Source organism: Elaeis guineensis, chromosome 7 (genome assembly GCF_000442705.2).
Source record: "Elaeis guineensis isolate ETL-2024a chromosome 7, EG11, whole genome shotgun sequence".
Lineage (NCBI taxonomy): Eukaryota > Viridiplantae > Streptophyta > Magnoliopsida > Arecales > Arecaceae > Elaeis > Elaeis guineensis.
The window spans coordinates 98,828,156-98,900,244 of record NC_025999.2 but is presented as its reverse complement, the minus strand read 5'-3'; the positions used below and the strand labels follow the sequence as shown (position 1 = coordinate 98,900,244).

General features: G+C 39.7%; 4 protein-coding genes across 4 annotated transcripts; 3 read left to right on the top strand and 1 right to left on the bottom strand.

Moving 5' to 3' along the window:
- Positions 1–7,802: 7,802 nt before the first annotated feature.
- On the bottom strand, positions 7,803–9,493 carry LOC105048127 (uncharacterized). Its single transcript, XM_010927334.4, is given in 2 exon segments — positions 7,803–9,028; positions 9,031–9,493. Coding segments are annotated over 2 exon segments (954 nt in total). The 5' UTR covers positions 9,062–9,493; the 3' UTR covers positions 7,803–8,105.
- Positions 9,494–15,088: 5,595 nt separating this feature from the next.
- Positions 15,089–20,385, top strand: LOC105048128 (trihelix transcription factor ENAP1-like). The gene is made up of 2 exons (XM_073260442.1): positions 15,089–16,304; positions 20,026–20,385. The coding sequence occupies exons 1-2, from the start codon at positions 15,434–15,436 to the stop codon at positions 20,040–20,042; spliced, it is 888 nt and encodes a 295-aa protein (XP_073116543.1). The 5' UTR covers positions 15,089–15,433; the 3' UTR covers positions 20,043–20,385.
- A 5,935-nt stretch (positions 20,386–26,320) lies between these two features.
- Positions 26,321–49,358, top strand: LOC105048129 (uncharacterized). The gene is given in 21 exon segments (XM_010927335.4): positions 26,321–26,771; positions 29,085–29,248; positions 30,869–30,992; positions 31,077–31,209; positions 32,892–32,956; positions 33,085–34,837; positions 34,840–35,733; positions 35,843–35,938; positions 37,395–37,499; positions 37,868–37,975; positions 38,059–38,108; positions 40,835–41,030; positions 41,594–41,985; positions 42,354–42,438; positions 43,924–44,146; positions 44,440–44,543; positions 44,673–44,760; positions 45,033–45,187; positions 45,579–46,577; positions 47,251–47,637; positions 48,762–49,358. Coding segments are annotated over 21 exon segments (6,576 nt in total). The 5' UTR covers positions 26,321–26,613; the 3' UTR covers positions 49,059–49,358.
- Positions 49,359–52,457: 3,099 nt separating this feature from the next.
- On the top strand, positions 52,458–53,661 carry LOC105048132 (heavy metal-associated isoprenylated plant protein 28). The gene is made up of 3 exons (XM_010927338.4): positions 52,458–52,627; positions 52,773–52,848; positions 53,075–53,661. Exons 1-3 carry the CDS (start codon positions 52,622–52,624, stop codon positions 53,431–53,433), a joined length of 441 nt encoding a protein of 146 aa, XP_010925640.1. The 5' UTR covers positions 52,458–52,621; the 3' UTR covers positions 53,434–53,661.
- Positions 53,662–72,089: the final 18,428 nt, after the last annotated feature.

The window sequence follows — 72,089 nt, the reverse complement described above, 5'->3', positions numbered from 1 at the left end:
TGTTTGACTGATCGATGTTGCAGTCTTTAGTTTTTGATATCCTCATTTTTCTCATAGCATTTTTTTTTACACATCATACAGAGTCTTGTTCCTAAATGTTCTCAGAGCATTTAGTAATATTAAATTCAATCTAACAAGTTAATGTTAGGTTGAAGATGCTAGTCAATCGAGCTAATAAAGTCTTAGGTGGTTGTAGTATGACATTTAAGTCCAAGTCTGTGGTTGGAACTACCGCGAGTCTGCTAGTGATCGAAGTGAAGGGGGTCTAGGGAATTGCATCCGAGTGATATTAAAAGATAGAGAATATTATAGCCACTATTATTGACTAATGGATATGATTGTTTTCCGATCAAGATTGCCAGTAGATAATGGGCTACATAATGGTGAGCTGCCCTTCCCAAAATACCATTAGTCTCATAAATTTTAGAGAAAAAGGTATTTTTTTTCCAAGATATCCTTAGAGGGCATTTGGTTTGTGGCCGGAATCAAAAAATTAGAATCGAAGTAGCTATATTATACCAATATATTTAGTTGATGACTAAAATCAAAATGGAGTTGAATACTAAGAAAAATTAGAGATTAAATATAGAAAGTTTGAAGTATTCTTATTTTTCTTCAGAATCAGAACGGGAATAAAAATATTTGAATCAAATAACTGAAATGGAAGTTATTCATTCTCATTCTCATTCCAAAATTTAAAGCCTTCCAACCAAACGTATCTTTAATATCCTAAATTTTAGTAAAGATATAATTCGATATAAGATTTCTTAGCACAATCATTAGAGACTTTTCCTACTTGTCAAGCAATTCTTTAAAAAAAGTGCTTCAAAATGTCCATTTATATTTTCTTATCATGCACATAACAAAAATGGGTCAACATCTACGAATAGGTTGAACTATATTCGCCCATATCCATTTCACTCCCATCTAATTAGCAACACCGGGCTCCCAAATCTGAAAACAACGTCACCACAACAAAAATCTAGTGTATGCTCACGGACCAGTGCATCAACTACCCCATGAATGGCTCACACAAATCTTGCATACTGGTGGTCGCGTGCTACCACTTTAGTACATAATCTTTTATCACTGTTCAATATCCAATGTGACATTGTAATAGGATCTGATGGATAGAGATTGGGCTGCTCGGCTCATCTGAAGTTGGGCTACATGGTACAATAGCCAACATACAACCAAAAAGCGACGATCAGCAATCGTCAGAATATGACCGACCATGATGTCTTTCTCAGCAGAGTTTATGAAGGAACAATAGAGATCTGAGTAGAATAATATGGTGAAAGCAAGGTAAAAAAAAAATCTCTTGTTAAGGGGATCTTCTGGTCTGATTTATATTAATTATTAAGAGGATAATACCAACATGTTGTGATTTGGATCGCATGATCTTTGGACGAGCTGTCATGCTCTTTTCTTATCTTTAGGCGGAGATCGTGTCAAGCTATAACCCCACATTGATCTTTCAGAAATTTGCTCGATCATTGGTTCTAAATGCCGCATGTCATGTTGTTATCGGTCAGCTGAGCTGGTGTGCATAATTTTGATGAGCGATGAATCCGAATCATATCATTATTAATTCACGCACAAAAATGGCAGCACATCTTAGAAGATCCAAAAAAAAAAAAAAAAAAAACCAGCCATGCCAGAGAGTCAGCTCGCCACCAGCCCCTAAGATAACGTGTTTTGCTTCGCCGCGCTTTGCCCGTGGGTGGATGGAACGTCTCCCTCGCAAAGCCGCGAGCCTTCGCTCGAGGCTAAAAAGGAGTCACGCACATGCGCCTTGCTCGCCGGTGGGGGCGGGTTGAGGTGCGGGGTCTCGTCCTTCCTCGGATCCCCGCTCCCATCGTACCACGGTAATTATTATCACATCCACCAAACTTTTTATCCCATCGCAAACTCTTATATCCATCCAAGTAGTCATTCATTTCCCGTTTCCATCATCCTCGCTGTTGGCGGACCGGAATCCGTTTCCACGCCAACTTTGCGGCACACCACGCATTTATTATACACATTGAGAAGTTACGTTATGTTATAGTAATATATATGTGCTTTAGTTTTCAGGATTAAAAGAAAAGGGATATGTTGGTCCCCCTTTCCTCTCCTGCGAACACGTAGTCCACCAGATCGAAGAGATAATCTGGTCCCCCTGTCCTCTCCTTTCACGAGAGACTTGTTTGGAACCACGTGTCTTTCTCTTGCCCTTGTGATAACCATGCATCATCATGTCCTTATCCATAGGCATGATTGATTGCTCTATCTGCTCTTACCTTATCGAGAGGAACATCCAAAGCAATACTTAGCGGGACAGCCATGGGTCCTACACGTATAGCCTACTTTTCTACGGTTCTAATGTTCTGCACCATTTTATCAGTGCGCACTGCCCCAATGGTCGCGGCACCTTGGCGCATGGAATTTACACGAGGGAAAGACGTATGATGGCTCGTGGAGACCGTCGCTGCTGCGTGAATCAGAGAATGTACTCGAAAAGGATGCCGGATGGGCATTTTTCATTTTTGCCTTCGGTGGTTCACGGAAAGCTTGTGATTCAGTGGTCTGTCAAAGGATTCTAATGTCTCGGTGGTCTGTCAAAGTATTTTCAAATCAATCTTGACTTATTTCTAGGCAAACCAATTTGGCAAATTATCCTCCGTTCCCCAATTAGTTATCACTTATTTAAAAATTCTCATAGATTTTGTTATGTATTCGGTTTGCAGAATTTTTTTTAACTACAAATTAATGTTGCCATATGGAAGTGCCAATGGCATATATATATATATATCATGATTAAAAAAAATTATTTCATAAAGATTTTTGCTATTGTCTCATCTTAGAAAACTCTCATATGCATATACATGATTATATGTTTTGTGGATGATGAATGGAGTGCAATCCTATACCATCTAAGTGAAGAAACAACAAACGTCAGCAAATCCGTCAGTGCAAACGATTTCCTCGGCCCATGAGCAAACCAAGCCTACTATGAACTCGGCAGCCAGGGTTCCTTCTCGGTGAATCTGGGAGGGTCCAATTCTTAGAAAGCCCTGTTTGTGTCAACCATGCAGAGAAAATTCCACAGCATTTAGGTTGTGCAATCATGTTGGTTTATAGTTCCAGCGTAGATGGTTGTACTGGAGAAATAGGAATTCTGTTCAAGCTGTCATGATTCCATCGATGATGGATGTTGAAGTACTGAAGGATAACATCACTCAGAACTCGAACCACCCTACACATTCTCCAAGTAAATAGGCGTAGCCACTCAGCTAAGCATATGGTACCTGCTTTTATTATTGATACAAAGTCAGATTTGCTTGTCTACTCTATATAATTGATACTCTATATAATTGATGCATTGTTTTGGTTTATAATGCACTTCTTGGTCAGGCTTCCAGATCATCCATTTGTCGCTGGTGAACCCTCCATATGGAGATTTTGGCATCCACTGTATGCATGCCATACTACTGTACACCACCAATCACAAGACGCGAGTGTAGGTTCCATTCATTGTGCACTCATCTCAGTGATGGCCCACTGCAATACACCATGGTGATTGATCGCATGCACCAACATAGATGTGCACTATGTAATAATTTTTCCTCCACATGCCTTCGCTCTGAACCTTTTGACAGTCTTATTTCCACTCACTTATAATCTCCCATTGAAGCTAGGTTTATAGATCGGACTCTCTGATCTGCATGTCCTCATTATGTGTCCTCTTCCATTACTGCACTCCTACCAGATATATCTAATGATGGCGCCCATGCTAAAGGAGTTGAAAGATGAGCATCTGCCGGCTTGCACTTCTTTAAAATGACGCATTGGGTTAATAGGATGTCATGAGTATAGTTTTTGCAGTCAGATGGTTTGTCCAAGCTTTAGCAATATCAGTAATCTAACATGCATGCGTTGATGAATGAGTACAAGCTACAAAGAACACTGATCCAAACCAAGAACCTGAAGTAGATGCCACTAGTGTTTATCAATAGCTAGCCCAATTCTAAGAGTATCCCTACAACTAAATAGATGGAAATTCCAGCATTATCACAAGAATGGAGGTAGAATATTTTGATTAAAATGAGGCATGTAAAAACACCAAATATGTTTTTCTTTTCTTTCTAAACTTTCACCTTAACCTTTTCACTGACAGTTTTTTTTTTTTTTTTTTTTAATCTGGGTGGTGCTAAAAGCCAGCACAAGGCTATTAATCAACAGCCGTGTATACTAGGCTTAGATCTGCATGCTTTGAACAAATTCTGCTTAAGAAAAGCCAAACAAATGTAGATAAAAATGTCCTTGATTGGATTAAGCCACATACGTTATCTACCATTAAAGACTTAAATAGACAGGGAGCATAGAAACTACCATCATTTCAAGAACACAGGGCTACATATACAGCATATGGCAATTGGTGCTAGCCGTCACCGAAAAAGTAAATAGGTATGTAGGACACAGCTGGGGAAAAAAAAAAAAGAGTGTTTTTTTAAATATATGAAGATTAACCGAATAAAATATACGAAAGCATTATTAAAGAATGAGAGCCAGTTTGGCAGGCTGACTAAGAATTTCTGTGTACTGAGATAACAATAGATGAGGCTTCCAGAAGGCCTTGTTGGAAATTATATAGAAGATTTCCATTTTTCTAAAAGTAAATGTTTGATTTGATCTGAAATAAAGCCATGGTTCATGCCAACAAACAACTTTGACTCCAAACTGATAAAGCCTGGTTGATTATTGTTATGATTATCATAACAAGAACTTTGGATGCGCTATGCGTGTGATTGTGAGGCACCAGCATACAGCATAATAAATGAATGGAGCAACTTGGGCTCCATAAAAGAATGGAGTCGAATGCTCGAGGAGGAAACCAAACCCAAGCATTCGCAATATATGAGGTGCACACAGTGCAATAAAAAGGAGCAAGAACAGATGCATGCTGAGGAGGTGAAGGTGTTAGGAAGAATTTGTGAACAAAGACAGAGCAACAAGTATCAAAAGAAAAGTAAATGGTTTGGACTAACAGATGATGACATGATGAAGAAAGCAACTAAAATGTGCCACATCTAGATGAATTCTAGATAAACAAGGTTTAGTATATTCCCATGAACAAAAATTAGTAAAATGCCCTAGATCACAATGAGCAATGTGCAAAAAAGCCTTCATGTCTTCATCCTTCTAACCCCTTTGTTGACAAAAGAATCAGGAAGATTTACTGTATGTAACTCGCATTGAATTTCTTATTCTTTCCCTTTATGGTCCTCTTGCATCTTCATCATCCATTACAGTTGCTGCTCTTCAGGTAGGGCAACCATTGGCTTAAATGTCACTATTACCCAAGCCAAAAACAACAAGGTCTTGTGATCTTCCTTATCACTTCTAAAAGCCTCAGTCAATGTCTTAAAGGATTAACCACACAAACTGATGCTTCTGGTACATGTTTGTCAATAATAAATCGCTTTAGGCTCCCACCTGATATGCTGTACCATTTAACATGTTCCCTGCTTCTCAAGGTCAGGAAACCAGTTATGCCATATTATAAAGCAATCTCTGAACTAGCCCAACACTTAGCTTCAGCATATTTTCAGACAAGTCAGCACATAAACTATCCCATTCAAACTTTTCTTTTAAAAGGGTTTTCATCTCAGAACAATCTAAAATCTGCATCGTGTATGAAAATAAGGCCCATAATAGCAAGTGAATTGAGGGAGTGGCTAGAAAAAGAATCACACAGTTCTGACAGCAAACTACCTATATACTTTCCACATACGGTCTTCGAACAAGATAATTTATCATTTACTTTAGTTACCTCAAAGTCATCATTTTTTAAGTATCGCTTTCCTCCAAGGGACAGAGGTTTCCTCTTCCACTACTTCTCTCCATTCATGATGGGTGCTTTCTCAACGTACTTATGCACTCTCTGGAAATTAAAGAACCAAAAAAGGCACAAGATTCTTGAGGCAGGGTTGCGGATAGGAAGTTGTCATTATGATTATGATTATCTAAAATCTAGAGTATATAAAGGGATTAATGGACTTCTGATTTGCTACTCTTAAATCAAGCTATCCTCTCTGTTGACATACAGGGATAACTGCTTCTCTGCAATTAGGACAAAATAGCCATATCGTGTGGAATATCCAAAGAGAAGAAGATCCCAAGAGGCATGAAGATGAACATTGAGAGGAAACAATATCAACAAATTTGAGCACTCTTTAGAGTCCATTGATAGAAGCAAAAAGTGACTGAAAACGAAATTCAGGAAACAAAGTTGATAAAAATGTAAAATTTGCAGTTCCCTACCTCTTATGAAGAAGCAGGTCATTGCAGTTATTTAAGCACTAGGAGTTTTCTTGTTAGTTGATTTGTTAACAGACTTGAAAAGGAATACTAGCACCAGAAGACATCATGTACAAAGTTATTTACTGTCTTATGACCGAGATATATTTTAGTGATGTAGTCTACTTTCCTTTGCAGATGCTATGATAGGCCCTCATGAAAGCAAATTATTATTGTGTTAATTATACAGATTATATAGGCGAAAACCAAGAGAGATACACTTTAAAGTTTGATTATCCAACATCATCCTGTGGATGTCAAGATTAAACATATAGCATGCAAACTGATGAAACAAGATAAAAGTGTCCAGAAGAGATCATCATGTTGGTAATACAAGATGACATCCCTTCAGTAATGTAAGATGCACGGGTGTTGGCTTCAGATTGATAAATAAAGTACATGTCTATAGGCTAGAAAGCGTGAAAATGTATAAAGAAAATGACAGTGTTTCCTCTCAAAAACCCCCTTTTCCTCAAGTTAAAGGACATTAAGTAGTTCAAAAAATGACCCCACACTCAACAAAGACAATTAAAAATCATGTGACAAACATTCCTTTCCATTGTTTGGCCTTCATCATTTTAGATGAAGGCACAGGAAATAAAAAATTGTCTGATAATGCTCAAGAATTAAAACCAATATACATTATTCATAGGCCAAACCTTTTCATGTCAAAGTAATTAAACATCACTAGATCTGATCACATAAACCAACAAGTATGAATAATATGTGCCTGCGAGATGACACAAAGCTTAATGAAGTCACCAAGAAATCACAGGGGTCCTTTTGTAACAGCAAACAACCATCCTAATTGAATGTATGCAGCTTGATACTTTCTTTCCTGAATGCCCTAGCAAGCAAACTTTCTTATTGAACTATATACATATCTCAAGGAAACTAATACAGCTAAGTCCATATTGACAGGTTAACGCTCATTCATTTTGTTAATGAAGATACTGATTTTGCAAGCACATGTTTAAGGACATATCCAAATAGGCAGCTATGATTGAAGCATATAAATAAATCACTATACCAACTCTAAGGTCAATTAATTATTCATTTGTTGTTTGCCAGTTCACACTCTTCTATATGTGGATTAGGTGACTAATCCTCTGGTGTCTTATTCTCTTAGATGCCACTCCTATCTTGTACAAGGCATGTTGTGCAAGATTTAACATAACAGATCATGGTCAATTAAAGAAACTAGAGCAGCAGCTGGGAGCTGAAAAGTCGAGATGAAAAAAGGAATACAATTTCCTCAACTTCTCAAAGACTGAACTGAATAACCAAAGAAAATAAATGCAAATCAAAAACCATGATCCAAAGACACATATAAAATATATGTTATAAACTGACTTAATACGGATAAATCAATCTACCATCCGACGAATTGACTACCAAATTCTACCAAAAAAAAAAGGACTGACTACCAAAGAGCAAGAAACAGGATCGCCATCATAATATAGTATTACAACAGGAAAAATCAATCGAAAATTTATTTGCTCGGTTTATGAGAAAGGAAGAGAAAGATGCAAGCCCAAGCTATTATTTTTTCAGACAGCATCACAACAAGAAAAACAAGAACAGCATACCCTTACAGAATCGCAGAAGCTCTCTCCCTCCTTCCGTTCCGAGACCAAATTTTCTTCTTTCCTTTGCTACTATGAACAAAAATTGTTCCACCAAACCGGAATTCCCATCAGTTCAACTATCCCCCTTTCTCAAATTGCATCATCATCGAATTTATTGGACAGAAATCATCTTTCTCAAGGCATCGCTCTGGGGTCGGTCCCGTGCTGCCAGACATATACCAGCTCGTCCCACCCGGTGCTAGCAAGCAGTCCTTCAACTAGCACACTCATGTCCACCCCGACCACGAACTCGGTGTGGTGGTCGTATCTCGCGATCAGGGCATCCTCCGCCCGATAGTCCCACATGCACACGGTCATGTCATAGGAGCAGGACAAGAGGATGCTCTCTCGGTGGGGGGAGAACTTGACCTTCCGGACGGCGTAACCGTGGCCGGCGAGGTTGGCGACGGGGGCGCGAGGGACACGGACGTCCCAGACGCGGACGGACTTGTCGACGGACGCGGTGGCGAGGGAGCACTCGTCGTACTTGTTCCAGTCGCAGGAGAGGATCTCGTGGTCGTGGGCGGGGAGGACGAGGGTGGATCGGGGGTCGCGGACATCCCAGACGCGGGCGGTGCGGTCGCCGGATGCGGAGGCGAAGACGTCGGCGTGGCGGGGGCTCCAGGCGACGTCGTAGACGCAGTAGGAGTGCTCGCAGAAGGTGCGGACGCTGGAGGGGCGGTCGAGGGTCCAGAGCTTGACGGAGTCGTCCCAGGAGGCGGTGAGGAAGGAGTCGCGGCGGACGGGATTCCAGTCGGCGGAGTGGACCTCGCGAGAGTGCTCCTGGAGGGAACGGACGGGATTGGCGGCGGGGGGGAGGGAGGCGTCCCAGAGCTTGACGGAGCCGTCGGCGACGGCGGCGACGGCCAGGCTGTCGTGAGACTCGGACCAGGCGCAGTCGTAGATGCCGTCGGCGGTCTCAAAGCACCGGAGCTCCGCGATGGCGCCGGAGGCGGGGTCGATGTCCAGCACGTGGAGGCGGCCGTTGCCCAGGATGCCGAAGTTCTGGGACGTCGCCACCAGGAGCCGCCCCTCGTAGAAGGGGCTGAACCGGACGCGTACCCGTTGAACGGCGTCTTGAACACCGGCATCGCGTATTCTCCCCTCTTCCTCTTTCCTTTCTTTGTTGATAATTTTTTTCCCCTCTCTATTTCACCGATCGATCGGAATTCGAGATGGCGTCTCGTTGGCCGCCTCCGCCCTCTTCCTCTTCTTCTGCGAGTGGATCACGCGGACGGGGTAGTTCGCGATTTCTTATTTCTCATCGAGATGGGAGGATGTGGTCACCCCGGGTGACGATAAGAACGTTCGGCGCGCTCGGGCTTGTTTATTGGCATAGTTGGGAGGTTCTGACGCCGCTCGCCGGACAGCAAGTGACGTCGGCGCGGAGATGCTTGAGGAGATAAATAGAGCTGGGAATTCCTATGCATCTTCTTTGGTTTCTCTCTGGTCTTGGAGCCTGATGTATCGGAGGGCAAGGGTTCTTACTACATGTTGCGCCCGGGCGGCAGAACTCCCCTCCCTGGATGCAGATAAAGAGCAGGAAAGATTACTGGTTTCCTGGACCGAGCAAAGGATAAAATCGAAAAAAATTCATCCCATCTGATCTAAAAAATTAATTTTATTTAATTAAAAATATAAATTAAATTAATAAAATAATTATTTATGATCAAATTTAATTTTTATTTTTTAAATTATATAAAATCGAATCCAATCAATATAGTATTTCACAAATTTATTTTTATTTTCAGACGACATCATTTAGATTTTAATATTTTATTTTAAAAAATATTCATCATATATTTAAATTTATAAAAATATTAATATTAAATTACTGATAAAAATATATAATTTGAATAATTTTAAAAAAAATTTCAAATGAGTAAATTTTTTTTACTATTTTTTTTTTTTTTTTTTTTTTTTTTTTTTTTTTTTTTTCAATGAGTAATTTTTTTTACTATTTTATTTTATCTAAATTCAAAAATAAATCTAAAATTTGTAACTAATAAGATTGGATTTTTTTTATTAAATTGATAAAAAAATAAGCTTAAATAGATCAACAGCGGACTTAAAATCAATATTAAATTAACTTTAAAGCTTAAACCGATATAACTCATTCGAACTATTACAAATGGTTCACTTCGGTTTCAAACAGTTTATACATAATAAATGATCGGCAGTACGTTAAATTTTTTTCAATCCGATTAGTTCGATCGGATAAAATTTTTCTCTCAATCCGATCAAATCCGACCAGTGCTCAGTCTAAATTTTTTTTGAGATCTGTAGATTGCTGCACTCTCATTACATATCATGTTTGACTGATCTGGAGCAATGTTATCTTCAACATGATGAGATTGTCAGTGAGATTCATCTTAGAGAGGACTCTAAGTCAAACTATCGAAATCACTGGCCCATCTTCATCAATTGTGGCCTTCATGGATTTGAATTTCTAGGCTTTTCTCACTACTCATGCGGCTATCCATCTAGTTTTGCATTGTCTGGGAGTTTCCTCTTCAATTTTCTTAAGATCAATTTCAATGGCAATGTGAGTAGTAACAAAGATAGAGCTAGTTTCATGATTCATGAGCCTACTTGAAGTTGATGGTTGCTAGCAATAGCCATCTCTTTCATACCATGATCTTTGGAGTTGAGCTGAGGACAGCCTGGTCGGGCATTGATACATGAGATTAATCTTGGGGGCCGACCATCTTTTCATCGAGGATTTAGCCAAAATGGTGGGTTGGATTCAGAGGTAGACGAGTGCTCTGCATTATTAAAAAAATAAAAAGTAGGGAAAGCTTGATATTATCGGCCAGCTACCAGATTATTAGGCGAGGCAAACCAAATTGGATTTGAGCTAGGCTCACCTTAGGTATGATCAAAATTAATCAGATCCGATAATGTGTAGCCTAGCCTTTAGGCTTACCTCTCAAGCCTAAACTCAATAGCTTTAGGCTTCAGATTGGACCTCGAGCTTTTTCATAAAAAATACCCATCAACTATGTAACACCTAACCAGCTCTATATAAATCAACAACCCCGATCACTTTTCCTCCTTAATATCGATCGAAGTCCATTCTTAGTTGTCGAATACTTCCGAACGTATGGTGAGCACCTCATGAAAGGGTATAGGGTTTACATCCACTCCCAATCTCCCCTTTCTCTCACTCTTCTGGCTAGCAACAGTGATTCGGTCTAACCTCACCTCATACGACCTCAGCCATGTGAGAGTGAGAGAGATCACTCTCCTGACTAGTCATTGAATCTGACTAGCTCTTCTGAGGTAGAAATCTCTCAACTCTCTGATTTGATCTTGGCCTGGTGGAAAGATTGGTGAAGGTGAAGAAGCCAGAGCCACGACAACCTCATTGCGAGGAAGATCAAGTTCCATCCTGCAAAGAAGTCATTCTCCCCTCCTCCAAGGGATTTTTACCTTGAAACCATTAAGCCCGGCTTGGATTCTCACTAGCCAATGTTGGGCTCCAAGAGTCCTGCGGCGGTGGTGGCATTCGGGAACAGGAGATCGATTTATGGAGAGTTCTATGAGCATCATTGGATCCAGAGCTTAGTTTTATATCACCTTTGGTGAAGACAAGACAAGAGGAGAAGATGGACTAGACTTAGGCCATGGGGTGTGAGTTAAAGGATAGATTGGATCCAGAGCTTAGTTTCATATCACCTTTTGGTGAAGACAAGACAAGAGGAGAAGATGGACTAGACTTAGGCCATGGGGTGTGGGTTAAAGGATATGCATATATATATTATATATATATAATATATATATAATATATATATTATATATATATATATAATCGAGCTCAAGTTAGATTGATTAAACTCAAGTTTGATCAGTTTAATAGGTGGGCTCAAATTTCAAGTCCATCCCAACATGTTCGGCTTAAAAATTAGGTCTAGGACTATCCAAAATGTTCCAAGCTTGGCAAGCTAGGTAATACGCTCAGTATTTAAACAAATCTATCTAATGATATTAAGGCCATCCATTCAACCTGCAAGCTTGGTATTCAACACTAGCCTAACCCTAATTTTTAAAGAAAAATTTTAAACCCAACCATGATTAGTAGATTAGACAAGAATTCAAAGTTAGATTTAAGAATACAAAATTAGGTCCATTAAAAATTTTTGATGAAATTTGGATTCCAGATTTTAAATATAATCTGACTTGGTTTGGTTGGTTTATTTGTATGGAACTATTAATTTTATTTATACATCCTTCAATTTCTAAACTTTGATACATAAAATTTATTATATAAATAAGGTATCGAATACCTTTAGCTTGATTAATTATTTAATATATATAGTTTGACACGTAATAAGAACCTAAACTAACATACTTGAATCCAACTTGGGGGTTTGAAAGGTTCTATAACATTGTTAATGCTTATCATAAAAAAAAAAAAAAAAATCTTACTCAAACATAACCTAACTTGTTTTTCAATTGATGGAGTGTCAAACAAAATTTACATTGTAAACAATCAATTTGTGTTTGGGTTTAACAAAATTTGGACCTAAACCAACTTGATAGCATTCTTTAGGAACATGTACCAAGCATTTTAAACCATATATTATATGGCATAAAAATCATATGATTAACTAACTAGTGTTCCACTCAAGTCAAATTTGTTCCTTGTTGATTTAAACAGTTATTATTATTATTTTTAGTTTAGGAGGCATCCTAATCATCCCATCTTGTTCCTATTAAAAAATAAAATGGAAAGGAGGTGGGAGTTCGAAACTCAACTATATGGAAAAAAGAAGAAAGAAAGGAAAGGAAAAAGAAGAAATGGATAAAAAGAGGAAAAATGAACGGAAGGAAAGAATGAAGAAAGTGAAGAAAATGAAGAAAATGAAAGAAACAAGAAAAAAAAGGGGAGAAGCAAAAAAGAAAAGGAGGAAAAAATAATAAATAAAAAAAATGAAAAAATGAAAGAAAAAAAGAAAAATAAAAGAAATAGAGAAATAAAGGGATAAAAAAGAGGAAGGAAAGAAGAAAGAAAAGGATGAAAGAAGAAGCAAAGAAAGAAAGAAAGAAAATGAAAGAATAAATAAGGAAAATAAATAAGAAAGAGAACTAAACAAAGAAAGAAGAAACTAAGGAAACAAAAATAGAAGAAAGAGATAATATTCAAAAATGATCAAATTATCCTTAATTATTTTGCCTTATTCTATCATCTTTGTAATTGATATTCATATATTTTATTTTTAATATATAGCAGCACTATAGTATATTTTTAATATATTATATAATTTATAGTTTATATTTTATATATTTATCATATTACAATTGTTGCTGTAAATTTTCGGATTGATATTGGTTGTCCACCAATGTGAAGCTCGGATTTGGATGGACGGTGCCTTCATCTTTGCAAACCTATAATATAAGTAACATTTGTCGGATGGAGGATCTTTCTATGCTTAAGTTAGCTAGGTTTGAGAACAGAGAAGAAAAAGAAAGAAAGAAAGAGATGAAAGAGTGAGAGAGTCAGCATTATTCTCTATGTTTGCTTACTTACCTTAAGATCCCCCTGTTATATATTTTATATAAAGATGAAGCCATAAGCCATTATGCCTAAATCTGATAGGTTATTAGGCCCTAATTTCATAGATTGTTAGGATTTGATCTGGTAGACCATTAGAAGGAATCAATCTATTAACGTGTAAATTATGATTATTAGTTATAGATTCTGTCCATATTCTAGAAGTTGCTCAGAGATTCCAATGAGTTGATCTAGTCATTGAGTTGGCTGGTAGCTTAAAGTTAGTAAGGCATTGAAGTGTCATCTTGGTATGAATCTAAAATGATCGAGTATATATGAGGTTATAATCCTCAGGATGGCGTTACTCGATATCCTAGTCAGTTCCTAACAAGCTAAAATTGGTTGTCACTAAATCGAGTTCTATTTGGTGAGAAGCTCGATCATCGTCCGGGACCATAGATTTGTCGTTATTTCTTTTTAGGATAGAACTTCAATATAGTTTAGATCACCTCGATCTCAAGTCGAGATATTCTGATTGGTAGAAAATGGTTCACCCAAATGATTCACACCCCAACAACAATAAATATAAATAAAATATTTTATATAATATATACCACAATATCTTATATGTTATATAATAATTGATAATTCATAAAACATAAATTGTTATAATTGATATTTATGTATTTATTATTATATAAAAATAATAGTAATCTATTATGTAAAAATAATATAATTTATAATTTATAATTGATATATTAATATATTATATTAAATATGTTTTTATATCTATGCAGGAATTATATCGACATCATTTAATCGAAATATTACACACTAATACTATGAAAAAAAATCATCCTTACCATATCACTTTGCATATTATAATATAAACACTATTTAATTCATTACCATTGTTATTTCTATTTTATTATTGGTCATTTTTTATTATTATAGTAATATTTTAGTTGTTTTTTTTTAAATATTTATATTATAAACAAATGGAAGGTAGTGGGTATTAAGGCAAACTTGATAAGTTTCATATCCAAATAAAATAAAACAATAGAATTTTAATCAATACATAGGATAATAGCATTAATCTTAAATAAAAATAAGGATTAATCCTCACTAAACCTATCCATAATTAACCTCACATGGTCCAAAACCTATATACATATATATACACCATCGAAACTGGGACTCCAGGTGCCAGTAGGCTAGGTCCAGTCCACTCTCCCACGAGCAGCCATCGGTCCAGCCCTTCCTGGGAAACGCTAACCCACCCAAGGCGTAGGCAACACTGCAAGCGGTTCTCGGGACCACCACCGCTCTACGGGTTCCATCACCTGCACGCTTCGACGGCCCTTCACATCCCTAAAACCAACGGCTCTCCGACTACTCCGAAAAACCATCCAACGGTCACCGGCTCCCCTCTTCCCCTTCTGATAGCGCGACAATCGAGGCATGGGCTCCCCTCCCCCTGGTCCCCTCCCTTCGGTCGTCGAGGGTATTTTCGTCATTGCATTTCTCTAGCCTACACTCCGTCCGTCCCCGGACCCGGCGCGTCGTCTTGTGATCATCGTTTAAAATTCCCTTTTTATTTCCCCGTCAAATTCGAAACCGACCGCTCTTGCCCAGCCCAAAACAACGGCCGCGATGCGCCTGCCGACGAGCCCATCCGACACACACCGCGTGGTCTTGACGCTGACGCTAGCACGAACCGGCCCCCGCGCTAACGTCGGCGCCCGCACGCGCCCCCCACACCGGCGACCGCCCGTACTCGCACATGCGCCCCATCCCAGCCGGCGCCCGCCCTCCTCTTTACATATCCCTACATACATCCCCCCTTCCTCCTATTCCCTTTCCCCACCATCGAAACTGCCGATCCAGCGAGCGATAGAGAGAGAAAATAATAGGGTTGCCGATAGAGTTCGGGAACGGGGTTGGGAACAGGGAGATCGGGGAATAGGACATGATGGAGGGAAGGGAGACGAAGCCGCCGCCGCCGAACCCGGCGATGCCGTACCGGGAGGATTGCTGGAGCGAGGGGGCGACCGAGGCGCTGATCGAGGCGTGGGGGGATCGCTACCTTGAGCTCAACCGGGGGAATCTTCGCCAGAAGCACTGGCAGGAGGTCGCCGACGCCGTCAACACTCGGCGGGGTGCCGCGCGCCGCGCCCCGCGCACCGACGTGCAGTGCAAGAACCGGATCGACACCCTCAAGAAGAAGTACAAAGTCGAGAAGGCCAAGATCGCCTCCTCCGTCGAGAGCCAGTGGGCCTTTTACTCGCGCCTCGATGTCCTCATCGGTGACTCCGTCCAGGCGAAGAAGCCCCCGCCGCCACACCCGCCGTCCCCGCCTCTCGCACTCCCGCTTCCCTTCCACCGCAAGGGTTCCCCCCTCCCGGCGGCAGCGGCTGCCGCCGCGGCGCGCCCCCTGGATCCGAAGGAGAAGCGCCCCGCAGCCACCGCGCTCCCCGTGGACGACGTTTTCTTCCGGAGGAACTACTCCGCTGCGGCCGCGGCCGCCGCGGAGAGGGAGTCCGGGTCCTCCTCTTCGAGATCCAGCGTGGAAAGGTCGAGGTCGAGCAAGGAGAGGTTTGCGAGGGAGTGCAAGAGGAGACGGGAGGGCAATGGAGAGGGATTACGGCAGCTGGCGAGGGCGATTCTGAGGCTGGCGGAGATCTACGAGAAGGTGGAGGAGGAGAAGCAGCAGCAGATGATGGAGCTCGAGAAGCAGCGCATGGAGTTCGCCAAGGGGCTGGAGTTCCAGCGGATGCAGATCTTTGTGGACTCCCAGGTCCAGCTGGAGAAGATCAAGCGGTCCAAGCGAGTTGATGCTGGTGAGCATGGGTCTTCCTCCGCTGCCATTTGTTTTCTTTTGGGATCAGCTTCGTTTAATATGTGAAAGGTTGGATCTTTTCGCAGGATAGATTCATGGTTTAAGTTTGTGCTGTGTAGTGAAGCCAGACTAAATAGGTTAATTTGTCTGAATCTGTTTCGTTTCTGTTTTTTCATAAATTAATCGTGTTATTTTTTTTTTGGAGTGGGAGACTTTTGTTTATGGATTTGAGTTGTAGTGTGGTTTTATTGCCTCTGGAACCGTTTTTTAATTTATTGCGTTTTCTTTCTTATGTAATCAATTCGATGGATTTTAAATTCGTGAATGAAGTTATTTGACTTATTTGATTGGCATGTGATACTGGGCTTTCCTCGGCAACGCTTATAATCAAGTTGCTATTGCAAACATTGTGTGGCGAATTTGGAGGCAACTTGTGTTCGAAATGATTACTTGACTTAGCTACAATTTTTTCTTCTTTCCTTCCATTGTCTCAAAGATGCTTTAATTGATGGAAGGTATATGAATTAGTTTGAATTTGTTGGGCTGATGTGTTGACCTTATTAAAGAAGTGTTAGTTTTTGGTAATTGCACCTTTCTGATTGTTGGATGCATCCTTTATGGATAGCTGAAAGAGGATTTTTGAGACTTTGTATTGATACAAATTGATATAAATGAGTTGTCATAACAGTTTGACGTTATTGATTATTGGGAAGTGGTGCCCTTAACTGTTACTTCTTTGCTGTCGCTGTTTCTTAGTTATCTTGATTGCCGACGTGATTTTTGTCACCAGAGAAGCAGAGTATTTGGAGTCTTCTTTACTCTGACGAATGATCGCAGGTTGAGCTTTATCAATTTCACGGATTGAGAATTTAGTTAGTGTCTCATACAAAATAAAAGTGAAGGATGAAAAAAATTGGCATGTTGTGGGGTGCCAGGAAGTCTGTCTAATTTGTCCATGTACATCAGCATCTATGCTTGAATCCTGGCATCCTGTTTTAGGAACTGTTGTTGGCAATGCGCTCTGCTAAATATTTCCTTGACCAAGAATTAACCGAACAACATCGATATTGATGATATGGGTCAGTTTAGATCAACGTATATTTTGTGAGATTCATAGCTTTCTTTGATTATCTGCTGGTATCTTTGGTTGTTCATTTATTTTTGAGGCCAAAGGAGATTCTCAAATGCTTGGGTAGTGACAAAAATAAAAAAAAGAAAAAAAAAAAGGAAATTTGTATATGATATCAAGCAGCAGATATTATGGATTTTTAATTAATTGATGTCCATTTTACATGGTTCTACTGAGCAGCAGTATGGCTACTCTTCATATCTCTCAATTTCACGGAAAGGAGTTGTATTTATTTAATTTCTTCAATTGTCTGTTCCGACCATTGTGTTAACCTTTGAGATTAAAGTTCAATGTTGTGGCCTCATCCATACAATCATGAGTGTTTGCTTGTGGTCTTTACTTGTTGTAGTTGTGTTGACTTTATGATGTATTGATAAGATTTGTTCAAAGTGGAAGTTCGGGCTAATAAAATGTCTAGTGATAAACTGTAGTTAGGAAGGATGATGCTACGAATAAACAAATACCACATGAATACTATCAAACAGCTAACTTAGCTTAATCATGCTGTAGTGCAGAATACGGCAAGCTTATATGGGAAACCTTAAAGAAAGTTATATACCGACAGAACTCACTTAAAGTAGATTCAAAGATGAGTAGCATATGTGACAGGATTGAACATTTTTTACAATATTGTATAGTTAGCATGGAATATCAGAACTGTGGAATCTTGAATTTAAACAGAAAAAAGTTTTCTGACAGTCAAGGCAGTAGAAAATGCTTGGGTTTTTTATCAGTTTAGGTTGTAGTACTGCTGAAGTCAGGGACATACTCATTTATTAACTTCTGATGGAACTGATTGTTTTTCTCTGGCTCTTTTGACCCACATGGTTGTGTTATCTCGGAGGAGAACTCAGCAGTAGTCCAGTGTCTCTTCTTCTGCAAGTTGCTTGGTACCTGAAAATATTTCTTTGTTTTTTAAGAAAAGCAATTGGTATTATTTCCAATTAAAATCTCATCTTTTGATCTTCTGCTACACTTGACATATCATCTGTTCTATGCCTTCCTAGTAGTTGAATAAAGAACCTGATTTAGATTGCTTTTTCTTTTTTTGCTCCCTCAGAAAATTCAGTTTATTTTATGAAGGTATGTGTAAAATTTGAAGTGGGCACTTCAATATTAAACTGTCATCACACAGTTATATTTCCATGATTTGTACTATATTCTTGATTGCCTTTGAACTTTTCCCCGTCTTTTTCTTGATGATATTCTTTCTCACATTTCAACTAAAGGTTTTCTCTAAGATAAGATTACCAAACTGATGAGATTGTTTGACGGTACATTTTGGTTATAGTTTCAAATGGTCTGATGGGTTCAGCAGCATTTTTCCATAGATATGTATGTTATAGAGTACATACATGGTAAGAAGTTGAGTCCATATCATATGAGGAAAGCTTGCTATATGTGTATGTTGAAGTAGGCATTGCAATTGGATAAGATATACTGATGCTGGGTAATTCTTGGTGTGGCAATGCCATCATATTTGCACTATCTGGATGGAAGCCTGCTTTATTTTTTTCATCAGATATAATCATTGTCTAGGTGGCTAAGCATTTTCCTTAAGCAGTTCATCAATTTTTGATTTCATTGCAATGTATTCACTGGACTTGATTCTTTATCATCTGCCCTAGGGTAAGTATGCCTGGTCCTTGGTGATATTAACAACCGTATATTTTGTGTCAACATTAATGTGTTATTGGTCGAGGGTTTTCTTAATATAGAAATATTTCTGTTGTGACACTGCTGACATTTTTTTTTTTTTTTACCATTTGATATCTTTTGATTTATTTAGTTATTTTTAGGATGGCCATGCTCACCTAAAACCTTTTTTTTTTGTTGTCTTTTCAAATAAAATTCGCTATAAAGCTTATTTAGATGCATCTGATGTTGTGGTGAATTTCTTCCTAAATACAAAATCTTTTTAAAAGATCTTTTGTTGGCTTAGGAGCAAATTCACAGTGCGAGGATGAAACTCAGAATCATGTTAGGAGATTGTTTACTCTAAATAGAAGTAGGTATTCTCCATTTATTTGTGTATATTCCATCAAGCAGTTATAATGCTTCTTAAGGTCCATGACGAAGTACTATTCTCAAGGAAAAAAGAAGGGTTCATTGTGAATTATTATTCTCAAAGAGGGAAAGGTTCATTGTGAAATATTAGTACATCTTGGTGAAAACATTTCCTTCCATCCTTCTAAGTACTATTAACTCATACTCAACCACCTGTACGCCCCCCTTCCTCTCACACTGCAAATTGATCGATCATTTTAATCACAGAGAAAGTAAAGGGAAGAAGATTCTTTACAAGAATAAAAGGGGACAAGATTGTATCTGATTTATGGTTTTTCATGCAGATGTAACTGATTTTCTTCATGTAAATATATAGAATTATACTTGCATGATTGTAGCAGTTTTTTGTTTACCCACAAGTTACTATGTGGTGCATGAACTACTTATATCAGTTTCATTTTTAGGTTATAACCTGATAAACTGGTGGTATTCATCGCTTTGATGGTGATAACCTAACAAACTGGTTTTCATTTTTATTTTTATACTTCTAACCTGATTTTTTTTCTTTTATTATTACATGTTTCAGAGAGTTACCTACCTTAGATTTGAGGAAAGAAGCACTCACACTGGATGATGTTCCTCGGAGATGGACTCAAGTTCAATGGAATGGTATTTGGTTGCAAACCTGAATTTGGTAGATGCAATTGACATTTCCATTGCCGTCAATCTCACAACCTTGGTAAGTTAATACAGTTATACTAGATCTTTAAATGAGAGCGGGAGACGAGGAAAACAAAGTTGATAGATTGAGCTGTTGTCGGATTTTGCTCTTTAAGTTTGGTATGTTATTGAGATTGTGATCGTGTAAATGGCATTCAAAAATTGAACTTTGAAGTCATGCTGTTGTTAGTTATTGTAGTTGATATGGTTCGTTACAACTGCTGCATATGATGTTCTGATGTGGTGATTGTGTCATTATTGTGCATAGTAGGTCCATAATCATGTGCTAGCCATTACCCATTTGCTTTTCTATACTGAAAATCTTGTATGATTTTTTGGACCAGGCTGTTGGATTGTGTCTCACTTAGGGGTTTGGACGGCATTGTAACATAGGAAACATAATTTGTCAATTGGGATTAAAAAACATGTGCTTGTGGCAAATACTGTTACATAAAACTAATTCAAGATCTCTTCCCTTTGTGAACAAGCTATGTGCTAGTTAAATGATGTGAAATTTGTCCAATATTCCGTTGAACGATATTAACTTGAAGACCTTTAAATGTATCCTGTCACTTTATATCCTTTTCATGGGGTTTTAGTTACCCGTCCCGGTGAACTCAGCATAATTTGATCCAATGCTCTTCTTTCATCGTCTATCTGGGCATGAAAGCCCACCAGACATAAATGAACCATGCAATCTGGCTCAGAGGTTCTCTCTTAAACATTCATTATTCATTGTTTGACGTTACTTAGTTGACGCTTGGACTTTCAGTCAAGACCAGAGACTGATCTGGCTCAAAGCTTTTGCGTTTAACATTCCTGGTTTGACAGTATTTTAAACGTGGATTAGGGGCAAAGACCAGAGTCTGAGTCGGCACAGATCCGTGGCTGCTATGCCTCAATTGATCAGTTTAATCAGCAACAGATGGAAGCTGGAGTGGAGAAAATTACCATATAAAAGAAATTATTGGTTGGACTAGATCCATCAGCCCGGTAGTGGACCAGCTCAACGACGAACCCACACGCATAACGACGACGGATAGAAAAGAACATCAGAGAAAAGCTAGCAATACAAATGTGTTTGTGCATGTTGGATCTTAGTTGGACTCATCCACCAACTGAGCAGTGGATCTGGTCCACCTAGCAATTCACCGATCTGTGTTTTGCCCGATTAAATATGCCGCACCCATGTGGCCTTTGTCTTCTTTTAAGAACTCATCTGTACTGTGAAGAAGAGGGACTGGAAGAACAACGGTGAACTCATGCTTACAGAAAATGATTCTCTTTCGATTTTTCCGTGCTGGCATCTTTGCTCTCCTCAATGCAAAAAAATGCTTACAGGAGCATTCTATACTCGTTTATGATCGTATTCAGAGGTAATCTTTTGCCTTGGGATTTTATGCACTTGATTTCAACGTAGGCCCCTGTGAAGGATAGCTAAATTTTTGCTACAATTAGACTAAGTTGGTATATGTTAGAGAAATAAAAATATTACCAAGTTATTTAAACTAATAATTTATTAATGAATTATATATTAAACTTTTAGTTGTAGTCGTGGTCCTCATTGAAGAAATTTCTAGCTCTGCTGCTGCTGCTGCTCCTGCCAATCATTCAAAACTTTAATTTTTTTTCTTAAAGAGCGAAAACATGCTAAAAAAATTGGGTTACATCGTGTATCTTGTACCATTTAGGTTGAGAACATGTCATTGTTAACTAAATTATAGCCAACATACACTGTCCATCATAGCTCCCTGTTCCACATGCTGGAAATAATTGATTTTATTCCAGCGCTCTCCATTTATGGTCAAACTGCTGCAGCTCCATGGGGAGATTAGCTTGCTTAAGTTCCCCGTCCATCCCTAATTTAAACCGCATAAAGACCCAACAATTTCTTGGAGGACTAATGAAAGCTCAGCATTATATGTATGTGTTTGTTAGTGCATTTTCTGTTGAAGTAACCCAATCTTCTCTGCTTATTATTTTCTTCCCTCTTGGATCCGGTGTATTAGTACTTGTATGTTCGCATCCTACTCACCATTTTTTTTTTTTTTTTAAATAAAGAAAAAGCAACCTTCCCTACATCCAACATTAACAGTATGTTAATTACATTATTAAAGAAAAAAAAATCAAAGTTCACCCCGCTGAACCATAGACAGATTCATTTTTCTTTGTGTGAATCCACCATTGGATCAGACAAAGATCACTTTGAGATTTGTGCGAGAAGATAGATAAAAAAATTCAAAGTGCTTTGAGATTTGTGAGGGGCACCAGCCAAGGGTCGATGTTGCAACAGAACATCAATCATTCATTTGTGCAAAAGAGACGGCCCGAACCCCTGAACTATAAGAAAACTCGTTGGTCAAGGTCTAAGCCAAACTTGAAACTAGTTATAGCCTCTACGGGCCCCACACATCTTAGCCCAACCAAAGTTGGCCCACATATTTAGAAAAATCGGAAGCATTGACACAGTAGAGAGAGAGAGAGAGAGAGAGAGAGAGAGAGAGATAATTGCTACAAGTCTTTTGTTTATTCGATGCTTACACCATACTCATCATTTCAGGTATGACATAAAAAATAGAAGATGGGGTAGGTAAGGTGACTTCAAAGACAAAGTGAGTATGATGTGAAGCACCAGGAGAGAGTTCTTCCATCTTTGTCTAGTTTTTTTCCAGCCTTCCTAACACTTCAAGAGGCGATGAGTTGATTCAATTGATCTGGTTTTGCTTGCAATAGACATTACATGGTGGTGGAATTCGTAGCGAGTACGAAGCTACCTGTTTTTCTATTCGGTCGAAAGTGCCCCTGTTCTTACATGAAACGATTTATTGGATTTGTTTCATGAAACCACCAGGGTTGTTTGGCTTTCATATACTTTTAAGCATATTTACATATGCTTAATCTCTCATGTCTAGCTAGGGTCAATAAATTGATTAACATAACAAAGAACTATTGCTGTCATGCTTCGATGCACTTATTAATCTTTTGTGAATTGCACAATTATGAGATCTAGTATGGTTAACTTTCCTGCATGACATCCTGTTGTGTTATAGTTTGTTTAAGCCCTCTATGCTTATGTTTTCCTTTGCCTTTTCAGTAAATGATGTATCATTAGTTAGAATGCACAAGAAAAGATCATTAATCTGACATTATACTTTATTAGATTACCATTTTTTTTAAGCTTTTAGTGCTCATGTGCTTCAGCATTATTGGAGAAGATCATACATTATTGGGTCTCACTATTTTACTGATCGTTGGTAGATAGATATTTAATGCCAGCAATTATTTTTACATACTATGCCATTTCCAGCGGTTGCGGCAAGATCTTACTAAATAAGATAAGATAAATGTGAGAGGATGGCCCATCTTGATAGATTCCTTCTTCATCTCTAAGGTCTGACCTACCTACTTGTCGTGGATCGTCACATTAAAGTATACAATAAACATCTATTGCTACATTCATCTACCCCCCCACACAACCCAAATAATACTCCAATTTTGAACAACTCTTGACAATTTTGTCATGAGCTTTTACCCTAGAGCCATTTACTCTTGCTCTTTACATTGGGAGCAAAGAATTTCATGATGGAATTCTACCATATATTTCGACCTGGAACATAGGCATCCTGATCATGGGAGATGAAGACAGGAATTTTCCTGAATTTGTTTTTATAATTTAAGTATTTAGCTTATTAGAGTTCAATATCATAAAGCATTCAACATGCCTTTAGTTATCAGAAGGCCTACTTGTAGTATAAATTACATTTTAAAAGCATGAAAAAGCTGTCTCCCTGGAGCGATGTTGTACCAACCAAAAAGCTACATGGATGGAAAGCCATCACACTGTAAATATATATACCCACAAGGAACGTGTAACCGTTCAGGACCACTACTATAAAAAATAGATGTTAAAGCTTCTTTTAGACCTCCTATCCACCGTGTGGGGCGCCAAACTGGCTTGGAGCTCACAAGTGGTTTTTGTTTGGCTTCTCTGCTCTCCAGAGATGGGAGAGGGAATCTACGAATGGAGCAGTTTCCCTGAGAAAAGAAGCAACGAACTCATGATTTCTAGGGATCTCCGGAGTGGCTCAGCAGTTTTAAAAGTTTGAGAATACAAAACCTAACCCCAATGAATTAAAAAAAAAAAAAAGGACATGATCCGCCATTTAGGCCGAGGACGGAAAACATCGAGACCACTGTTAGAGTCAACTGTCATTAAAGTAAAAAAAAAAAAAAAACTACAGGGATTCCAACCACATCTCACCTTTTTTTTTTTTTTTTTTTTTGGCTTTTCTTTTTTTACGTAGAGCTGACCAACGTGACATTGGTGGGTGGACCGCGGAGACCTAAATTATACCAGACTGCCAGTGTAGTTAGACCCCGTATTTACTCAACAGTCCAAATTTGCCCCTCCAACACCACCGGCCAACACGAGGCACTCATGTTTGTACCCTTGTAGTTGGTGGCATCATCAGCCATACGAGAACAATTGCTTATACCATACTGAGGTTGAATATTTTTATATTTATTTAGAGAAAATTTTTTTTTAGCTTATCTATTATTTCATAATTGGTGACGGATGATGCATATTTTAGATTGAGATTGCACATATCTATAGAAAAATTAATAATACCGCAACATAGACAGTAAACTATAATCTAATCTATTTTTTAATTTTTATAAATATATCTATATTCATATGATCTAATCCAGCCATCTTACTTTAAAAAAAAAAAAAAAAAATTGTATATAGTTTAGTTTATTGGTTTATCAGATCTAACATAATTTTTAGCGTTTATTTGGTCATGTTGTCATGAAAATTAAAAGAAGATGCAGCATGGACACTCAAGATTTTTCAGCTACGCAAGTCCCACTTGACTTCGGACAGCCAAAACGTTGTCCTTGTGCAGCCTTTAACTAGGATACTCATCCTTTTTAAATAATTCTAGTCACATGATGCAAGCAATGTACCCTAGGATGCTGGCTGCTTCTATCTGGTGCTGCCTTTTAACAAAGAATTTTTCCCGTGAGCCAATGGTCGGTAGAACCCAAATGAAAGAGATTCCTCCTTCGCACAGTTAGATCTTGGGTTGAGCAAAATTTTGGCAATGAGAGTAGAGAGTACCCATATGTGATATCTCATACAAGAGAGTAGATCCCAATCTCTCATCATTTTAAAATAAAAGTAGTAGGTAAAAGATGACGTGTGAAATGTAAAAATATTGACTTACAGACCGACACATGGTTATTTTTCTCTTTTTATAAAAAATCCTCCTAAAGTTTGGTTCTGGGCCATAAGTATCCATTATGCGAGTTGTATGATTTTTAGGAATAGTACAGCAATAAAGCAATTTCATTAATAACTATTATGAGCCATCATAATACCATTGGTGGAACCATCAAAAGCAAGATGGTTCTAGTAATCTTTGAAATAATCCTTTTTTTTTTTTTTTGCTGTCGGCCTAAGAGTAAAATAATGCCACTATCAAAATTTTTGATGTATTTGGTGATATTTTACAAAATCAAATGATTAAATATAAATTGATACAAATTCTTAACATAATGCGGCATTAGAAAAGAATGACTACAGTCAATGTAGCATAAAATTATTATAATAGTCACATATATAATACCATTGTCATGGTTGCCCCAAAAAAATAATCATTTATATCTTTATTCATATGTCAATAATATGATAAATCGATGCTTATCATAATTATTATTTGTGGCCTGTTATTGTTAAAAAGTCATGCATCCAAATATGGCATGCCATCTATATGCTTAGCACTTGACCGACCTCTTCATTTAACAAGTCAGGACCACCCAACGAGTAGTGTCACACAACCAAGACATGGACTTTAATTATGATGAGGCATAAACAGATGCTTTTGATATCAAACAACAGGTACAATTGCTAAAACAGATGAAATGGAAAATTATATTTAATCTCTAAGTGTGCATCAAGAAAGCCACTAAATTTGGACAATAAAATCGCATGCCTGTAATTAAATTAGCCCATCCCACTGGGCTTAGTATCTTATTAAATTATACAAAGGCTAAGTTGTGGACTGGCAAGCCATTTTAGAAGTTTGTTAGGGGCATCGTAGAGGACCGTACTGTATGTCAAACCAACTCCGGTGGTGTCCTCTCACTTGTCAAAATGGCAATTCCTTGAGCCTTGGGGCGAAGGCAATGTGCGATCGAGCACACAGAAAACCGGGCGGGACAGCGAGAGAGAGAGAGAGGAGTTCGGGCGGTTAGGCCGTCGTCGTCTCGTTTCGCCAGAGTCCGGTCACCGCCGCCCAACTCGTCTCTTCTAAATCTTTAGATTATCAGAGAAGTCGCGTGGCTTCGGCGATGAGTGCCGGGCATCGAGGTCTGCTTTTCGCCAGATCCCGATCGGAGCCGGCGTCTCCTCCTCCGCGGTGAGCGAAGAGAGGGAGGGGAGGGAGCGAGGATGCCGCTCGTGCGGTTCGAGGTGAGGAACGAGTATGGGTTGGGAGATCCGGAGCTCTACCGTGGGCTGGCCAAGAAGGAGGACCCCAAGGCTCTCTTGGATGGGGTTGCGGTCGCGGGCCTTGTTGGGATCTTGAGACAGCTGGGCGATCTCGCCGAGTAGTTCCTCTTTTTCTCTTTCGTCTCTCTTTCTTCTTTTCTTGCTATTTCTTTTTTTCTCTTCCTTGGGTTTTTTTTGTTATTCTGTTTCTTGATTTCTTGGCATTCGTGTCTTTCTTGCTAAATGGGGCGAAATCTTTGGTACTTAATTGCGTATTATAGTGCTCATGGAAATTTAAAGGGATATTTTCGTCTTCTTATTCGTTTATTTATGTAGCTTTAAAAGATTTAGTTACGGCAAAACGTTTTAATTCATTTCAGTTCAAGATTCACATGTTGGATTATTCAGAGAATAATGTCGTCTTGTCATCAATCTATATGTTTGTTTAAGCATTTTTTGAAAAAAATATTTTTATTTACCAAAAAAATTATTTTAGTATCCTTTCCTTTACATTAATTGTTTTTTAGTTTAATTTCTTGGAAGAAGAAGGTACTATTAGGGAATATATATGAAGGAAAACCACTTGAGTTGGTTGGGCGGCTTGGAGGATTTGCATGTCCGGCACCATTCAAATGAGCAAGTGGATGTGAGTGGTGATGGTGGTCTTTATCATTTTGGGTCTGTGTGCTGTCCAGGTAGATGGAGTCCCATAAAGAGTAACTTGGCATGATGATAAATTGTTTGATTTGGACTCATTTGCAATGCATGTGTTTGGGCAAGGTGTTCCAAGATTATGCTAGGCTTCTAGAAATTGACTACTGGATGGAGGAGAGAAGATTCTAGAATTCAAATATGTTGGAAGGCAGTCTGTGGAATCTGATTGGATCACGTAGCTGATGATTTCTTCATGCAGTGGAATGGATGGTTGAAAAGATGGTAAGGGACTAACCAGAAATTATTACTGAAATTTGAAATGTCTTAATTAGGAGAAGGTCTTCCTCTCAATGGAAATTTCAGAAGGAATGGAGATCCTGGAGATGTACATGTACTAATGCTTCTTAGGAGAGGTAGCAGAAAGAATATAAGAGGGAGGGAAGTCAGCTGTCTGCAGCAGTGGTCATATGTTTCTTGAAACAGCCTAGTGGAGAAAGACGTTTAGGTGCTGGAGTAAATTGAGCTTGTGAGGCAAGCTATGTGGGTCTGAAAGTGATTGTTTAAGATTAGGCAGTGTGAGGTTATGCAGATAGCTTGTTAGCAAGCTCTAGAAAAATACGATGCCCCTTTTGATTTTTGGAGAAACTCTTTATGTAAGAATTACAAATCTATCTCTTTTATTTTTAGGGATTAAAAGCTGACAGGAAGTGTTTTCGGAGGAGTCATGTAGAGGGAAAATGATCTGTCTTGAGCGTATCAACAAAGATTGTTCGCTATTTCATGGTTTTGCATCCAAACTAGGTCAATATCAGGTTTCAGTGTTGAACAATCAGAATTGAGTAATGTGGGTCCTTGTGTCGACACCAACCTTATTCTATCTCCTAAGAATGAAGGGGTAGGTAGGTGTGAGTAGGAAATGCTGGATTTAATGAGGCACAATATGCTGGGAACCTATGCCTGATGTTTTAGAAATTAGCTGGTAATTTTGATGCAAGGTTTTAAATCTTGTGAGATGGGGTTGTTCTAGTTTTCCCATGGAATAGGATGCGCTGTCGCCCCACCCTGTCCTGACACTTGGGACAAGGGATGTCCCAAGATGTGCCAATCACGGGATATTGAGACAATGGCATGATGGCCCTGTCTTGACACGAGGGATGGTACTCCATCCTAGTGTCTTGCGGGACATCCCACCGGGAGTTGAATCCTTGCTATGATGCAGAGGAAGTATAGGTTGGTGGTTAAATTGTGCATGCTACACCTGGTTATTCTACTTCCAACCAGAGCAAGTCCATATAAAAACTAGGCTAGGCCACTGGGTTGTCCTGAGATCAAATAATACACCTCTCTTTTATTCTCTTAAGAGAATGTGCATGTGCAGCTGAGAGAGAGAGAGAGAGAGAGAGAGAAGCGGAAAGTGCAAATGCATGAGCATGCATAAATAATAAAATCTCATGAGAGAAAAATTAGTTCCCAAACATTTTTCTGGTGATGTGGTCACAGAAAGCCATAAAAAACTCCATCTATAGGCGGCCATGTACATTGCATGTGCTGTATTCTAGGATAAATTAATAACATGCCCTGTTTAGGTAGTATGCTTATAAATAACCATTATGTGGTGCTTAGAGTATGTATAATTTCTATGGTTCCGCTAAAATGATCTGCTTTCTTTATAACACTTTTTTTTTTTTATTGCTCCCTTTAGTCAACGTTTGACCTGTGACCTTGCAAATCATGGACTGTCTTGCGTGCACTGATGCAACTCTTTTGCAATTCCATAGGTTTGCTGCAGATGTTTTCCATGACCTGCATGAACAAGTGACAGCTACAGCTGCAAGGGGGCGTAAAATGTTGACTAGAGTAAAGAACATAGAAGCAGCACTTCCATCAGTTGAGAAGGCCATTCAGGGCCAAACAAGTCATATACATTTTGCTTATGTAGCAGGTATCAGTTTTTTTTGAGATATTTTATACACTAGTGCAGCCAAATATCAATTACTTCAGGTCAGAAAGTGCCATTGATTTACCTAATAATTTTCTTCTGCACTAGTATTCCGTGCACATCTGCCTGATTCTTTCGTGGAGCCATCTTGCTTGAAGTTGTCATGGATAAGGCATAAGCTGACTCTATCTTGATTGTAAATGGCCTGGTTGTTCTTGATGTTTGAAGCTGTCTAGTTTCAAATTATGTTGCCAATGAAGACTATGATGCTCAGAAATGGTCGCAAGAATGAGATGTGGACATGCAACTCCACATCTACAAAAGGCTTAGGTCACAGCTATGGATATTACTTCCCTAAATTCTACATCTGATGCATTGCCACCATGTAGTATGATCAAGAGCATAAAAAAGTTGCTTGGTGGTTTGTTTTGTTTGTTTGTTTTTGTTTGTTTTTGTTTTTTATAAAATAACAACTGAGCAGACCCAAAAGATGCCCTGTAGGTTCGTGTTAGTTTGTGTTTTTTGAGCATTTCTTATCAAAAAGGGGCCTGTATTGGTTTAATATTTGTTGGGGTCCTCTGAAGACATGTAGAAGCCTTCTATCAGTGCTGATTATAAGCATTCAGTTAATTTAGTAGAAGTAAGATTTAATTTTAAGATTACAGATCAATTGTATTAAAACTAGGATCTTCAAAATTACTGCCAATTCGTTTGTTCTGCCAATATCTGTGCGTGTAAATTTATAGGCATTACACCACATTTACATGTCTTTGGCTGGTCTTGAAGTTATATAGCCTTGTTTGGCTTCTTATTTCTTTGTTCTCAGCTTCATATACAGTTTTTGCTTGGTAGAAAAGAATGTAGCTTTTGCTCTTTTCTAGCAGCAAGATGTTTTGTTCTTGGTCACTTGAAAATATTTACCTTCATGATATTGACATTGAAGTCATTCTAAGCAAATCTTTTGGACAAATAAGTAATCAGTAATCTCTTTTTTTTGTTACACCATATTTATTGTAATGACAAATTTACATTAACTATAAGTAGGAAATATCATGCATGGTCACTGAATTGGATTGACAAATGACAAGGTGTTTGAAAAGAAGGCAATAAAAGGCTGACTAAGACAAAAGGTACAAACTGGAAGGTATTGAATAACACCAATTTATGTGAATATATAACCAATATAACAAAATTCATTTTTGTTTTGAGTAAACAAATCAGCATATTCCACCTCTTTGTCCTTCATTATCATAGATCACGTCTTTTTCTTCATTCAATGCGACAGAGGATTTGAAAGTGTATGCTTGTGAAGCACCTTCATGCAGTTAGTGGTGAACTAGGATTCAGTGTTGAATTTCACAAAACAAATTCGGTGCTTCCCTATGCTCACCAAAATGAGCCACCAAAATCCAAACCTTTTCTTTTTCCCTGTGGCAGCAATAAATAAATGAATCACCATTTCTCTGCAATACACAGGCATGAAACATCTTCAAACTATTGTATGTTACACTTATTTGCTGCCAGGGTACATTGTAGAAACTGATGGTTGGAATTGTTATTTTCATTAAGTTAACAATGTGATCGTGGTAGTTCAATTCCTTGACAGTGAAATGTTAATCTCAGGTTGTGACTGGCATGCCCATCTCCGGAATGAACAGAGTCACCTCCTATTCCATGAATTGCCACACTTTATGATGGATTCCTATGAAGAATGTCGTGATCCACCACGTTTGTACCTGCTTGACAAGTGAGATTCCTATAACTAATGTGCTTTATATGTCTGAAAGACTTATTTTTTCTTCTAATCGCATAATCTGGCTGTACTTTTCAGATTTGATAATGCTGGTGCTGGAGCTTGCTTAAAGAGATATTCAGATCCATCCTATTTTAGGAGGGTTTGGGCTCTATCAGAATCAGATAAAGGTGAACATGCACGGAAAGAAAAGAAAACTCTGAAGTTCAAGGTACCTATGATTTTCACTTTTCTTTCCTAATCACAGTCCTCCAATCTTTGTCAGATGAACTGCTTGAAATGCTTTACAAGGTGATATGAAATATGAAACAACAAAAAATATCATATACACACATACACACATGAAAGGCTTTACAAGGTGATATGAAATATGAAACACAAAAAAATGTCACAAAAGCACACACCACACACATGCACGCACACATGAAACACACACACACACACACATATGAAAGGCTTTACAAGGTGATATGAAATATGAAACATAAAAATAATGTCACACACACACACGCACATGAAAGGCTTTACAAGGTGATATGAAATATGAAACACAAAAAAAATGTCTCACACGCACACACATATGAAAGGCTTTATAAGGTGATATGAAATATGAAACACAAAAAAAATGTCACACACACACACACAGACTTTACAAGGTGATATGAAATATGAAACACAGAAAAAATGTCAGCCACACACACAGACACATGAAAGGCTTTACAAGGTGATATAAAATATGAAACACAAAAAAATGTCATGCACACACGCACACACGCACATTCATACGCACACACACGCATGCATGCACACATGCACACACACATGAAAGGCTTTACATGGTGATATGAAATATGAAACACAAAATAATGTCACACACACACACACACATGAAAGGCTTTACAAGGTGATATGAAATATGAAACACAAAAAAGTTTCACACACACACACACACACACACACACGAAAGGCTTTACAAGGTGCTATGAAATATGAAATACAAAAAAATGTCACACACACACACATGAAAGGCTTTACAACGTAATATGAAATATGAAACACAAAAATATGTCACACACACACACAGACATACCTACATATGTGTTTATGTATATATTAGTCAACATTATTATCAGGAGCAGCATGCATAGTTTGAACTTAAATGTGTGTAAACACACACACACACACACACACACACCAGAGCCATACATACATATGTGTTTATGTATATAACTATATATTAGTCAACCTTATTATCAGGAGTAGCATGCATAATTTGAACTTAAATGTGTTTAAACACACGCACACACACACAGACATACGTACATACATATTTGTTTATGTATATATTAGTCAACCTTCTTATCGGAAATAGCATGCATAGTTTGAACTGAAATGTGTTTGGTTAGAGTTAGAAATATCATTTAGCAAGACTAGCTGGAGTATTGTATGGCACAGCAAATGTTTGACAACTATCAAGTTGTGTTAAGCATATATAATTTTGGGAAGAGTCAATTCTGATGGACCATTCATGACCTGAACTGACCTTCAGGGCTGGAGAATCTCTCCTGTGCCAAAAAAAAAGAGAGCCGGTGCCCATGTGGCGCTGCCTATGGTTGAACATTCTTCATTAATGGATTAGAAATTAAAGATAGTCCTTGGTAGTTATTACAGAATCTTTAATCTTCCATTATCTAAGTTGAGGACTATGTCTTCCATGTAAGAAAATGTTTATGGTGTGAATAAACAGGTTATCCAATTAGTCATACTTTATGATATGTAGTTAGAAACCATAAGCATTGATCATATATTCCTTAGCTGTGTCTTTATGTGATGACCTACAGTTTTTATGCTTACAAAACCTAAAAATCTTCTGTAACATACAAATATGTGCAGAGAAAAGGATCACATCTGAAGAATGGAGAAGTTCATGCAGCATACACATCAGGGCGCAGTAACAGGTATTTTCTTCTGAATGGTTCTTCTGATTTTAGACAACGTACAATGGATTACTAGTAACCATGCCAGTCTTCTTTATTGTAGCATATTACGCTAATCTTATACATTGATATATGTGAACCTAAAACAGCCTAGCTAGCATCTTACATTTTGCATCTCCAAGCACTGACGCGCAAAGCTCTTCGACCGAGAATATATCAACACCTGATATGAGATTCAATCCTGAAATTGCTGGCAAATCCAGGCCTTTTGATTCAAAGATTAGGTCAAGTTATGTTGAAGAAGTTTCAGATACAAACCCGTCAGTGGTGCCTGTTGTCCCAGAATATGATAAACTGTCTGATTCTAAGTTACATATCAAACAAAGTGGTTCTTGTGCTTCTGTTTTACATGATGAACCTAATGGAGATGTTGCAGACAGTAATTCTCAACATGATTCTTTGCGAGGGCAGAGTGTTGACAGATCATCTTCTGTTACATGGGATGAAAAAATTGAAATTATTAAGGCTACCAGTCCCATATCATGCGATGACATAATTGCAGATAAGCTCCAAGATTCAGAGTCTCTGCCAGTAAACTCTGAACCACCAAAAATGGATCATACAAAAGTTGAAGTCTCAGCGCAAGAGGACATCTTGTTTGATATTGCTAAATTGCCAGTATCATTATCTGGTGTGAACCACATTGACGAAGTCACAAGTGAGACAGATAACTATATGGATGCACTTAATACACTAGAATCTGAGGCAGATACAGAAGCTGAATGCCAAACCAAACGGGAAGTCAATGCAGTATCAAATTTCAATTCTCAAGGAATGGAATCTGGAACTGGAAAGATTTGGGAGACAGCTGGGAAAAATCCTGATTCCTGTGATAATAAATCTTTGAATGCATCTAATGGGCTCTTAAACCAAGATGTGTCTCCAAAATTTTCGAACTTGGTCTCTTCGAATAGTTTGGAATGTGTACAGTCACCTCACGTGACTGACTCTGCTTCCAACCCAGAATGCTCTATTGCCAATGATTTGTCTGAAAATAATTATCATGATATCATGAGAAGGAATGGCTATGAAGGCATTGACAATGATCCATCTCCAGATTCAAGCATTCCTAGTTTGCAAACCAGGTTGGGCAGTGAAATTCTAATAGAGACATCCATGTCTCAACATTCTCCTTCTGTTGATACTGCTGACATGTCTTCCATTAAACTGTGGACAAATGCTGGCCTTTTTGGTGTTGAACCTTCAAAACCTCCAGATCTTGGTGTTCCAAATATTGCAAGTGAGAATACTGTATCTGATTCTAAAAGTTATACATGTGATCTTTTAAGTGACACAGAGAAAACTAACTTGCATGCTAATGGATTAGCTTCCAAATCAGACACTTTAGATATGCCAAATGAAAGCATGTTAAATGGTTTCAACTCGATGAAGAAAATAGATGAGACATTGTCTACTTCAAATTCCTTAGTTCAGAGTAATTTAAGTGGTGATCACTTGTTTGTCAGAGCATATAATGCGGCACAACAGCATGATCCATCCAATTGTTCCCCATCCTTCAAAGCATACCTACATGGGGATAGGCCTATCAAGCAGATGTCATCTTGTTCCCCATCCTTTACTGGCATCTATGCTCTCTCTGATGAACCTGATCTAACAAGAAACAATGGCCTTGCTCCTAACGCTGAACTATCAGCTACTTGTAATATTGAGTCACAATGCAGTGAAGCTGGCCAAAGCGCAAATATTATCTCATCCAGTTTTACTGGCCTTGCACAGAGATTTCTTGCAAATACTCTTAGAAAAGCATCACTTACTGCACCAACTGGAACGATGAATGCTGAAGAAAGGAAGTCAGAGGAGAGTTACCTTCCAAATAACCACCAGAACCACCAACTGGAGTTGTATCTCAGGATTCCAATGAAGAGAACACCAAAGAAAAGATTGGACATAGAGCATTGAAAAATTCTCTCTCTTCTACCTCGCATTACTCAGAGCAATCCTCTCCACCACTTGAACACATGAAGATCTCTTTTCATCCTATGAATGGCTTGGAATCCAAATTGAAACTGGAATTTCCCAATGGCAACCTCCATGAAAGCATTGAAGATTTGATGTTTCCATCATTTCAGTTGCTTCCAGAGCCTGTGGTTCCTTTGGCAGACAGTGGCTCTGATTCAGATGATGACACATTTTGTAGGTCTTGTCCATATTCTTCCGAGGATCTTCTCAGCCCTCGCTCGTATTCGAACTCTGAGCTGTGGGAACAAGATGAAAGAAATGGATGCAAAGAGCATGGGTTATTTGGTGATTCACATGGAATTTCATCTTCAACAACATCCATCTCTAACAACATGAGATTTGAGCAATTGAACCATTCCAGCAAAGTCACAGTCAATGGATTTGGGGATTTGGAGGCTGAGAATGGCACATTGTCTTTTCGATCTGGTTCCATAGTGGACCTCCCTGGTCTTGAATCTGTTATCTCATTGAAAAATCAATGGGAAGGAAGATTTGTTTTCTTGTCAGATGATCCAATGATCTCTACATTGCAAGCCCCAGATCGGCAGCCACCACCGCCACCTCTCCCTCCAATGCAGTGGAGAATAATGAAGCCATCAATTGCTTCACGAGAGGATAGAGATGCTAATACTGTTGCCCATGTTAACCAGTTTGATGCTCTACAAGATCCAACTTTTGCTGCTTTGCAGCAAGAACAAAGTGCACCAAAACCACCATCTATCTCTGAAGTGATCGCACCACATCCCAAGAAGAATACGGTAATAATCATTCTATTTTTGGTTCCATTTTATGTTAGGCTGTCATGAGTATCATGACGTGTAACATGCTTAATGTTTTTTCTCATTCTCTTTTACTTGTTACTTGCAGCAAGATCAGCAGAAGCTGAATGGGCACAAAGAGTCAAATCACGTTGCTGATAACAAGGAACTAAGGGAAGAGTTGCTACATCATATAAGGGACAAGGTATGCTTCAATCTTGATGTCAGTTCACTTTCTATTTCATTAATGTCACCAACAAATTAGCATGGCTGTGCAAACTCATTCTTTAGATCTGACATCAATAAAGTGTGGCCAGTCCATAATAAGCACATTAAGTACTATCATCTGCATAAAGGAAGAGAAAAGGATGGGAGGAGGTTTGGGGCTGTGGGGCAACTTGAGTTGTGGGGCCTGAACATATCTCCATCAGACATATAGTTTGGGTTGTGGCCATATTTACCTAACTTGCTTTGGGTTTGGGTTAGAAAACCCAATTTCAGGCTGGTTCAGGTTTGAGTTGAAGGCTTGGGCAGCCCAACCCAAACCAAATATCTGAAATGGGGTCCCCAGCCTGATCCAAGTCATATCTTGCCCATAAATCTGGGCTCCCAGCCCAACGTATCTCATATTTTGTAGATATTAGGTTTCAGCGCAACCTAACATAACTCCCACTGGAACTAATCGGACTTCACCAACCTGACAAAACCTTATTCCAATTGTGCTTATGTTGAAAATTTTGGAGCTAACATGTACCAACTAGTTTAGCTAGTAAGTTGTCGAGAGTTGTTACCAATGACCTAGGTTCAAGTCCTGCATGTACCTCTGAAATTTAGTACCTCAATAAATTGAGTTGGAAACCCCCTCCTGTTGTTTCCCAAAAAAGGAAAGAAAAGAAGGAAAAGAAGATTTTGGAGTTGAGTTCATGCTTGGGTAGTTGGATTGATTTATTAGGTCCATGTTTCATGTGAAGGGTAATTTGTCAGTCGGATTAGTTTTTGACCCAACCTGTTCAATTTGCATCTCTAGGTGGGGGATCAAAACTTTAAAATTAACTTTATAAAGCAACTGAGTTACTGTTAGTCCTCCACTTTACATGTTATTGATCTCTGGACTATTGATTCATCAAAACATCCACGATTTTGAAATGGGTTGTTCTAAAGAAATTTTGAATGTTAAAGGGTATTTTCAGATGCTGAATAAAAAAGAGTTTATTCTTCAGGCTAAATTGGAGGGAGATATCTCTTGGACAACTGTTAAGGAAAACCAGTAATGCAATGGGTGCTGGTTTTTTGACCTGCCACACAGCATGGGGTTAAGGTGTCACTGGCTGGAGTTAGTGCCATACATGGGGGTCGGTTGAAAATTGAGTTGCCAAGTCAGCAGTAGGTCGGCCTGGAGATCTTCCCTAACAGGCGCAGCAAAGCATTTTCCATCTGATGCTCTTTTTAATGATAATATTGAGTCAAAAGATCTTGTTTATGTGGTGGGAATTCAACATCAATGCCCTTATGAAACTATCATTCATGCAAGTTGTTGGTTGTCTGTACAATTTGTGGTCTGATTCTTATACAAGTTAAAGGACAATTAAATCAAAAAAACTTGGAATTATTTACTGTGCTCTCAGATGTATATTTTCATCATGTATAATCAATGTTTGCAGCATGATCAGCAGAAGCTGAATGGACACAAAGGACTGGAAAATGAGAGTGCTAGCAATAAGGATCTTGATGAAAGGGGGGAATTGCTACATCAGATCAGGAACAAGGTAAACATTCATCCATCTGAAAGTACTCTCCTCTCATTATTTCTTTGTCAAGTATTTGTTGTGTGCTGGCAGGTTATCCCAGCATATTTTCAATAGTGGTGGTGCTGATGCTTTGGAAATAATGAGTAAATAAAATAAATGACTTTGTTAAAAGACAAAATAAATAACCTTACCCCTTAATCCGTTCGTTGAAGTCAGAATTAGATTCTTGTATGGAGTCTCATTGGCTGAGTTTTATTGAGGTCTGGGCAATCAACATCCTAAACGATTAAATATAGTTTCCAATACTGATCGAAGAGAATAAGAGCAAATCTTTGCTTTCAATAGGTTGTGCTAACTATTTACATTAATCGAACCGCTTTGTGCAGACATTTAACCTGAGACACACCATGACATCAAAGCCAACTATCGTTTCACAGCCTACCACCAATGTCAATGTTGCTGCAATCTTAGAGAAGGCAAATGCAATCCGCCAGGTTGCGCCATCTCATTTCCTTTTTCTTCCCCCCCTTTTCAAGCTATGATTTTCTTGTTTTTCATGCTGTTTTCATTTCCTCAGGCATTTGTGGGTAGCGATGAGGGTGGTGATGATGACAACTGGAGTGATGGGTGACCATTTGACCTAGCTGGAATGCACGTACAAGCATTCTTCACATTTAGCTGAGTGCCAGCTGAAGCATGTTGTTAAAATGTGAATAGTATCAGTTTCTATGGTGTAATTATGGTCAGCAGGTCTTGTTTTGTATCTTCTAAGTTTTCTTTTCTTTCTTTTTTTTTTTTTTTTGCAATTTTTTTATTTAATCTTAGATCAGATTCATGTCCTGGTGTAGAAATTTGGTTCTTCCTCATGTATTATAAATTGTTGCTGCCATCATCTGTTAACGATTGGCGATTAAATAAGCATGCTGTTTTGTCATTATCCTCTCTCAGGATGGGAATCATTAGTTTAAAGCTGTGCAATGATGCAACAATTGCTTCTATTTAATCGAAAGTGAGATCTCTGGTCTCTTAATTCGCCATAATGAAGCGCCTCAACTTCCCTTACCACGGCAAGCTTTTCTTCTACTAATTTTTACTGCATCTGTAAGTTGCCGCATACTTAATTCTTGAATAAATATAATGATTTCCCATTGCTATCTTCAAGTCTCAAGTTATGCAGTCTGGAGCCGTTGGGGTGGAACTGCTGGATTTCTGTCAGTTGCCTCTGGAGATGTATGGAGGCTATTTTTTTAATCCAGTCGAAATGTTATCCATCAAAAGATGGGTGTTTAGGTAAAATTTTTTGATAAATTCTTATATGTTAGTTATGGTATCATGGGAAAATTTGCTATTCAGGTGTGGACGGTCTAATTAGCTTCAGCTATCTATTGTGCAATGCATTTTTTCATTTAATTGGTTACTGATGAAAGCAGAAAGAGGGGCAGACCCCTATAAGACTAACGCACTGTCACGTTCCAGATTGGCATGGAGGGTTGTGCTGGACTTTGCCAAATTGTGCGTGGGTGGTGAGCAGCGACTTCGCTCCTTTTTTGCTCTGGGAAGTGCGTTGAGCGCTGTGTTGCTCTAACAGACAAGGCTAAAAATGTCCTCTGCCAGCTATTATTCTGTCTGCTAGCAACCCAACGGAGCATGGATTTGCCCCTCTAGCAGACAAGGCTTAAAATGTCCTCTCATTGGTTGTTTAATGCGGAGTTGTCGGGCCCACTAACTCAGAAGAGAAAGAGTTCAAATTAGTGGAGGGGAAGTGCATGCACCACTTCCATCATGGCCACCTCCTTTTTGACTTTAAGCCCAGGTTCCATGGCCCTTCCGATAAGAAAGAAACGTCACCTTTGCGTTGGCAGCCACTACCAAACCACCACTTGAAGCAGGAAGACTATAAATATCGGTTTTGTATGAGCATGCTAACTTTTGGGCCCTACTGGTATAAGGCAAAATACAAAAGAGTAGATCTTTATTGATTAAGAGACTTAATCGGATTATTGGACTTGATGCAAAATCTATATAAAGAAATCTTTTTGCAGCAGCTCTCAGATGCTTTTGGTTATTTGAATTCACAGAATTATTGGAAACTGTCCGGCTTATTATGCCTGTAACCTTATAATCATTTAAATATTCTCCTTGTCCCCAGTAACTGAGACCCCTTATCAATCCCCAAATCCTCTTTATTTTATCCCATATGGATCCAAGCCCGCTCTAACCACCAGGTACGTTGCATGTGAACATGTGTCTGCTTGTCGATAAGAATTACAATTCGTCTTTCGCTTAAAAAATTACATAACTAATTCTCGCCCCACCAACACCACCACAAAAAAAAAAATGATACTTCGCTCCCTTAGCGGAACACCCACACAATGAGTAATTAAATACCTGCAGAAGGTACATCGGCTAGAAGATCTGCAGTTGTGATAATATCATGATCACACGAGAGTTAATAGATAATCCAGTGATCATGGTCAACGGAGGGACTTTTTTTTGGGGGGTTTAAAAACTGATTTATTATACCGATCTATTGTACATATATTCATGGGAATCAGAAAAAAATAATCAACAAATCAGAAGGGATGTCTAATTTGGACACGTTAGTCACAGCCGGCAGATCAATCGAGACACCAAAGCTAGTGAGGACTTGAAATCGAATAGGAAGGATAGAAATTGAAGAAGGAAAGAAGTAACAAAAAATTTTGTTTTTTGCTGAAATCAAAAACCAAGAAGAGAACATAAATATAGAAAATAATGGCACGATTTGGATGGAAGGTCAAAAGAGATGAATTTTCTGGATAAATCGGATCCACAGCCGAGTTGATGAACTTATCGATCACGAACTAACATGCACAAAATATATATACATCGCTCCATTTTGAAAAAATTATTTCTTAGACTATGTGCGGCCATCCGTATAATCAACCGTAACCGCTGGTCAGTGATGTATGATTGTGATAGGTGGCGTGCACTAATCGTATTGGCCTCTTTTTTTTTGTTTCTATTTGTTGGTCCGGTCGAGCCGGTGAACCTAGCCGACGGAGGGCGGCGTCACAACTCACATGGTCTCATATGAATCCTAGGCCTCCTTCCATCCAAAATCCAAACGTCGTCTCTATCTTTCTCTCTCTTTCGTTCCTTTTTTCTGGATTCATTGGAAGGGGAGGAAGGAAAGTTGGGAGCCTTTTTTGCGGGTTTGCAATAGGTGGGCGTGTTGGATGCCTTTTGCCCCTCGCTAAAGGGCGGGCTTCTCGTGTTTATGATCTGTTGTCCATCTGCCCCTGTGTGTAGTCCACTGAATTGAGAGAGAGGGGGGGGGGAGAGGTATAGAGAGAGAGAGTGGCCGAGTGCTGAACGAACGCTCATCGGAGAGGGAAAGACATGTCGAAGAATTCGCTGGAGAGGCATGCGTCGGTGGATGCGCAGCTGAGGCTTCTGGCGCCGGGGAAGGTGTCGGAGGACGACAAGCTGGTGGAGTACGACGCTCTGCTCTTGGATCGCTTTCTTGACATCCTACAGGACTTGCATGGCGAAAATCTCAGGGAAACGGTATCCAAAATCGGTTCCTTTTCGGTCCTTTGTTCTTATCGTGACTTGAATTTGCGAACTTTGTAGCTTTTCTTTTAAAAAATTCGGTTTAAAGTTGGTAACGGAGGAAATCCATCTTACTGCTGGTGAAAAGTTGGGATTTCATCCTCAGTTCTGAGTTTTGTAGTGCCTTGTGTGGTAAATTCTGGAAAACCTGTTCTTGGATCAAACAGAAAAAGCTCGTTTCTTGCTGGATTCTTTTTTTTTTTTTTTTTTAAAAAGGGATTATCTTCGATTAGTTAAAACTTATGCTACATGTTTTCTTATTCAAGATTTTTGTTTTTCTTTGTTATATGTGTGTCTGTGGGATAGAGCTTATGCAAGTTATATGGATGATAAAATGTGCATCGGTCGATCTTGAAGAGTGAACCCCATCAATTGGTGGAATTTGAATTCCGCTTTGTGCTTCATGTGATTTAGCTTAAGGTTTTAGCGAGTCCATCAAAGTAGATCTTTTGGTAGTTCAAGCTCTTTGGAAATGAAATACTAGTAGATTTATGAGAAAGCATGATATGTGCTGATAGGTTCAAGAATGCTACGAACTCTCTGCCGAGTATGGGAGGAAGCAGGACCTAAAAAAGCTGGGTGAATTGGGGAATGTGCTCACCAGTCTGGATCCCGGGGATTCTATTGTGGTTGCTAGCTCATTCTCCCACATGCTTAACCTGGCCAACTTGGCTGAGGAGGTCCAGATCGCCCATCGGCGGAGGATCAAGCTGAAAAAGGGAGATTTTGCCGATGAGAATTCTGCACCCACTGAGTCAGACATCGAGGAGACTCTTAAAAGGCTTGTGGTGCAGCTGAAGAAGTCACCTCAGGAGGTCTTTGATGCTCTCAAGAACCAGACAGTTGATCTGGTTTTCACTGCACACCCTACTCAATCAATCCGCAGATCTCTGCTTCAGAAACATGCAAGGTCTGTCCACAGGATTTCAGAATATGTTGGATTGGTCTATTTGACAAATGCTTTCAAGAAATTTCTTATTGGATTTGTATATGATTGTTCAGTTTAGTAGTTTGTTGCCTGCTACCCATGCATGTCTTCTTATGCTAATTGTAAGCACAAACACTCTTTTTATGAAGATTCTAATCAGTTCCTGTATCAATTATCCTCTCATAAGCTCAGTGCACATGGGAGAAGGCTTACTATACGTATATCTCTGGGCTGGAGGACAATTAGCTGTTGCTATAAAATACGGGAACAGTTATTATGGCATTCAGATCTTATAGTGTTGGTATAAATGTGAATCCTTATTTTCTTACATCCTTGCAATATTCCTCCAGGATAAGGAATTGTTTGGCACAACTTAATGCCAAGGACATTACTCCCGATGACAACCAGGAGCTTGATGAAGCTCTTCAGAGAGAGGTAATTTGACTCTCATGTTTCTTGTGTCATCATTTAGATTTTAGTCTGGGGATCTGTTCTTTTGCTGCTATTGTTATTTTTGTTTTTATTTTTTTAACCCTGACCTCACCGTTACATTGTTAATATTTATACTTAGTATATATCATGTGAACTCCCTGATGTGGGGCCCATGTGTGTCCATTCCACTTTTATCGTCACCCTATCTCGGCAATCCTGTCTCCAATTTCTTTCTTTTATCTTTTGTCGTGCAGCTCCCATATCCTCTCTCTTATCTAACTAACGTGCAAGATGTGTACTGAATGTTAGTATTTATAACAACTGTTCTGGAACTGATTAACCATTCTCTTTTTTGAGTTATAATTTATGATAATGACGTTCCTGAGTTTTTTAACTGGTTGACTAATAACTATACATTTGAGATTTGATCACCATTGTTTAGAAGGTAAATATGGAACAGACTGCACAATAAGTATCTAACAAGTCTCAAGGATAAGAATCTAGGCTGGATTCAAACTATGTCCTTGGGATACTCCATAAGAATCTCACCAATTTCGTGGGAGGCTGAAGAGTCGACGTTTGATAGCATCATTTTCTTTTAATTAAATAAGAGATTTCACTCTGGGGTCTGCATTTGGAACACACACGATGACACAGTGAGAAAGGAAATTGCACCTCAAAGATCAACATGCAAATAGCAGTAAACTGGAGTAAAGAATCCTTTGGTTGGTGAAGGAAATCCTCTTGAAAGGAATTTTATTAATATATCAAAAGGCTACCACATATAAAGTATTAGATACATATATATAGGGCATGATCTTCTAAACCTAATTTGAGTATTAAATTCGATACAGAATCATACTCAAAATAGGACTCGACAATAGAAAACATGCTGAAATTATTCTACTACAAACATGGAAATCTGGCTGAAAATCGATATTGTCCCTAATGAAAAATTTATAAGAAAATCAATCGAAAATATTTCCTTGTTGAGGTCTTCACCTGTGAATCTGCTAGCTTGTGATGCTTGGCTGCACCATGTGCTGCATCACATGACACCATTTAAAAATAAATCAAGTGAGGTTAGACTTTGAATATCAGTGCTATAATTCAATATTGTACTTTGATGAAAAAGCATAATTTTACACTTTTAACATTGGTATTCTGCTGTCATCATAATTGAAGTCATGTATCTAGTTTCCTGTCAATATAATCTTCTCTAGCTAACAGCACCATAAAAATTTTCATTAAATCCAGTAATTTGTTTATAATAGATGCAGGGTCAAGTCAAGTTGAAAGAACCCATGCACAACATATTAACTACTATCTTCATACTTGCAGTTATTGCCTGCTGCATCTTCCATAAAAAGGGGAAGAGTAAAAAGAATCACATCTTTTTATTTTTATTATTTTTATTTTTTATGTTGCTCAGAACCCAGATTTTTATCTTGTTCACTTAATAACTCAGCTTTTGTTTTCTATTTGCAGATTCAAGCTGCCTTTAGAACTGATGAAATCCGAAGAACACCACCAGCTCCACAGGATGAAATGCGGGCAGGCATGAGTTATTTTCATGAAACAATTTGGAAGGGAGTGCCAAAATTCTTGCGCCGTGTTGATACTGCTCTGAAGAACATCGGGATCAATGAGCGGGTTCCTTATAATGCTCCTCTTATTCAATTTTCTTCCTGGATGGGTGGTGACCGTGATGGTAAAGTTTTCTTTTCGTAGGCATCTTTTTTAAAGTGGGATGGATGGGGAAATCTTTCAAGGGTTCGAATTTTTCTAATTTTTTAGCAAAGAGTGATGAACTTTGGTAGGGAGGAAATGTACTGAGTTCTGTTCTCAGATCTACTGGACATTAAAATCTGAAATCTGTATCTTGTAACATATAATTGGCTATAGTTTTTATTTGAAGTTGTTTATATTAGTTATCAAGGAGATATAGACATTTACTTGTTGCTTATATATTTGGCAAACATCATGCCAATATGTGTTACGCAGGAAATCCTAGAGTTACTCCAGACGTTACAAGGGATGTATGCTTATTGGCTAGATTGATGGCTGCAAACTTGTACTACTCCCAGATAGAAGATTTAATGTTTGAGGTATTACAAACCATCCAGTCCTGGTTCTACAAACTAATGTCTCTCTTGGCATCTTATACTTGATGGAAGGCTCTTTCTTTATATGGTTGTACACTTTATATATGCTGACACCATCTTATTTAATTTTAGCTGTCCATGTGGCGCTGCAGTGATGAACTACGAGTTCGAGCTAATGAACTGCACCAGTCCTCAAAGAAAGATGCAAAACATTATATAGGTATGCACACCATTGATCATGCTGTTATCTAGTAAATTTTCTTACACGGTGCTTTTAGAAGAAGCTACTTATCTTCTAGCTCAGGAAACTTAGCACACATTCTTCTTTTTACTATTTGACGATGCCATTACAAAATTTTCCATCTTCTCTGATAGCCTTTGATCTATAGTTAAAAATCCATAATTGAAATTTTTTTGCTTACATTTGCTTTCTTTGACATGTTCTGTCTTTAATGAAGTGCTCTAATTGTTGTAGAAACGTTTTGGATGCAGAGTTTTGGAAACGAATTCCTCCAAATGAACCTTATCGTGTTATACTTGGTGATGTGAGGGATAAGCTATATAATACACGTGAGCGTTCCCATCAACTATTGTCAAGTGGATATTCTGACATTCCTGAGGAAGCCACTTTTACCAATGTTGAGCAGGTTCTTTTCTGTCAATTCTATCAGTGCTTGTTTTAATCATGAACAAATGTCCATACTTCATTATCAATTACTAGTATATGTGTGCGAATTAGTATCGCTGATCTTCATATAATCAGGAAATAATTTTTAATGAAGAAATGATGTCAAGAACATGTCACCTCTATCATTAAGACATGGTTTTTTTCCATAACTTTCTTTCTAAGCTGCATTTTGTTATAGCAATTTGCTTGTCTTTATTCCGATGTTTATTTTTCATCTATGCAAATGCATGGACAAATACGTAACTTTGTTCCCACACTAATGTATAATTATGCTAATGATTAATTGCCTATTTAATGCGTATATTATATTCTTTTTGTTTTGTTTAATATCAAATGCTTCTCTGTTGCAGTTTCTCGAACCCCTTGAGCTCTGTTACAGATCACTTTGCTCTTGTGGTGATAGACCAATTGCTGATGGAAGCCTTCTTGACTTCTTGCGCCAAGTATCAACTTTTGGCCTCTCTCTCGTGAGACTAGATATCAGACAAGAGTCTGATAGGCACACTGATGTTATTGATGCTATCACTAGACATCTTGGAATTGGATCATACCGTGATTGGCCTGAGGAACAACGTCAGGAGTGGCTGCTGTCCGAGCTTAGGGGCAAGCGCCCTCTATTTGGTCCTGATCTTCCCCAAACAGAGGAAATTGCTGATGTCTTGGATACATTCCATGTCATAGCAGAGCTTCCTGATGATAATTTCGGGGCCTATATCATCTCAATGGCAACTGCTCCATCAGATGTGCTTGCAGTCGAGCTCTTGCAGCGTGAATGCCGTGTGAAGAAACCATTGAGAGTTGTGCCATTGTTTGAGAAACTTGCAGATCTTGAGGGAGCACCTGCAGCTCTAGCCCGACTCTTCTCAATAGACTGGTACAGAGATCAGATTAATGGAAAACAGGAGGTCATGATTGGGTATTCAGATTCTGGTAAGGATGCTGGTCGTTTATCTGCAGCTTGGCAGTTATATAAAGCTCAAGAGGAGCTCATAAAGGTTGCTAAGCAATATGGAGTGAAGTTGACAATGTTTCATGGACGAGGGGGGACTGTTGGGAGAGGAGGTGGTCCTACTCATCTTGCTATATTGTCTCAGCCGCCAGACACTATTCATGGATCACTCCGTGTGACAGTTCAAGGTGAAGTCATTGAGCAGTCTTTTGGAGAGGAACATCTGTGCTTTAGAACTCTTCAACGTTTCACCGTAGCTACCCTTGAACATGGTATGCACCCTCCAATTTCTCCAAAGCCAGAATGGCGTGCACTGATGGATGAGATGGCTGTAGTAGCCACAAAGGAATATCGCTCGATTGTCTTTCAAGAACCACGCTTTGTCGAATACTTCCGCCTGGTAAGTAATCTTGCTTTCGTGATATGCAGCTGCCAATTTGGTGTGGCATTTTCTTAAAGATAACTACCAGATAACTTTTTAGCTATTATTTCTGGTTGCCCGCTTGGATTTTTCCAGGACCATCCTTCATGTTGTCTGATCATCTAGTTTTTCGTAATAATAGGGGAATGCTGATGCATTCCATATTTCTATATGATTTAAGTACTTGGCAAAGGCCTCCTAGACATTGCTTGGATACTGGAGTAGGAATTGTGCCATTGTTCTTGAGCAATAGCCATACATTTGATCTTGTCTGTGCATTAAGTGATTCAGAATTTTTTTGTGATTCTGGATCATCATTGTATCAGGCAATTATGGGTATGTATGATATATGAACATTATATGATCTTTTGATTGTTTCCTAGGTTTAATATGTCTCCATTTAGTAAGGGTTGTTATGCCAAATATGGCAAGCTAGCGTATTTCTGTTTTTTGAAGGGGAAGAGGCTGGTGCCAATCCCTGAACTCTTGCCAAGTTTCCAAGAGGAAGAAACTCTGGCCAATGAGGCAAGAGGGGGTTGACAACTGGTGTATTTCTGTTAGTGCAAGATTTTTACATGTTTATTTTGACCATCATTCTGTACAAATTAATATATATTCATATGAAAATTATAATCCTTTTCTTCTGTGATAGGCCACGCCTGAGCTGGAATATGGTAGGATGAACATTGGCAGCAGGCCATCGAAAAGGAAGCCTAGTGGGGGCATAGAATCACTCCGTGCAATTCCATGGATTTTTGCTTGGACACAGACAAGGTTTCACCTTCCCGTGTGGCTTGGATTTGGTGCAGCATTCAAGCACATCATGGAAAAGGATATCAGAAATCTTCATACACTGCAAGAAATGTACAATGGATGGCCATTTTTCAGGGTCACAATAGACTTGGTGGAGATGGTTTTTGCTAAGGGAGATCCAGGAATTGCTTCTTTATATGACAAATTGCTTGTATCTGAAGATTTATGGCCATTTGGGGAGCGACTGAGAACCAACTATGAAGAGACAAAACGCCTTCTTCTTCAGGTGAACTCTACTCTTCTATATATCTTAAGCATATCGTTAGATTGCAGGATGTGGGATGGGCTTTGTTTGTTTTATTATTTTAGAATGTAGGGGAGCATAAATCTTGTATGATACTCACAGCTGTTATTGTTTCATATAACAAAAATATGATAACCTGTTCAAGGTATTGGGAGGAAAATTAGTTTTCCTAAATTCTTGTGGGTTACTACTCAGTCATAAACACCAAGAACAAGGGCATATGACCTGCTTTAAGCAGGCATAGGTTGCTTTTCAAGTGACTGGTCCCACTCTGGGTACCACTCTTATGTAACAACTGGTCGCCGTTCGGCTTATACAAATTAAACATACCTTGTATTAGACATGCTACATTTTTCATGAGAAAAGATTAGTGGATAAAGTCAACTTGGTAATTGTTATGGACTGTCATTGTTGCTAGCAGCAATTCTAACGAAATTCAGATTCTTTTTATAATTTTTTCTTGATATCAACCTCATGACAGACTTCTGGACATTTTCAATGTGGGCAGGCCTAAAGGTGCTACGTTCTGTGAATATCTGTAACAATTTAGGGGTCAGATCTGTGTCTGTGCATCCTTGTGTAGTTTACATTCTTTGGTCCATAGAGCAAGTCTTTTTTCTTGGAATTAATTTGTATATCATTCTTGCAATATATTTCATTTTTCTAATGCCAAAAATTCAATTTATATGGGCACCTTGAAACATCCAAGAACAGGAGCAGAAAAAGAGAAGCTAGCTGAGGTAGGTCTAATTCTTCACAACAAAGCAGTGGCCTGTTCATTTCGCAACATAACTAATAAAAATTTTTATTTTTTTGATCATCCTTCGGAAACCAGTTATAAGGCCATAGTCCCTAAACTGTATCTAGTGCTTCTTTTAAATTCTGAGGTTCCTTTATCTGGTTGCGAATGAAATCTGAGGTACTCTGATATTTATACCATACTCATAAACTTATTCCTGGACAAAGTATAACCCATAGAGCACCAAATTTGATTTGATATAGCTTACTGTATATGATTCTCGATGACTTTAATTTGGTAATATATTTTTACAATCATCAAAGGTTCATGTCTGGTCTTGAAATGTGAACTGTGGAAACTTCTGTAGGTTGCTGGTCACAAGGATCTTCTCGAAGGCAATCCTTACTTGAAGCAGAGATTATGTCTCCGTGATTCTTACATAACCAGTCTGAATGTTTGTCAAGCTTACACACTGAAGCAGATCAGGGACCCCAATTTCCATGTAAAGGTAAGGCCACACTTGTCCAAGGAGATCATGGATTCTAGCAAGCCAGCTGCTGAATTAGTGAAGTTGAATCCCACAAGCGAATATGCCCCTGGGCTGGAAGACACACTTATCTTGACCATGAAGGGTATTGCTGCTGGCATGCAGAATACTGGTTAGGTTGGTAAGTTTATTAGACGCTCCTCATAGATTTCAAGAACCGTGTGTTGTGTCTTGTCTGGTAAAGAGTTCAACATGCCTTCATGCTTTCGCAGCTTTACAACATTTTTGAGAGTACTTGGTATACAATTCGACTGTTAAGTGTTTCTGTATTTTGCCAGAAGAAACTGTTTCTGCAGTGTTGCTCCTTTCGACATAAATTATAAGAGCCTTTGTGCTGGCTGGAATAATATGTCAAGTTTATCTCTGCTTTGCTCTTTACCATAATAATTATGCAAGCATATGCTCGCTGTTGTCTCATATTTGCTTAAATCCTGCTAGTTTGATGTTCACCATAGATTTGGAAATGATTGTAGCAGCTCAAGTAAGTTGGTTGATGGTTGTTGCAGATAGCTACAGCATCTTATTTTCTTATGATGTAGAAATTGAAATGCTAAAAGTTGTTTCTAACCTTAATATTCTGAAGTATTGTAGGAATGTGCATGTGAAGTTCTTTATGGTCCATGAGACGGTGGTTACATAGGTGCGCACATGGTCTGGCTCTGGCCTAGGTTGTTCATCCAGACCTGACTCCGGAACTTTGAGGAATGCTACATTGCAGAAAGTATACAATAGAGGATGCTAAATGTATGTTACTGTGTAGATGAGGACCATCTACATGACCCAATACTTGGTCTCATTCTTGGGTACTGTAAAACTGTTTGGACATCCAAGCTGCGAGATTGGTATGTTTCCCCCTTAAAATCCATGTGTGACAATGTCAGACCGTTCATCTGCAGGACGATTAAGATTTTAGCAATGCTCTCCTCTTCAGATATTCTCAAATCATATTCTTGAATTGTAAGCAGTGATTGTTGGGCAGCTGTTATGGCAAGGATTAAGGAACAACGCTCCAGCTTTTAAATTATGGAATGACAGTTGCGAGTACGTAAGTATGCAAAGCTGATGGCCCCATTCCAGTTTACCTTCTTGGATAAGACATTCTATAGCTGTTGACACTCTTTTCGCTGCACCCATCTTGGGAAGTAGTAGGTTGGAAAACTAGCAATTATGAGGACACTTTATCTCCTGGATGAGAAACAATTTTAGTCCGTCAATCAAACCTGCAACATATAGTCAACAGTAAAAAAGCATCTCCACAGACTAAAGATTGGGTTGGGTGGGCTAATGTTTCATGTTTTATTCCACGTGATCTTGTTAACTCAGGGATCCATAACAAAATTACTGAGGGCATGTTTGGATATTTCTACAGGATTGAGTTTAAAATTTTGTAGGAATCGGTTCTGTTGGTATTATCTAGTTTGCATTTTCTAAATCTGTTTAACTCTAGTCCAGATCCTAGTTTGTGGGCTGCAAAAAGAAAGATAGATTTATGCAGGTCTCTTTTCTTCCCACTAGATTTTGCTGTATGGTGCTTGGTTGATAACTGCCACGCTTAAATGGATAGCCCAATTCACAGATCCTACAGGATTTTTAGCCCGATCCTATAAAAATATCCAAAAAGATTTTTATATGGGTTTTTCTCTACCTTACTCTCATCGATAGTCCATTCATTGGTGGTTTGATAAAGCATAAGTAGCTGGTGTGAAAACATATTTATGGGCTCCTCATTGCCACTAATGAGCTCTGTTCGAGAAGTATGAGTTTCCTATATGCAATACCGAACCTACTCTTTATGTGGGAGCTGCTTAAGATTATATGTCTGCAACATTCATGAGTATTGAGCAATTGCAATCACACATCCATCTGTACTGCCCCAATTTCTATTTTGTATCGTCAACAATGCAACACGCTGTGGTTTTACAATCCAATACAACCTACTCCCATTCACGAATCACCATCCATTTGGTGGTTGCAATCACCGGGATGGAAATGTAAACCCTCTCAACTCTATGGTAGACTACAAACTCGTCCATTCGCATCTCTATTGAATAGCATTTTCCCATCCTAATCCTCCGTAGAAATGTTTCATTGAAGGATAAAGTTTAGCATTGTAGATAAATAAATAAATATAGAAGGTAGGATACTTTTTCCGCTATGACATTTAATTATTACTTGGACTAAGTCCAATGGACACGCCAAATCCTCTACGAGAGCATTCCGAGAGCATGATAGCGATGAAAAATTATTGGTAGAACAATTCATCTTCAACCATCCAATGATAAATCAGTATATGATTTATTATTAGAAAAAGATCCACTATTATTCAAATTGACTGAAAGTTTTAAATGAAAAAAAAATATTATTAATTATAATTGATCAAATGCTATGGTACTTGAGTATTGGATGATACAAGGTAGACATATAGCAGAAGAATCCTAGCAACTACACTGCAGTTTTCTACCTTAAAAAAAAAAAAAAAAAACCCCTACACTGTGGGGACCCGACTGGTGCCAAGCATATGCGGAAGAATATGATAAGGATATATTCGTGCTCATCGACCCAGGTTGACGTTGTACGATGACGACGATGTGACGCCCATGCACCTGCACAGCCTCTCCGGTCACGAGAAATTATTGCCTGGGTGTCGTCCAGGTAGACCACCCACATCCCACGATGCAAAACACGCCACGTTAACCCTACCATTTCATGAATTCCCGATTACGCCTTATCCACCCTGCACGTGCTCTGTGATTTGCGCTGGTCTACTCGGGCGTGATCCAGGCAATAATTTCTCCTCCGGTCACAACCGACCGAAGACGGTCCGACGTTGGCTCCAGATTTCAGCACTCATCTGCCCAATAACGAGCTGCCACGTTGCGATTGTCACGTGACACGTCAGCTTTGGCTCTCCTTCGCCTGGATCCTCTCTTCAAAGCGGGGTAATGCCAGGGTCAGTACCGGCAATTCACCGCGAACCAATGCCGAGAGAGGATCCACCGATCGCCTCCATGAAACCCCAAGCCTAACAACACTCCTTTTCATGCGATGCTGCTATCACACCAAATACCTAAATCCACCCAATACATTCAGGCCATACATGACCATGCCACACCATTCACGGTTTTATGACCGCGTGTCACATTTTTATTCGTGGATTTCACTATTTGGTGGCAGACGTACCTTCCTGCTAGATTCCATGCATTGTACTGCTGCTCCCTGTTCTGGCACGCGTATCTTCCTTGAAACTCAAAAGAAAGAAACGGCCGGCCTGTGACTAAGGAACCACGCGGACGTGGCATCCTATCATTGGTTGAAAGGTTACTTTTCACCTTAATATAAAAGTAATGTCGCTTCGGTCGATTGCTTTTTTATTCATTATTCGTTGACCGACTAGTATTAAGTCTTTCTAGAAAAATCCTAACGCGGTACCCTCTAAGATTTAATAGTTTTAAGACATCAACGTTCCATTGCCCACCTATTTTCTATATAATAACCGTGGCCAGTGCAAAGGCTCACAGATCAAGCCGAGCTTAGGGAGCTCCCAACCAAGAGTAGATAGCTTTCTTCTACCGAGAAGAGAATAGAAAGCCCTCGCCGGGGGAAAAGAAAAGAAAAGAAAAGAAAAGAAAGAGAACGCATAAAAAGAGAGTTGCAACTATATCTCAGAAGCAGAAGCCGACATGACGGTAAGCCCCTGCTGCTGCTCTTTTCCTTGCCCTCTTCTCACTATTAGTATCTTATCATAAGTAAATGCATGTGGAGACTATGGCTGGATCCATAGCCATGATAGTGTTCTCATGATGAGCTACATATATTTTGGTGGGTGTACAGATCGTGGAGATGTGTGTGCACATGGACTGCTCTGGATGCGAAAGCAAAGTAAAGAAGGCGCTTCTAAAGTTAGAAGGTATACAAATATAAGCAAACCAAACTTCTGATCTTGGGGAGAGATTAAGAAACTCTCTTCATATTTCCTACGTGAAACAAATACAAAATCTCTCATTTCTACGGTTTTCTAGTCAGAGTTATTACTACTGAGAGCATATTGATATAGAAGTTGTAACAAATCTTGCGCGGTATTTCAAATGGTACCTAGGACCTCAATATCATTGTTTTTCTTTAACGTGTTGCAGGAGTAGATGATGTGGACATAGACATGGTGCAGCAAAAGGTGACGGTCACGGGGTATGTGGACCAGAAGAAGGTGCTGAAGGCGGTGAGAAAGACGGGGAGACGGGCGGTGCTGTGGCCCTATCCCTACAACGTGGAGCACCAAACCTACAACCAGGAGTACTACCACCAGCTCCACCCCAACCCAGCCTACCACCTAATCTTCAACTCCATTCCAAACTCCTACAACTACTACAAGCATGGGTATAACGATTCCGACACGCATGGCTACTACCAGAAGCCGACCTACAGTCACATCGTCGACGAGAGGGCCCGGTCTCTCTTCAGTGATGATAACCCAAACGCCTGTTCCATTATGTGAAGATATATTGTGAAAAAATGTGTACCTATAGGCACTGTGATTAGCTAGAGTACTGAGTAATAAACTTTTGGGTTTCCCTAGTGAAGGGTGCACATGGAGTGGTGAGTTTTGGGGGGTTCTATATTTTCATAGAAGGGATCAACATGTTTTTTAATATGATGAAAATGTATCTTTACCAAAAAAAAAAAATGAAAATGTATATTTGGAGATAATATGATCGCTGGCTGGTGATTCGGAATTTTTTTGTTGGGGAATACCGGCCGACTCCGTCCATACCGACTTATAATCGGGCATATCCGACCGACCGACCGACCGACCGATCGTCGGATGCCATTACCGACCGATCGGCGGCTCTCTACCGACCGAGGATATATCGATCGGGCAGACTTTTTCCGTCCTCCTGACCAACTGTACCAGGAGGTCCGATGGCCGACTCCCGTGACGTGCCCGACTGACCGTCGGAGAGGTCCGAATCTCCACCCGACGCCCCTCAGCTGGCCACCGACCTAAGGTCGGTCGACTCCTCCAATCACCGTACTACTGTCAGAGACTGTCAGTCCTGACAACAGCATGCGGCACGGCCACCTAGGAGCATTATCCCGCCTAGGGCATTGTCAACCCTAGTGATTTTACAGCCCCACGGTGATGTGATATTTTTACGGCAACTTTGACAATCTTCAGTGACTTGACAATTCTCCGAATTGTCCGCGTCATTAATGACGACGTCATACCACGCTCCACTATATATATCGGGGAAGGCAACAGTGCTAGAGGTCTCTTCAAAACTCTTGGGCTTGCTCCCTCTCTCTCTTTTCCTCTCTCGTTGAGCTCCTTATTTTTTTTCACTGTTGCCTAGTCTCCTCTCTGATTTGACCGTTGGAGGGTCTCCGTCGGAACTGCCTCCGATCAGTATAGATTTTCTTTTACAGACGCTCATTTCCGACGATCAGGCGATGAGGGGATTGACCGCAAGAGCTTCATACGTAAGAAAGTGTTTTGTTTAGTTGTCTATGTGGAGTACATGAATGAAAGAATATATATGTTGGTTTGATTTATTATTATTACTACTATTAGTATTATTTATTTTGACTTTTTAGCTCCCGTTCAGGTCTCTTTCCATGCCGTACTCATTGGTTAGTATCTGCTAGATGTTTCACCTTTTGACTTGCAAGCATGGTTATAAGAACTGAATCGGAGATCGATCCGAATTTGGTCAGGTAGGGTCAACGAATCAGTGGTGTGGATGGGCCGGGCAAAGCCTAGCCGGAGGGGAGACCGAGAGGGAGAGAGGAAGAGAGGGGAAGGAGGGAGAAGAGGAGGAGAAAGACTTAACTCCGGCGTAGAGAGAGATTGAGAGCCGGCGTCACCATCGTCCGCCACCGCCCGTAGTCGCCAACCGCTGGAGAGAGGACTGTCGGGTTGGGAAGGGCGGCCTGAGAGAGCAGAGAGTGTAGGAAAACAGGGGAGTAGCGTGGGATTTGGCGGGGTCCATCGGACCTGGTCCAACTAATAATCAGACGGGAGAGAGGGGTCCGATTGGGTGTTAGGGATTTCTTTTTGCCCCCAAAATCTTTTATTATATCAAACAACTGAAATGCTCCTGATTTTTAAAACGGATTTTAGTTTAAGCTCAGAGATGTAATTGTCTTGGGTGAAATTAAAAACCCGGCGAACCGGAAGGTCCACTAAATGGAAATGTGATTTTTTAACAGGCCAAATCCAATTCCAGTCCCAACAAGAAATCGGATCAACGAGGGTTTTGAATCACCGTTTTTCCGACACAAACGGTCCAGGAATACATAATGTCTCGGTTTAAAATCAAAAGGTAAAACTTTTAGCCACGAGTATAGTAAGGATATATATATATATATACATGTTAGGATTTGATGTCTCGAGATTAGATCTATATTGAGCTCACAATGAGATTGGAGCAAAAAATGGAGTCCGACAAAATCAAGATCATCCCAAACGGAATTCGGATGGAAGAGATATGAGTTTTTGAAGTTTGTACGAGATCTGAGGCAGTGGAGGATCGCCGGCGACGAACCAGCGAAGCGGCGGCACGGTCGCAAATGGCGGAGCACGGCCCAAGCGGGGCCAACGTGCAGGGTGCGTAGCCCAGGCGCGCGGCCCCAACGCCGGCGCACAGTCCAAGCTGGCGTGCAGCCCAGCCCACGTGCGGGTGCACGGGGTGCAGCCTGGGCCCAGACGCCTGGTGCGGGTGCGGCCCAGGCCTGCGGGCGCAGGCCGGCCTAGGCCCAGGCATCGCTTGGGCTTGGCCTATACCCCGATCCACCATGGATCGGACGGTCCATGGCGGACCGCATGGACCGCCTGGGTATTTCCTAGGTGTTTTTCGTGGTCCACTTTACTATTCCATGGACCGATCACGATCGGACGGCCCAGGGAGTTTTTGGTGATTATCCAATGGTTTGAAAAGAATTTTGGGTTTGATTAAGAATCTTAATCCTAATCTAATACGAGATTAAGGCCTATAAAGGTCGGATCGTGGATTGGGCTTGTGTGGTTTTGGTTTTCGTCGTCTGTGACCACCCGTGAACAGGAACTTGGGTGTTTTTATTGTGCATGGCTCCACCAACCACAGGAGGTGATGCGAGGATGTGAACCCATGAAGACCAAGGTCTCGTGAGAAGAGAGAGAGTCCGTGATTGTGAGAGAAAAGGCTTCAAAGAGGTTTTTGGACAGCGGACAGCGATCGCTTCAGGGGTTCAGGGGGTCTTCAAAGAGAGAATTTTTGTGAGGAAAACTTCTAATGAGAGAGAAATTGGGTGTACGAGTGTTAAAGACGAGATCTCCTCTTGTAAATTTTTTTTTCATAGTGAAGTTTGCATGCCCCGTGGAAGCGAGCTCCTTTGTGGCTGATCTACGCATTTTGATTGTTTTCGTTTTTGTTTCTTCTTTCTTCCTGCTGCATCGCATGGTACTGAAGAGATCTTGGGAGGTGGTGTCCTGACCAGACGTCCACCCAACAAGTGGTATCAGAGCGAGGCAGTATAAGGACATAGATTACAGCGGTAGTAAGCAAGACTGAAGATGGAGAAGACAGGATCAATTAAGATGGAGATCAACAAGTTTGATAAAAAGAGCAATTTTTTCTTGTGGCAGGCAAGGGTGAAGAACGTGCTCATCCAACAGGGGTTGATCGATGCTCTTTTATGCGAGAAGAAGCCAACCACCATGGAGGTGCGGGATTGAAAATGACTACAGATGTAGGCGGTGAGTACCATCCGCATGTACCTTGCGGATGAGGTGGTGATCCATGTGCTGAGCGAGACTTCTTCGATGGTGCTGTGGTCGAAGCTCGAGGAGTTGTACATGGCGAAGTCTCTCACTAACACTCTTTTCCTCTGGAGGCAGTTTTATCAGCTGTGGATGGCTGAGAGACAGCGTGCAGGAGCATCTAAGCTACTTTCAGAAGATCCTCACCGACCTCCTCAGCGTTGGCGAGAATGTTGAGGAGAAGACCAGGATACTGATTTTGCTAGCGTCGCTTCCACCTTCATACGAGTCCTTGGTGACTGCTCTTCTAGTGGGGATGAACACCATCAAGATAGACGAGGTCACCACGGCGATACTCCAGAATGAGATTCTCATGAGGGAGAATCTGGCTTCGAGCTCAGGTGGCGGTAGCTCAACTTTGGTGGCTTTTGGAGGAGCAGGAGGTGGTAGACGGAGCGATGGAAGATCGCGACGAGGGCGGTCCAAGTCCAGGAGAAATTTGAGCAAAATCAAGTGTTATTGGTGTGAGGAATTGGGACATCTAGCCAGAGATTGCACTCAACTCAAAAATCAGACGATGGTTGCTGTAGCGACAGCCGGCAGCGATTCAGATGGAAATGTCTTGGAGATATCTGATGAGGTATCTACTTCTTCCCAGTAGTGGATATTAGATTCTACATGCATCCATCATGTATGTTGTAGAGAGGAGTAGTTTGACTCTCTAAAGAACAGTGAGGGCACTGTATATCTGCCGGATAGATCGAGCTGTGCGATCAGAGGTATTGAGATGGTCAGCTGGAGGACACATGATGGTGCAGTGAGGAGATTGGGGGAGATCCGATACATACTCGATTTTAGGCAGAATCTTATCTTACTTAGCAGACTGGATTCGAGAGGCTACAGGACGGTAGCTGATGGAGGAATCCTGAAGATGCTATGCGGTGATAGGATTGTGCTGGAGGGGAAGAAGGGGAGCAGAGGATATTATTACTTGGCAGGGAGCCCAGTGTGAGGTAGAGCTTCGGGAGTCAGGTGAAGCCCAGAGCGAGGTGGAGCTCCAGGTGGAGGTGAATCGAGTACGAGACAGGAGACTCGAGAGGACGAGAGGCGACGTCACAAGGTGAGATTCCTATTACCGCAGGATGATGTCCCGAGTATGTCTTAGATCAGGAGGACCACAGCATACGATGGAGACGGGATCGAGCAACCTGACTCGACTCCCATGTTTGTCCATCCATGATCAGCAGGCAATGGCCCCAGGGCATGGGGGCGAGGAGATCCAAAAGTTCTCAGAGTTAGGAGGAGGCCGAATATCGAGTCAAGATGAAGATTGTTAGATTTGATGCTTCAAGATTCGATCCATATTGAGCCCACAGCGAGATTTGCAGTAAAAAATGAAGTCCAACGAGATCAAGATCACCCCAAACGGAGCTCAGATGGAGGAGATACGAGCTTTTAAAGCTTGTACGAGATTCGAGATGGTGGAGGACCGCCGGCGGCGGACCGGCGGAGCGACGGAGGTGCAGTCGCAGATGGCGGAGCATGGCCTAGGCGGGGCCAACATGCAGGGCATGCGACCTAGGCAGGCGTGCAGCCCAGTGCGGGCACGCGGCCCAAGCAGGCACGCAGCCCAACCCATGCGTGGGCTCGCGGGGTGCGGCCCAGGCCTAGGCCCAGGCCTAGGCACCGTTGGGGCCTGGCCTGTACCTCGATCCACCATGGATCAGGCGGTCCATGGCGGACTACGTGGACCGTCTGGGCGTTTCTCGCGGTCCACGATATTATTCCGTAGATTGGTCGTGATCGAACGGTCCAGGGAGTTCTCGATGATTATCCAACGGTTTGGAAAGGATTTGAATTTGATTATGGATCTTAATCCTAATCTAATACAAGATTAAGGCCTATAAAAGGCCCAGGTCGTGGATTGGGCTTGTGTGGTTTTGGTTTTTGTCGCCTATGACCACCTGTGAACAGGAACTTGGGTGTTTTTGTTGTGCACAGCTCCATCAGCCGTAGGAGGTGATGCGAGGACGTGAACCCATGAAGACCAAGGTCCCGTGAGAAGAGAGAGAGTCCATGATTGTGAGAGAAGAGGCTTTAGGGAGGCTTTTGGATAGCGGACAGCGGTCGCTTCAGGAGTTCAGGGGGGTCTTCCAAGAGAGAGAGCTTTTGTGAGAGAAACTTTTAATGAGAAAGAAATTGGGTATATGAGGGTTGAGGGTAAGATCTTCTCTTGTAAATTTCTTTTTTATAGTGAAGTTTGCATATCCCGTGAAGGCGAGCCCGATCCACGTATTTTGATTGTTTTCGTTTTTGTTTCTTCTTTCTTTTTGCTGCATCATGGTACTGAAAAGATCTTGGGAGGTGGTGTCCTGGCCAGACATTCACCCAACAATACACAAACACATACATACCTACATACACACACATACATATACCAATCTAGTTGTTTCTGTTTGTATGTATGCATATATTGCTAAAAATCCTAAATCAAAATTTCTTAGAATACAAGGATCCTGATTTATCAAAAACACTTCCAAGTATTGCGATAAAACAGGTATAATATGAGAAGATTATAGAGTTATCATTCAGCAAGTATTAACATATATGTAAACAAGACATTTTTTTCCAACTTAGTCGATATACAAGGGAACTTTATATGAAAGAAATGGAGATGGTGCATGGCTAGCACATCTATCTAAACCTTATGGTTCAGTACATCACCCACACACATTTTTATGGGCATGGCATGCGAGGTTATAAATTTTAATTACATCTTCTTAAGCAATAAATATTTTCAAGAGCTTAGATTGTACCATCTAAATAAAATTCACCTATCCTCTAAATTGTTTGTTATAGCCCAAGCCCAAGCCCAAATTAAAAGACCCAAGCCCAAAAAAAAAAAAAACAGACAGAAGCAGGGGAATTGGGAAGAAGACTCCCGGTAGGAGTCTTCTTCCCCGATTAAACCATGATCGGGAGTCTTAGGACCACCAGGAGTCCTAGGGCTCTCTATAAAAAGGCCCTCCCCTTCCTTAGAAGCCGACCACCGATCCTTTTCCCCTCTCTTTCTCCCTGATTTCTCCAATTGGAGCCGCAGATACTTATTTCGTTCTCGCCGTGATTGCTCACCGACAGGGTCACCGGAGGCCGAAGTAAGTTTTCCTCCTCTTTCTCTCTTCTTTCTTCTTCTTCCTATGTCCCTGTGCACGATTGTCGGTGATGGATGTCATCGATTTTTGGTCGGAGAAGAGACCCCTGTTTGGTCTCTTCTTCCTTTTGGTTTTCCAACGCCGGCGATCACAAACGACTGCCGGCCTTGCCTCTCCGAATCCGAGAGAGTGGCCCCCCTCTGCCACTGGCCTTCACCGTGTCGGCCATGGCCTGAACGGTCGGGCAAGGGAGGGGACCTGCCGGTCCCCTGTTTCGACCAGGAAGGAGCCCGAGAGAAAAGAGAAAAGAAAAGAAAAGAAAAAGAAGAAAAAGAAGAAAAAGGGAAAAGAAAAAAAAGAAAAAGAAAAAAAAAGAAAAGGGAGAGAGAAACTTTCTCTCTTTGCTCTCTCTCTCTTAGATTTTTAAGATTTATGAAATTAAAATAATAATAAATAATAATAATAATATAATAATAATAAGAAATATAAGAGAAATTTTCATGGATCAATCCGAAAATCCTGGATGCTGTCGTCAAGTTGATCCATGTGGGGACATTGGATTTTAATAAATTTTAATTTTTAATTTGATAAAATTTTGATCAAAAAAATATGATATTTGATGTATCAGGTCCAGAAAAAAAATTTTAAGATTTCTAGAATTTCTAGTTTGGATTTTCTTTTGAGGTAAGTAGTGTTTACTTTTATTGAATTTATCTGATAAATTATAAATTCTGAATTAAATAAATTCATGGTATACTTGTTCTTGAAAATATTTATTGAAAATAATTGTTGAAATTATTTATAATTGAAGTTAATTATAGAAATTATTTATTATTGAGGTTATTTGTTGAAAAATTATTATGATGTATGATCATAAAGAATGATATGATTGATTTGACTCGAATATCATTTATCTATATTATTTTTAAAAATATATATGAATTGAAAGATGATATAAATTTGACAACCCGACTATGTAAAGGACCCCGCCAATGAGGGCATATACATTGGCAATTGATTGTCCTGAGGATTTATGTCGCCAGTGAGATCAGCGACATGTCGCCAGAGAGACCAGCGACAAACCGCCAGCGAGACCAGCGGTTTCAAAGGACTTGGCTGCCAGATGATTCGCAGCCCACCGCAAGCAGATATGTGGTATTATGACCTTGCCACAGAAAAAATATGGTCATAGTCATGGTTGGTAAGAAGAACCTAAGAAATTGATGAATTTAAGATGATAAGCAAAATTTGAAATTATGATGAATTGAATTTTATATATGATTGATAGTATGATTATGATTTCATGAAATTACATATTGATTTTGTTATTATCAGTAAATCGATATGTATAGTATGATTGCCTGATTCATTCAATTAAAGGTATACACTGCTTATTGGGCTATTTAGCTCATGATGATTTTATGTTTTTCTTTACAGATCCAGAAAATTAGCATGATGCGGGATTTCGGTTGGAAGAGCGATTAGAAATGGAGTTAGCTCATTTGATTTAGGATTTTCTCAGAATTGATTCAAGACTTTTATTTTTAAGTGTTGACTTTGTCAGACAATTATTTTTTTTTTGGACACTGAGTTATAATTTGTTATTTGAACTAAGATTTGATTGTTAAAAATATATATATATATATTAAAAAATTATTTAACTTTATGTGTAAGATATCATGATGAGATGTCTTGCATGCTTATGGAAAAAATTTTCTATGAGTATGCGGCGGTTGCCATGACCCTCGATTCAAATCTCGGATCGGGGGCGTGATAATTTAATATGGTATCAGAGCATAAGTAGATAGATAAAGATATGTAGAATAGAATGAGCGAGTGATAGGTAGATATTAGGAAATTTGAGAGGTTAGTTTTGATGATTATGATCTGACCTGTCTCAAGTAAGTTTATAACCTTATTAAGGATAAGTTATTATCTCAAATTTATCATAGGTCAAAATGCCTCCACGACGAACGAAGAATACTCAAGGAGCGGTAGGAGGGACATCAAATCCACTTGGTGATAACATTGTTGGAAATAGTGTCCCAAAGCCAATCGTCAGCCTGTTGACGGTTGTGCTCCTTTTGTATTAGTACATGAATTATAAATAAATAAAAGTTATTTTGATATTTTTTCATCACAAATGTTTCATCTTCTAATGAACTCCTGTGTTGTGGTGAAGTCCTTAGGACTATTTAGACTCGACAAAGGAGGATTTGTCGCTTAGTCCTTAAACATGTTCACAACCAAATGATACGTTGTTACCAAGGATGACAACATTTATCGAGCATAGGTCGTTGTGTGCCATATGGGTTGGTTGTCCTCATAACCAAAGAGTGTGGAGACACTGATATGGCATACAGGTGAGATGTAATGGTACATCTGCACTGAACGTGACCAACTCCGGAGCTATTTCTGCTGTCAAGATTTGCTCCGATGGGATATGGGTATAAATGTCCCTCCGACCTGAGACCGCCACGGTGACTTGCAAGCAACTCACTGCACTTAGGCACTGGACTACCTGAATTTCTAATTCAGTGACGGAAGGTTGCTGGGTGTAGTCAAGTACTTGACTTGTCGGTGCGTGTGTCAAGATGGGATTGACCACTCCAGTTTAGGAGCTGTGTATAGTCGTGTTTCAATTTAGCAAAACCTTGGCCAAGGTAGTCCTAGTGAGGAGTCACAGGACTAATTGAGTTGAGCACGATTCGGATGATATCATCAGGGTTGACAGTTTAATCCTGAGTCGTCCTAAACACAGGGGTCAAAAGGGATGAATTATACGGTAACCATATTCACGTAGATTCTGAATGTTGCGATTGTGATTATTCGACCTATCCGGTCATCGGGTACCATTGCTAGATGGTCACTTGATTAGTACAGAAATTGGTTCCTGTGCTACCGGTTTAGGTTCAAACCTGCGGGGTCACACACATTAGAGGTTCCTTTCTGATCTGATGGCTGATTATGAGTCTTATCTATCTGGGACTCTATGATTGAGAATTAGGATTCTCTAATCATGAGTTTCATACATTTTGGGTACCGGGGTCAAAATTTTGAATTTCAAATTTTGAATTTGAAATTTGAACTCTTTGATCAGGATTTCATATCGATGGTCTCTGATGCCTGATTGCCCATCGGATTTAGACTCAATATTTATGAGAGGTTTAATTAGTGATTTAATTACTAATTAACTCAATTTGATTGAGTAATTATTTTTGGATCAAGTCCAATTGAATTGGATTCAGTTTGGATTGACCCGATTAGGTTAAATGTTGACCTAATCGCTAAGGTGGTTTAGTCCCTGATTTGATCAGGGGTTAGGTTTAGTTAATTCCTGATTTGATTAAAATTTTATTGAGCCTAATTAAGCCTAATTATGTTGGGTTTAATCTGGTCTAATTGTGCTTGACCTATTTTAAACTAGGTTGGCTCAATTTGAATCAAACCACCTTGTTTTAAATTCCCTGCGACACCCAACTTCCTTGCACCCATTTGAATTCACGAGAAGAAGCTTCTCATGAAATTTTTCTCACGCAAAACCCTTCCCCACACCCTCATTTGTGCACCATATGGATGGATAAAATAATTAGTTAGCCATTCAAATTCAAAGCATGTTTGAATTTGAATGGATAACTTATCACTTGCCCTTTCATCCTTATCCATTTTGTGCGCCATATTACTTACACGAGAAAAGGTTTCTCATGAAACATTTTCCATGCACAAAGAGCCATGCCCCTTCTCTTCTCACACCCAAAAGGATAGGGATAAGTTGGTTTTCGTTTGAATTCAAATTTGATTTGAATTCAAATGTGTAACCTCTTGTCTTTATCCTCTCACGCGGATAAGACACGTTCGACGTTGTTTTAAAAAGAGGAGAAAGGTGGGACGTGCGTAAAAATTTTAGGAGAGAAACTTTGGGGCGTGAGGAAGGCTTCTGCATAAGGTGAAGGTCCAAAACCTTCCGAGAGAAAAAGAAAGAAAAGAGAGAAAATTGGGTGCAGGGTTTTTGGTGTGTACCCTAGGGTTTCTACCTAGGGTTCGGGAAGTGAGATTGGTGTGCCACGAGTGTCGTGAGTCCACCAAATTTTAGGGAGAGATCCATCAGCCTCTCAAGCAATTATGCAGATGATCTGGAGCATCCGAGAAGTCAGCACACATCGATCGAAGGAGTTTGATCAACATCTGCCATCAAAAGGGTGAAATCACGAACTAGCATTCGTGAGGAGCTGATCAGACGGGAGCTTCGTGTGGACGATCCGCAGAGGCCAGACATTTGTGTGACTATAACGTGATGATCAGAGCCCCCCGACGGTGATCAAATTGCGGTGATCGACTACCCGCAAAAGGTGATGTGTTCTGAACACAGTACTGTAAAACGTTTACTGATTCAAATTTGAATTTCAAATTTAAATGCATGCTGTTGTATCATATTTAGATCCTAGTGTAGGGTTAATTAGTATTAATTAATGAGATTAATTAATAATTTCACTGTAAAATAGTAATTTTGAAAAAATTTTAAAATTACCATTTTGCCCCTGCACTAAATTTTCGCTTCAAATGGTATCAGAGCATGGTTTAGAATATGATATACATTTGCATGCGTAGATTAAGATGTAATCTATAAGTTTAAATTTGAAATTTAAAATTTAAAATTCAAAATTCAAAAAGATTTGAAATTTAAAATTTAAAATTTGTTAGAAGTTTTAAATTTGAAATTCAAAATTTGAAATTTGAAATTTGGTTGAAATCTCAAATTTGAAATTTGAAATTCAAAATTCAAAAATTTAAATTTAAAATTTGGTTGAAATCTCAAATTTGAAATTTGAAATTTGAAATTTGAAATTCAAAATTTAAAATTTAAAATTCAAAGATTGGAAATTCGAAATTTGAAATTTGGTTGAAATCTCAAATTTAAAATTTAAAATTTAAAATTTGAAATTTGAAATTTGAAATTTAAAATTTAAAATTTAAATTTTGAAATTGGTATATTTAGATATACTTGATCCAAGTAGCAAGTAATCTAATTGGGTTGGTTGCCATGACCGTCCGTCATAGGAGAAAAGTAGGGTTTAAAGGCCCTCTCTTCCCATTCGATGGGGTCTCCTATGGCGGTAGGGGTGCCGATGCAATTATATCCTATGCCGATGAAGCAGCGAAAGGACTTAATTAAGAAATTTATCATGAATGTGTTAGATTAGATCTAAAAGAAAATTTATGATTTATTTTGAGTTATTTTCTGTTATGAAATGAGCAATAGAATTGCTGTTTATGAAATGTGCTGACCTGTTTGTGAAATGAGTTAACACATTTGGTGAACAGAAAATAAAATCTTTCAAATTTAAAAATTATTTTCGAAATGCCAAACCCTGACCCATCAGCCCAAGTACTTAATTAAAAGAATTAAGTGTTGTCTAGTAGGTCTAGAATTGTGAATTAAGACCTAAGACAATTGCATAAACTTGTGGGTCAATGGGTTAGATGAATTAGGTCCATAATTGGGTTAGACCTAAGGTTAGTTTAAAAAATAGATTAAATGGAGTAATTGGTCAAATCTAATCAAAAGTTGAATTAGATTAGGTCAAGGATACTCTAGACTCAACTTCAATAGTTGTAGTTAAATGGGTCCATGTCTTTAACTAGACCAAGATGGACTTAATTCATGGCTACGCGGTGGAGCCCTATTTACTAAGTTGATCAAAATTAAAACTAATGAACCAGTTGGTGTCTAAGGTAAGTTCGACAGTTTTGACCAGTGGTTCTTAAGCGGGAGCTACTCGCATTGATTTGATCATTGACGAGTTAATGGCAAATCCCCACCACTGATCTCACTTACCTGGCCAATCTGGTAAGTTAGATTTTGATTAGATCACTTGGTGATTAGAGCTCACCCATGTCATTAGGTAAATCAGTGTGACTGATTTAGGTGCTCCTAATGCCAGTTTTAATTAAATCTTTTTTTAATCTGACTTGATGAAGTCAGTGGGAGGATTGAAATTGGCTGGATGATTTCTTCTCTACTATTCTTTAATAAAATCCTCAAAATTATTAGGTCCCTAAAATGATTAAGTTATAATGATAACTAAGTCATAGCCTCCCATTAAGTGAGTGATAATGAGTCCATTAGTTCAATGATCATTGGAGGCCCAAAGGTCTAGTGCTCATTGGCTAATGGAATTATTATTCATAATATGATAATTTGATTGAGTCTTTCTGATGGTGGTTAGGTTGGCCGGCCAAAGTCGGGCCTGATCATTTATTGGTCCGATTCACTAAATTAAGTCATGTTAATGGTTGGACCTAACCAGATCTTTTCAGTGGAGGCCAAAGCCTACTGATTAGGTTCTGGAGCAAAATCAATTACTAGAAGTTGTTTAGAGAAACAACTGGTTAAGAACCTACCCATAGATGCACATGGGTTGACCAACCAAAGTTGGACTCGTGTGTAGTCTGTGTGGATTCTAGTACCCATTAAGGAATTAAAGTAATTCCTCGAATTGGAGGATGAGGCTACCAGTTCGTAAAAATATTGGAAAAAACTTTAAACTAAAATCCAAGTCTTTAGTATTAATTTATGTACTAATAGAGGTCTCGTTTTTCTTTAAGCAGCTATGGCCACTACCCTGTCGCTCCGGTCATTATTAGATAATGACAAGCTCATGGGACCCAATTTCGATAGCTGGTATCGAAAATTGAAAATCGTCTTTGAGCATGAGCGGATCTTTTATGTAGTAACGGATCCAGCACCTGAGGAGCCAGCTCCGAACGCTAGTAAGGCGATCCGAGATACTTACTTGAAGTGGCTCAATGACCGCACCACCGTTCGATGTATTATGCTGGCAGCAATGAATGACGAGTTCAGCCGAAGGTTTGAGAATATCCAGCTACAAGAGATGCTTCAAATGTTGAACGACTCCTTTGGCACGCCTGACGACGTTGAAAGGCACAAAAGTAGTTGTGCCATTTTCAATGCTCGAATGAGGGATGGGGCCTCAGTCACTGATCATGTACTGTACATGATCGAGATGATTGAGCACCTAAGCAAATTGGGCTTTCCTCTGCACGAGCAGCTCGGTAAGGATGCGATCCTTAATTCCTTGCCCAAGTCCTTCCTCCCATTTCTTACTCATTTTCGAATGACAAAGCCTGCAGTAAACTACCACGGATTGTTGGGGTTGCTGCAGAACTTTGAGAATGATCACCAACTCCATAAGAGTCGGTGAATGTAGTGGGAGGGTCTTCTTCTTGTCGTCAACCCTTTGGGAAGGGAAAGAAGAACAAGAAGAAGAAAAATAAGAAGGTGCAATCTCATGCTGGGACAGTAGCACGGGGTCAGACCAAGAAGCGCAAGCACGACCAGAGCCAGGCGGAGTGCTTCTTTTGCAAGAAGCACGGGCATTGGAAGAGGAACTGTCCTCAATACATTGCCTCCCTGGATCCGAACAGGCCAAAGAAGAAGCAAGGTAATTATATGATAACTCCTTGCAATTTTCGATTTGTGATACTACTGCCTGGGTATTGGATACTGGAAGCCCTTATCATATTTGTAATTCGATGCAGGGTCTGCAGGTCAGTAGGAGATTTGATGAAGGCGAGAGGTTCCTGAATGTTGGAGATGGAAGCAAAGTTCCAGTTCTAGCTTTAGGAATCATGAGTCTTGTAATCAATTCTCGTAATGTAATTCTGAGTGAATGTCACTATTGTCCAAGTTTTTTATTAAATATTATTTCTGTAGGCCTTTTGGCCATGTACGGTTATGATTTTTTAATAAAAAAAAATATTTACAATATCATTTTGAATGATGTTACAATATTTGTTGGACAATTAAATAATAGAATTTACTTACTATCACAGCCTGTTAATGTGGTTCAAAAATTTGGTAAACGCTCTAGAATAGATAATGTGTCAGAAGTCTACCTTTGGCACTGTAGGCTAGGTCATATCAATAAGAACAGGATAAACAGGTTGGCTCAAGAAGGAATTCTTGAAGTTAGTGATTGTGAATCACTTCCAACCTGTGAGTCCTGTCTTCTTGGGAAGATGACCAAGTCACCTTTTACTGAAAAAGGTGAGCGAGCCAGTGAACTCTTAGGTCTGGTACATTCTGATGTATGTGGACCCATGAGCTCAAGTGCAAGAGGTGGATTTTTCTACTTCATAACCTTCACAGACGACCTATCTAGGTATGGGTATGTCTATTTAATGAAGCATAAGTCAGAATCATTTGAAATGTTCAAACTATTCCGAAATGAGGTAGAAAAATAAACTGGAAAGTGTATTAAAACTCTTTGATCTGATCGAGGAGGTGAATACCTTTCCAATGAGTTTCTGACGTATCTATGGGAGAATGGGATTCTCTCTCAGTGGACTCCTCCTGGAACACCACAGCATAATGGTGTGTCTGAAGGAAGGAATCGGACCCTGTTAGACATGGTTCGATCCATGATGGGGTTTGCTGGTCTGTCGATCTTCCTCTGGAGATATGCGCTCGAATTGGCTTGTTACCTTCTAAATAGAGTTTCGAGTAAGTCTGTAGCCAAAACGCCATATGAGATATGGATAGGACGTAAGCTAGTACTCTCGCACCTTAGGGTTTGGGGGTGTCCGACTTATGTTAAACGTTTAATTACAGACAAGCTTGGACCTAGGTCTGACAAGTGTAATTTTATAGGGTACCCAAAAGAGACCAAAGGGTATTATTTCTACCTTGCTGATAAGCAAAAGGTGTTTGTCAGCCTTAAGGTAATCTTTTTAGAAAAGGAGTTCCTTAGTGAAGGAACTGTTGCCTCTAAAGTCGAACTTGACGAAGTTCGACAGGTGAAAAAATTGACACATGTTATGAACCTGAACCGGATTTGATTAGATCAGATCTGGAGCCCATTGATTATGCACCCTTAAGGCGGTCTGGTAGAGTACCACATCAACCGGACAGATACTATGGTTTCTTGGTCCGGGATGGTGATCCTGTCGAACTTGATGAAAACGATGAGGATCCGATCACCTACATGGATGCAATGCAGAGATCTGACTCTGAGAAATGGCTAGAGGCCATGAAATTCGAAATGGAGTCCATGAAGGTCAACGATGTGTGGACATTGGTTGACCCACCCGAAGGAGTAAAACCCATAGGGTGTAAGTGGGTCTTCAAAAGGAAGAGGGGCGCAGACGGAAAGGTGGAGACCTATAAAGCCTGTCTGATTGCCAAGGGATATCGTCAACGTTATGGTATAGACTATGACGAGACATTTTCTCCTGTGGCAATGCTCAAATCCATTCGGATTATGCTTGCGGTAGCTGCCCATCTGGACTATGAAATCTGGCAGATGGATGTGAAGACAGCTTTCCTAAATGGAGAGCTGGACGAAGAGGTGTATATGATACAACCTGAAGGGTTCACATCCACAGATGAGTCTAAGGTGTGCAAGCTACAGAGGTCCATTTATGGACTTAAGCAGGCATCTCGGAGTTGGAACATACGTTTTGATAGGACGATCAAAACGTATGGCTTCGTTAAGAACGGAGAAGAGCCCTGCATTTATAAGTGGGCTAATGGTCCAGTAGTAGTATTTCTTGTATTGTATGTGGATGACATTCTCTTAATCGAGAATGATGTCCCTGCATTACAGGGAATAAAGATTTGGCTATCGTCACAGTTCTCCATGAAGGATCTGGGAGAAGCTTCCTACATCCTAGGGATGAGGATCTATAGGGATAGATCCAAAAAGTTGCTTGGCTTATCCCAGTCCACGTACATTGATACTATGCTGAAAAGGTTCAGCATGAAAAATTCCAAGAAAGGCTATCTACCGATAGGCCATGGAATTTCTCTCTCGAAGAGGGATTGTCCGACAGCACCTCAAGAGAGAGAGCGTATGGGTAGGATTCCATATGCTTCGACAGTGGGATCTATCATGTACGCCATGACATGTACACGACCAGATGTGGCATACTCACTAGGGGTAGTGAGTAGATACCAATATGATCCAGGAGAGAATCACTGGAAGGTTGTTAAAACCATCCTGAAGTATTTAAGAAATATTAAGGACCAGTGGCTTATATATGGTGAATCGGACTTGAGACTTATAGGGTTTACAGACTCTAGTTTCCAGTCTGATCGCGATGATAGCAAGAGTGTGTCAGGATTTATTTTTACCCTTAATGGTGGGGCTGTCTGCTGGAAGAGTTCCAAGCAGCATACTGTGGCTGATTCAGTATGCGAGGCGGAGTATATTGCTGCATCAGATGCTGCCAAAGAAGCGGTGTGGCTGAGAAAATTCATCACCGAGCTCGGAGTAGCACACTCCCTTGTTGGTCCAGTTCTGCTCTACTGCGACAGCTCTGGAGCCATTGCTCAGGCGAAGAAACCAAAAGCACACCAGCGGACGAAGCATATTCTGCGCCGCTACCATCTCATCCGGGAGATCGTGGATCGAGGTGACGTCGACCTTCAGAAGATCGACGGGAAGGAGAACCTGGCCGACCCATTCACTAAAGTCATTGCGGTGAAGGAGTTCAACGACTACAAGTCGAAGATGGGTATTAGATACTGCACCGATAGGCTTTAGGTCAAGTGGGAGATTGTTGGGAATAGTATTCCAAAGCCAATCGTCAGCCTGTTGACGGTTGTGCTCCTTTTGTATTAGTACATGAATTATAAATAAATAAAAGTTATTTGGATATTTTTTCATCACAAATGTTTCATCTTCTAATGAACTCCTGTGTTGTGGTGAAGTCCTTAGGACTATTTAGACTCGACAAAGGAGGATTTGTCGCTTAGTCCTTAAACATGTTCGCGACCAAATAATACGTTGTTACCAAGGACGACAATATTTATCGAGCATAGGTCATTGTGTGCCATATGGGTTGGTTGTCCTCATAACCAAAGAGTGTGGAGACACTGGTATGGCATACAGGTGAGATGTAATGGTACATCTGCACTGAACGTGACCAACTCCAGAGCTATTTCTGCTGTCAAGATTTGCTCCGATGGGATATGGGTATAAATGTCCCTCCGACCTGAGACCGCCACGGTGACTTGCAAGCAACTCACTGTACTTAGGCACTGGACTACCTGAATTTCTAATTCAGTGACGGAAGGTTGCTGGGTGTAGTCAAGTACTTGACTTGTCGGTGCGTGTGTCAAGATGGGATTGACCACTCCAGTTTAGGAGCTGTGTATAGTCGTGTTTCAATTTAGCAAAACCTTGGCCAAGGTAGTCCTAGTGAGGAGTCACAGGACTAATTGAGTTGAGCACGATTCGGATGATATCATCAGGGTTGACAGTTTAATCCTGAGTCATCCTAAACACAGGGGTCAAAAGGGATGAATTATACGGTAACCATATTCACGTAGGTTCTGAATGTTGCGATTGCGATTATTCGACCTATCCGATCGTCGGGTACCATTGCTAGATGGTCACTTCGATTAGTACAGGAATTGATTCCTGTGCTACCGGTTTAGGTTCGAACCTGCGGGGTCACACACATTAGAGGTTCCTTTCTGATCTGATGGCTGATTATGAGTCTTATCTATCTGGGACTCTATGATTGAGAATTAGGATTCTCTAATCATGAGTTCCACATATTTTGGGTACCGGGGTCAAAATTTTGAATTTCAAATTTTGAATTTGAAATTTGAACTCTTTGATCAGGGTTTCATATCGATGGTCTCTGATGCCTGATTGCCCATCAAATTTGGACTCAATATTTATGAGAGGTTTAATTAGTGATTTAATTCTAATTAACTCAATTTGATTGAGTAATTATTTTTGGATCAAGTCCAATTGAATTGGATTCAGTTTGGATTGACCCGATTAGGTTAAATGTTGACCTAATCGCTAAGGTGGTTTAGTCCCTGATTTGATCAGGGATTAGGTTTAGTTAATTCCTGATTTGATTAGGATTTTATTAAGCCTAATTAAGCCTAATTATGTTGGATTTAATCTGATCTAATTGTGCTTGACCTATTTTAAACTAGGTTGGCTCAATTTGAATCAAACCACCTTGTTTTAAATTTCCTGCGACACCCAACTTCCTTGCACCCATTTGAATTCACGAGAAGAAACTTCTCATACAATTTTTCTCACGCAAAACCCTTCCCCACGCCCTCATTTGTGCACCATATGGATGGATAAAATAATTAGTTAGCCATTCAAATTCAAAGCATGTTTGAATTTGAATGGATAACTTATCACTTGCCCTTTCATCCTTATCCATTTTGTGCGCCACATTACTTACACGAGAAAAGGTTTCTCGTGAAACATT

Excerpts from the sequence above, each read along its gene's own strand:
- LOC105048128 (XM_073260442.1), top strand. The coding sequence starts at position 15,434 with ATGATGGAGGGAAGGGAGACGAAGCCGCCGCCGCCGAACCCGGCGATG.
- LOC105048132 (XM_010927338.4), top strand. Across the intron at positions 52,849-53,074 it reads GGCGCTTCTAAAGTTAGAAG|GAGTAGATGATGTGGACATA; the intron begins GTATACAAATAT and ends AACGTGTTGCAG.